Source organism: Tachyglossus aculeatus, chromosome 10 (assembly GCF_015852505.1).
Source record: "Tachyglossus aculeatus isolate mTacAcu1 chromosome 10, mTacAcu1.pri, whole genome shotgun sequence".
In the NCBI taxonomy this organism is placed as follows: Eukaryota; Metazoa; Chordata; class Mammalia; order Monotremata; family Tachyglossidae; genus Tachyglossus; species Tachyglossus aculeatus.
Window position 1 is genome coordinate 26176472 of NC_052075.1, and position 72089 is coordinate 26248560.

Consider the following 72089-nt stretch of genomic DNA (forward strand, 5'->3'; position numbering starts at 1 on the left):
CTCCTCACCTTCAAATTCCTTCTGAAATTTCATCTCTTCCAGGAAGTCTTATCTGATTAATATCCTGTTTTCTCTATTCAAATCATCACTGTCACTTCCCTTCCACGCCACTTAAACATTTAAGTACTTCAAACCACCTTTTGCATTTTTTAAATAGTATTTGTTAAGCACTTACTATGCATTAAGCACTGGTTTATGCGCTGAGGCAGCTACAAGTTGATTATTTCCTCATCACACATGAAGCTTATAGTCTACTTAGGAGCAAGAACAGGTATTGAATCCCCATTTTTCAGTTGAGGAAACTGAGTCACTGAGAAGTTAAAATGACTTGCCCAAAGTCACACAAAGCAGACAAGTGGTGAAACTGAGTTTAGAACTCAGGTCCTCTGGCTCCCAGGCCTGTGCTTTTATCCGCTAGGCCATGATGCTTCCCTTATACATATGGGAACTTCTATGCTTATCTTATAAACGCTTTCACTAGCAAACCAACTCACATACACGTTCCTTTTTCCTCCTTTCACCTATCTGTAAATTATTTTAATGTCTGTCTCTCCCACTAGATTTCAAACTCCTTGAAGCCAGGAACCATGTCTACTAACTCTGCCGGTCTCAACATGACCAAGATCCGCCATTTCCTCTCCATCCAATCTTTCATCCTATCCCCACTGGATTACTGCATCAGCCTCCTCTCTGATCTCCCATCCTCCTGTCTCTCCCCACTTCAATCTATACTTCACGCTGCTGCCTGGATCATCTTTGTGCAGAAACGCTCTGGGCATGTTACTCCCCTCCTCAAAAATCTCCAGTGGCTACCAATCAACCTACACATCAGGCAAAAACTCCTCACTCTCTGCTTCAAGGCTCTCCATAACCTGGCCCCCTCCTACCTCACCTCCCTTCTCTCCTTCTACAGCCCATCCCACACCCTCTGCTCCTCTGCTGCTGACCTCCTCACTGTGCCTCGCTCTCACCTGTCCCGTTGTCGACCCCCGGCCCACGTCCTCCCCCTGGCCTGTAATGCCCTCCCTCTGCACATCCGTCAAGCTAGCTCTCTTCCTCCCTTCAAAGCCCTACTGAGAGCTCACCTCCTTCCCAGACTGAGCCCACTCTTTCCTCTCCCCCTTTCCCCCCTCTCCATCCCCCCACCCTACCTCCTTCCCCTCCCCACAGCACCTGTATATATGTTTGTACAGATTTATTACTCTATTTATTACTTGTACATATTAACTATTCTTTTCATTTTATTTTGTTAATATGTTTTGTTTTGTTGTCTGTCTCCCCCTTCTAGATTGTGAGCCCGCTGTTGTGTAGGGACCGTCTATATATGTTGCCAACTTGTACTCCCCAAGCGCTTAGTACAGTGCTCTGCACACAGTAAGCGCTCAATAAATATGATTGAATGAATGAATGAACTCTTCTGCACTGCTCCAAGCACTTAACACAGTAGATCACACATAGTAGATGCCCACAGTAGTAGATGATGAATAAAATACTAGTGATTGATTGACTGGAGCAAACTCTGAGCCCCTCACACTTGATATTGACTTTTTGCATCCTCTTCTGATTCCTGTGAACTCTCTCACTCCACCCCACACAGGAAACCTGGCTCCAGAAGCCTGGCAAAAGGCAGCTAGAAGTCAAAAGTGAAAATACCTGGGCTAAAAGTGTTCAGAACTACATCCATTCCAGACAGGGGACAGGGGGTCATGCAGGGATGGGTTCAAGGACTGGCCCTGTGAGAGCGAATCAGAGAAGCTGAGTTCTACAAGATTTAGTCTGTGTGGTGAATTGAACTTCTGTTTTGGAAAGAATACACTTATTTAGTTATTCACAAATGGCAAAGCACCTAGCTCCTACCCCATGAATGCTTCCCACTGGGGAAGAATACTCTTATGTGGCCAGCAAAGTCTCCAACTTCCACCAGCTGGTGGAACTGGGAGGGACACACCAGTTGTCTTCAAGGGCTACCTTTCAAAATTACCTTGAAATAGGCTATCTTTCAAATCATCCCAGCAGGGGTTACCTTTCAAATCACCCAGCAATTGAGCTCCCTCCCCAAGGGGATACTCATTTCTCCTTGCTCCAGCAAGGAGGTCCAATTGGTCAGTTGGCACCATGCAGATTCTTACAGAGTGGGCATCCCCAACTCTGGGTAGAGGTGACTCTCCACATTGATGCAACAAAGTTCCAACTTACGTCCAGGAAGTCATGGAGATCCCTCCCCTGATATACCCTGCTTGCTACTTTTCAATCCTTTTCCCTTCTGTGACCACATTTGAGGGCGGGGGGAATGATGTGACAAGACCCATCCAAACTTTCTTGCTGCCAGCCTCTGCTTTCAGGGTTATTGACCTTGTGGGCCTTCAGAATTAAGGGACTCACACCTCTCAGGTTGGCACTGGTAAGTAATTGGTGTGTTTTTTCAGAACTAATACTCTGTCATAAAGATAGAGTCCATTCTGGCCAGGGGTCTACCTGATCACACATAATTCCAGATGACCAACCGCCTTAATTTTGCATTTGGGGTTTGGGAAAAGCATGGAATGGAGCTTCAGGTAGTTACCTGAACAGATCTTTACATGTGCCCTTATGCTCTAATAAATATTCGTTCATTCATTCGATCGTATTTATTGAGCACTTCCTTTGTGCACAGCACTGTACTAAGCACTTGGAAAGTACAATTTGGCAACAGATAGAGACAATCCCTACCCGACAATGGGCTCACAGTCTAGAAGAGGGAGACAGATAACAAAACAAAACAATAACATCAATATCAGCAAAATAGATAAATGGAATTATAGATGTATACACATTATTTTATTAAATAAACAGAATAATTAATATGTACAAATAGGCATAAGTGCTGTGGGGTGGAGAAGGGAGTAGAGCAGACAGAGGGAGTAGGGGTGATGGGGGGGAGCAGAGTAAAAGGGGGCTCAGTCCGGGAGGAAAAGGGGGGCTCAGTCTGGGAATGGCAGGCTGAGCTCTTGGGGTATCTTGTACAGCATGAATCCTCCACAAGATAACTATCTACAAGTAACAGAGAAGGTCATAAAACTATTCAGGAGATGTCATTGACTATTCTGTTCTTAAAGAACTCCAGGGACCAAGATTGGGTAACCTCTCTTGACAGCTTATTCTCGAAAATAATCACCCTCATAGTTAAAAAAACTCCCTCCTCCAGGAGGCCTTCCCAAAATTATTCTTCTTCTCCCTAGATCATAACCCACTTGAACGACCTCTAGTATCCGTAGAACTTCTGTACATACCAACTTACTACATTATTATTTGAATACTTGGCCTTTGTATCTGGAGGCCCTGTTATCAGTGTTTGTTTAGTTCCATGGTGAGTCATTTCTTCTTAGCAAGGCATGACAGACCCTATGTCTCTAAATCCCATTTATGTATTGGGATTACTTGTCCTTAAATGGCTCTTTTAATCTACTCTGCAGTTTTACTCCTTCCATAAATGTAGAACTCACGGTCATCTAAATATTTCCATTGTACAGAAGGTGCTTTGTCTGAAAGGCTTTTTTTTCCTCTGTAGAGATGAACCAGACTTCCAGAATTCATTTTATTTTATCTTTTGAGTCAGTGGTAGGAAATAGGAGCGGTTCAAATAAAATGTTTTTGTCAACAACATAATTAGAAGGCATCACTGGCCATATGCCTGAGGTTGAAAGAGTTGAGAAATGAAATGATAGAAACTGAAAATGCCTTCAAAAATCAATGTAATATTAGGCTTCATGAGAGGCCAAAGGATCAGAAAAAGCTCTTAGAGAAGCTGCTGGATTATAAGGGTCCAGACTGCAGTAATTAGAAAAGTTTCAGGGGCTGAAGACTGAGGTAGACAGAGCTTCCTCAGGACGTGAGTTTGGAAAAAAAAGTTGAATGCAGACATCAAAGATGTTTGAGCAGGTATACAATTCTGCAGTGGTAAGAAGGATGGCTGCTCCTCAGTCATTCTGAGCTATTGCTGTGACTTCACCTGAGAGACAGTTCCAAGAAGAAAGAGGAAAGTTGGATGCAAGGGGAATTGACAAGTTGAAAAAGACTAATAACAAGCAGACGCGAGCACTGGACAGGGAGACTCTGCCTGGATAAGAGTAAGTTATGGTATTTATTAATTGCTTACTGGATTCATGTTCAAAACAGAGCTCCTTTTCTTCCCACCCAAACGGTATCCTCTCCCTGACTTTCCCATCACTGTAGATGTCACCACCATCCTTCCCGTCTCGTGAGTGCATAACCTTGGCGTTATATTTGACTCCTCTCTCTCATTCAAACCACATATTCAATCCGTCACCAAATCCTGTAGGTCCCACCTCCACAGCATTACTAAAATCCACCCTTTCCATCCAAACTGTTACCATATTAATACCATTACTCATCCTATACCACCTTGATTACTTCATCAGCCTCCTTGCTGACCTCCCAACCGCCTGTCTCTCCTCACTCCAATCCACACCTTCACTCTGCTGCCCTGATAATCTTTCCACAGAACTGTTCAGGACATATCACCCCCCCTCCCCTCCTCAAAAATCTCCAGTGGTTGCCCATCCACCACAGTATCAAACAAAAACTCCTCACCATTTGCTTTAAAGCTCTCCATCACCTTGCTCCCTCCTACCTCACTTAGCTTCTCTCCTTCTACAACCCAACCCACATATTTCACTCCTGTAATGCTAACCTTCTCACTGTGCTTCCATCTCACCTGTCTTACTGTCGACCCTTGGCCTACATCCTTCCTCTGACCTGGAATGCCTTCCCTCCTCAAATCCAAAAGACAATTACTCTTCCCTTATTCAACCCCATATGGAGAGCACATCTCCTCCCAGAGGCCTTCCCAGACTAAGCCCCACCTTTCATCATCACCACTCCCTTCTGAGCTGCCCTTAATTGCTCCCTTTGCTCTTCCCCGCCCCCAACCCCAAAGCACTTATGAATATGTCTGTAATTTTATTTATTTATATTGATGTCTGTCTCCCCACCTCTAGGCTGTGAGCTTATTTGGGGCAGGAAACACCACTGTTTATTGTTGTATTGTCCTTTCCCACAGTAAGCATACAGTAATTGCTTAATAAATACTGCATACAGCATTTTTTTCTTTTTATGGCATTTATTAAGCGCTTACTATGTGCAAAGCACTGTTCTAAGCCCTGGAGAAGTTAGGTTGTCCCATGGGGGGCTCACAGTCTTAATCCTCATTTTACAGATGAGATAGCTGTCTTGCTCCCTTCAAAGCCCTACTAAGAGCGCACCTCCTCCATGAAGCCTTCCCAGACTGAGCCCCCTTTTTTCTCTCCTCCTCCCCATCCCCTCCACCCTACCTCCTTCCCCTCACCACTGCACCTGTATATATGTTTGTACAGATTTATTACTCTATTTATTTTACTTGTACATATTTACTATTCTATTTATTTTGTTAATGATGTGCATCCAGCTTTATTTCTGTTTATTCTAATGACTTCATTCATTCATTCAATCATATTTATTGAGTACTTACTGTGTGCAGAGCACTGTACTAAGCACTTGGGAAGTACAAGTTGGCAACATATAGAGACGCCCTACCCAACAGCAGGCTCACAGTCTAGATGGGGGAGACAGGCAACAAAACAAAACATATTAACAAAATAAAATAAGTAGAATAAATATGTACAAGTAAAATAAATAAATAGTGCTAAATATGTATATATGTATATATATATATATATATATACATATATATAGGTGCTGTGGGGAGGGGAAGGAGGTAAGATGGGGGGATGGAGAGGGGGATGAGGGGGAGAGAAAGGAAGGGGCTCAGTCTGGGAAGGCCTCCTGGAGGAGGTGAGCTCTCAGTAGGGCCTTGAAGGGAGGAAGAGAGCTAGTTTGGCGGATGGGCAGAGGGAGGGCATTCCAGGCCCGGGGGATGACGTGGGCCAGGGGTCGATGGCGGAACAGGTGAGAACGAGGTACGGTGAGGAGATTAGTGGCAGAGGAGCGGAGGGTGCGGGCTGGGCTGTAGAATGAAAGAAGGGAGGTGAGGTAGGAGGGGGCGAGGTGATGGACAGCCTTGAAGTTGAGAGTGAGGAGTTTTTGCCTGATGCGCAGATTGATTGGTAGCCACTGGAGATTTTTGAGAAGGGGAGTAACATGCCCAGAGTGTTTCTGCACAAAGACGATCCGGGCAGCAACGTGAAGTCTAGATTGAAGTGGGGAGAGACAGGAGGATGGGAGATCGGAGGAGGCGGCTGATGCAGTAATCCAGTCGGGATAGGATGAGAGATTGAATGAGCAGGGTAGCAGATTGGATGAAGAGGAAAGGGTGGATCTTGGCAATGCTGCGCAGGTGAGACCGGCAGGTTTTGGTGACGAATTGGATGTGAGGGGTGAACGAGAGAGCAGAGTCAAGGATGACACCAAGTTGCGGGCTTGTGAGACGGGAAGGATGGTAGTGCCGCGAACAGTGATGGGAAAGTCAGGGGGAGGGCAGGGTTTGGGAGGGAACATAAGGAGTTCAGTCTTGGACATATTGAGTTTTAGATGGTGGGCAGACATCCAGATGGAGATGTCTTGAAGGCAGGAGGAGACACGAGCCTGAAAGGAGGGAGAGAGAGCAGGGGCAGAGATGTAGATTTGGGTGTCATCAGTGTAGAGATGATACCTGAAGCCGTGGGAGCAAATGAGTTCACCAAGGGAGTGAGTGTTGATAGAGAACAGAAGAGGACCAAGAACTGACCCTTGAGGAACCCCTACAGTTAGGGGATGCGAGGGGGAGGAGGAGCCCGCAAAAGAGACTGAGAATGAATGGCCAGAGAGATAAGAGGAGAACCACGAGAGGACAGAGTCTGTGAAGCCAAGGTTGGATAGCGTGTTGAGAAGAAGGGGGTGGTCCACAGTGTTGAAGGCAGCTGAGAGGTTGAGGAGGATTAAGATAGAATAGGAGCCGTTGGATTTGGCAAGCAGGAGGTCATTGGTGACCTTTGAGAGGGCAGTGGAATGTAGGGGACAGAAGCCAGATTGGAGGGGGTCGAGGAGAGAGTTGGCATTGAAGAATTCGAGGCAGCACGTGTAGACAACTCATTCAAGAAGTTTGGAAAGGAATGGTAGGAGGGAGATAAGGCAATAACTAGAAGATGAGGTGGGGTCAAGACAGGGTTTTTTTAGGATGGGAGAGACGTGGGCATGTTTCAAGGTAGAGGGGAAGGAACCAGTGGAGAGTGAGCAGTTGAAGATGGAAGGTAAGGAGGGGAGGAGGGACAGAGAGAGAGATTTCTTAAGATGAGAGGGAATGGGGTCATAGGCATAGGTGGCCGGAGTAGCACTTGAAAGGCGGGAGGAAATCTCATCTGAGGATACTGCTGGGAAGGATGGGAGAGTAGCAGAGAGGGTTGAGAGCTGGGGGGTTGGAGAAGTGGGGGGGGAGTGACTTTGGGGAGGTCAGACCTGATGGATTTAATTTTATTAATGAAGTAGGAGGCCAGATCGTTGGTGGTGAGGGGAGGAGGAGGGGGAGGAACAGAGGGCCTGAGAAGGGAGTTAAATGTATGGAAGAGCTGATGGGGATGATGGGCATGGGTGTCAATAAGGGAGGAGAAATAGTTTTGTCTGGTAGAGGAGAGGGCAGAGTTAAAGCAGGAAAGGGTAAACTTGAAGTGAACGAGGTTGGCATGGTGTTTAGACTTTTGCCAGCAGCATTCAGCAGCTCGAGCATAAGAGCAAAGGAGGCAGACAGTGGCAGTGATCCAGGGCTGTGAGTTAGTTGTATGAGAGCAGTGAAGGGAAAGGGGAGCGAGGGAGTCGAGCTGAGTAGAGAGGGTAGAGTTGAGAGCAATAATCTGATCATCAAGATTGGGTAGAGAGGAAAGAAAGGTGAGGTGGGGTGTGAGGCGCTCAGAAAGATGGATGGGGTAGAGAGAGCGGAGGTCTCTGTGAGGTACTAATATAGATTTACAGAGGAGAGGAGTGTGAGTGAGGAGGCAGGTGAGAAGGTTATGATCAGAGAGAGGGATTTCAGAGTTGGTGAGAGTGGAGATAGTGCAGCGGTAGGAGATGATGAGGTCAAGGGTGTGACCAAGTTGGTGAGTGGGCGAGGTGGGGTGGAGCAAGAGGTTGGCAGAGTCAAGGAGAGATAGAAGGCGGGCGGCAGAGGAGTCACCAGGGATATCCATATGGATGTTGAAGTCTCCGAGGATCAGAGTGGGCATGGATAAGGAGAGAAGGAAGGTGAGGAAGTGGTCAAAATTGTTAAAGAAGTTGGAGGTGGAGCTGGAGGGGATCGTAGAGGCGAATAATGTGGGCTTCAAAGAAAGGGAAGGAAAGGGAAGGGGGAGGAGGGATAGTGCAAAAGCGACATTGGGGGGCGAGAAGGAACACCTGTACACATATTTTGTTTTGTTGTCTGTCTCCCCCTTCTAGACTGTGAGCCCATTGTTGGGTAGGGACCGTCTCTATATGTTGCTAACTTGTACTTCCCAAGCGCTTAGTACAGTGCTCTGCACACAGTAAGCGCTCAATGAATACGATTGAATGAATGAATGAATAACTGAGGCACAGAGAAGTGAAGTGACTTTTTTTGATGGTATTTGTTAACCCCTTACTATGTGCAAAGTACCGTTCTAAGCACTGGGGAGGTTACAAGGTGATCAGGTTATCCCACAGGAGGCTCACAGTTTTAATCCCCATTTTACAGATGAGGTAACTGAAGCACAGAGAAGTTAAGTGACTTGCCCAAAGTCACACAGCTGACAGTTGGTGGAGTGGGATTTGAACCCATGACCTAACTCCAAAGCCCGTACTCTTTCCACTGAGCCACACTGCTTTGTTTTGTACTGCACACAGTAAGTGCTCAATAAATATGATTATTTATAAATATAAATATGATTAATATGAATGAATTCATTCAATCATTCATATTTATTGAGCACTTACTGTGTGCAGAGCAATGTAATAAGCACTTGGGAGAATACAATATAACAACAAATGGACATATTCCTGCCACAATGAGCTCACAGTCTAGAGGTGAGATCGCAGTCTAGAGGATTCATTCTTCCATTCAATCATATTTACTGAGCGCTTACTTTGTGCAGAGCACTGTACTATGCACTTGGAAAGTACAATGTGGCAACAAATAGAGACAATCCCTACCCAACAATGGGCTCACAGTCTAGAAGGGGGGAGAGAGACAACAAAACAAAACAAAGCAAGTGGGCAGGCATCAAATGCATCAGTGTAAATAAATAGTATTATAGATATATGCACGTCATTCATAAAATAAATGAATAATAAATATGTACATATAAACACAAGTGCTGTGGGGTGGGGAGGGGGGTAGCAAAGAGGGAGGGAATAGGGGCGATGGGGAGGGGAGGAAGAGCAGAGGAAAAGGGGGGCTTAGTCTGGGAAGGCCTCCTGGAGGAGATGAGCTTTCAGAGGGCTTTGAAGCAGGGAGGTGTTCTAGTTTGGCGGATGTGAGGAGGGAGGGAATTCCAGGCCAGAGATAGGACGTGGGCCAGGGGTCAACGGTGGGACAGGTGAGAATGAGCCACAGTGAGGAGGTTAGTGGCAAAGGAGTGGAGTGTGCGGGCTGGGCTGTAGAAGGAGAGAAGGGAGGTGAGGTAAGAGGGGGCTAGGTGATGGAGAGTTTTGAAGCCAATAGTGAGGAGATTTTGCTTGATTCTAAGGTTGATAGGCAACCACTGGAGATTTTTTAGGAGGGGGGTGACATGACCAGAGCATTTCTGTAGAAAGATAATCCAGGCAGCAGAGTGAAGTATAGACTGAAGTGGGGAGAGACAAGAGGTTGGGAGATCAGAAAGGATGCTGATGCTGCAATCCAGTTGGGATATGATGAGTGATTGTACTAACAAGGCAGCAGTTTGGATGGTGATGTTATGAAGGTGAAACCGGCAAGTTTTGGTGACGGATTTGATATGTGTGTTTATGAGAGAGCGGAGTCAAGGATGACACCAAGATTGCGGGCTTGTGAGACAGGAAGGATGGTGGTACCATCCACAGTGACGGGAAAGTCAGGGAGAGGACAGGGTTTGGGAGGGAAGATAAGGAGCTTGATCTTGGACATACTGAGTTTTAGGTGGGAGGCGGACATCCAGGTGGAAATGTCCTGAAGACAGGAGGAGATGCGAGCCCGGAGGGAGGGAGAGAGAACAAGGGAGGAGATGTAGATATCATCTGCATAGAGATGATAGTTGAAGCCGTGGGAGTGAATGAGTTCGCCAAGGGAGTGAGTATAGAACAAGGACAGAAGCGGGCCAAGAACTAACCCCTGAAGAACCCCTGCGGTTAGGGGATGGGAGGGAGAGGAGAAGACCATGAAGGAGACTGAGATCGAATGGCCAGAGAGATAAGAGGAGAACCAGGAGAGGATGGAGTCTGTGAAGCCAGGGTTGGAAAACGTGTTGAGGAGATGGGGATGGGCAACAGGATGCCAAGCACTCTGTTATGTACTGGGGTAAATATAAAATAATCAGATACGACGCAGTCCTTGTCTCACATGGGGCTCAGTCTAAGAGTTAAGAAGGATAGGCATCATCCCCATTCTTCAAATGAAGAAACCGAGGCACCAAGAGGTTAAGTGACTTTCCCGACTACTCATGCTCTTTCCACTGGGCCATGCTCCTTTCTTTAGCAGTAGTGTTCAAATTCAGTAGATAACATTTTGGAAATTTTTGAGGAAGAAAATAACAGCCTTTGTTGCTATGCTGTCTCAGGAAGTAACCTTAAGCACTGGAGACTAAGATCTGTGTTTTCTTTGATCTATTAAAGTTCTTTCATACCTTAAAAATAGCCTGAAATAACTCATTGCTTTGTGTACGCTGTTCAAACTATGGCCCCTCCAATGGGTGTACGATGTTGAATTGAAACTCAGGGATACTTTCTAATTTTCTCTGGGTTTTCTTCTTGGTGATCTTGTTAAAATAAAGGAAGGTCTCTATTCTCCCTTGTCCAAAAAAAAATGTTTGCTCAAACTGATGACTCTTTGTTGGAGGCCCAGTTTTGTCTCCCCTGAATTGAATTTGTGATCATCTTAGGACTCAGAAATCAGAGCAAATTCTGAAGGAGAAAAAAGAGTCGCTTTATGTACAAGTCTGCATGGACACTGCCCTCCATCAACCCTCATCAGGGAGATATGACTTTCTTCTGATTAGGAGCCCTCATTCAATGCCCATTCTCCTTACTAAAGCCCATATTGTTCCCGAATTATTAATCATTTCTCTACAAAAATCACCTTATTGAAACATACCCAAATATTGATTAAAAGGGATGAGTCATCCTGGGTAAACCCATGTTATTCATTCCATTGTATTTATTGAGTGCTTACTGTGTGCAGAGCACTGTACTAAGCGCTTGGGAAGTACCAATCAATACATAAATAAGGTGTATTTAGTGAACACTTAAATGTACAGAGAACACTGTATTAAGTAGTTAGGAGAGTACAGAAGAATTGGTAGACAGGATACCTGCCCTAATCCTAATGGGGGAGACAGATACTAAAATAAATTACAGCTATGAGGACGCAACAGATCATACAGCTATCTATGTATATAAATGCTACAGGGGGATGTGGGTACCAAAGTGGTTAGGTGACAGAATAATAATAATAATGTTTTTTGTTAAGTGCTTACTATATGCCAAGCACTACTTTGAGTGCTGGGGTAGATATAAAACACTGAAGTGCTGGAGCTGCAGTTGCAGTGGATATAGGGAGGGAAAGTGAGAGATTAATCAGGAAGTTTACTTGTGCCTTCAGAAGGACCTTGAAGGATGGGGCAATAAGAAGCTTCCATGAGAAGCAGTGTGGCTCAGTGGAAAGAGCCTGGGCTTTGGAGTCAGAGGTTAGGGGTTCAAATCCCGCCTCCGCCAACTGTTAGCTGTGTGACTTTGGGCAAGTCACTTAACTTCTCTGTGCCTCAGTGACCTCATCTGTAAAATGGGGATTAAGACTGTGAGCCTCCCCGTGGGACAACCTGATCACCTTGCAACCTCCCCAGCACTTAGAACAGTGCTTTGCACATAGTAAGCACATAATAAATGCCATTGTCATCATCATCATATAAGGAGAGAGGGAGTTCTAGTCAGCAGGAAGGTCAGAACTAGAGGTTGGAGGATTAGTGATAAGGGAACAGGCCAAGGACGTAGGGGACCTAAGTTCTTACACTAGTTCTGCCGTTTGCGTGCCCTGTCACCTTGATCAACTATCTTAACTTCATGGAAGTCTCAGTTTCTTCATGTGTAAAATGGAGATTAAATGACAGGGTACATGATGGTGCAATTTGCCTAAGAAGTGTTTGGGTAACAAAGTCCTATCAGATCTAACAAGCCCTGGTAGAAGGGGTTGAATTACAACCCCTTAGGCTGAATTATGTTTGGGACATGTCACCCCCCCACCTCAAAAATCTCCAGTGGTTGCCTATCAACCTTAGAATCAAGCAAAAACTCCACACTATTGGCTTCAAAGCTCTCCATCACCTCGCTCCCTCCTACCTCACCTTCCTTCTCTCCTTCTACAGCCCAGTCCTCACACTCTGCTCCTCTGCCACTAACCTCCTCACTGGGCCTCGTTCTCGCCTGTCCTGCCATCGACCCCTGGCCCAAGTCCTACCTCTGGCCTGGAATGCCCTCCCTCCTCACATCCCCCAAACTAGCTCACTTCCCCCCTTCAAAGCCCTACTGAAAGCTCACCTCCTCCCGGAGGCCTTCCCAGACTGAGTCCCCCTATTCCTCTGCTTCTCCTCCCCTCCCCATTGCCCCTTCACCCTCCCTTTGCTCTACCCCCTTCCCCTCCCCACAGCACTTGTGTATATTTGTACATATTTATTACTCTATTTTCTTAATGATGATATATATCTATAATTCTATTTATTTTGATGCTGTTGTTGCCCGTCTACTTGTTTTGTTTTGTTGTCTGTCTCCCCCCTTCTAGACTGTGAGCCCATTGTTGGATAGAGATTGCCTCTTGTCTGTTGCCTGATTGTACTTTCGGAGCACTTAGTACAGTGCTCTGCACACAGTAAGTGCTCAATAAATATGATCGAATGTATGAATAATAATAATAATAATGGCATTTGTTAACCAACAAGGAGCCATGCCCCTAGGATTAATAATGATGGCATTTATTAAGCAGTTGCTATGTGCAAAGCCCTGTTATAAGCACTGGGGAGGTTACAAGGTGATCAGGTTGTCCCACGGGGGCTCACAGTCTTGATCCCCATTTTACAGATGAGGTCACTGAGGCACAGAGAAGTTAAGTGACTTGTCCAAAGTCACACAGCTGAAAATTGGCAGAGCCGGGATTTGAACCCATGACCTCTGACTCCAAAGTCCGGGCTCTTTCCACTGAGCCACGCTGCTGCAGAGGATTGACATCTGCCAGTCTTATGATGCAATCTGACACCAGCCTGGTGCCTGCTCACCTGTCTACTCCGTGACCCTACAATCCTCACACATCCCCGGCAGAGGAAATCGCGTTCCATCTCCTAAATTCCACCACGGGACTTCTTCCCTCTGCCTGTGCTATGGGGGTCAGCTCCAGGGGAAGGAACCTGGGGAAGATGTTTTATAGTCGAGTGTTTGTGAGTCGGACTCCCACACTTCCTGAAGGAGAACCTGGGTCCTTCATCATCATCAATCGTATTTATTGAGCGCTTACTATGTGCAGAGCACTGTACTAAGCGCTTGGGAAGTACAAATTGGCAACATATAGAGACAGTCCCTACCCAATAGTGGGCTCACAGTCCTCTAGAGCTGTGAAAAGCCCCCCAGGCCCTCCCTCAGGAGCTGATCTCCTGAGGGAGGGCCTGGGGGGCTTTTGGGAAAGGGGAGAGGCCATCCAGGATCCTCCTCCAGAAGGGTGGAAGTCGCGCTCACAAATGCCCCTGTGGGAAGAGGAGAAGCAGGGAAAGAACCAGAGTCTCAGAAAGTGCCTACTCCCTCTTCTCTGGTACCACCCATGGTCGCAAGATCTTGTAACTTTCTAATTTAAAATATACGGACAATCCATTAGGAATCAATATAAACCATTCATTCATCAATCAATCAATCAATCGTATTTATTGAGCGCTTACTATGTGCAGAGCACTGTACTAAGCACTTGGGAAGTACAAATTGGCAACATATACAGTCCCTACCCAACAGTGGGCTCACAGTCTAGGATTTCACCCGATCGTGTTATATGGGCCTGGGAATCAAAAGGTCAGAGGTTCTAATTCCAACTGTGCCACTTGTCTGCTGTGTGACGCTGGGCAAGTCACTTCACTTCTCTGTGCCTCAGCTACCGTATCTGTAAAATGGGGTTTAAGGTTGCGAGCTCCATGTGGGACAGGGACTGTGTCCAACCTGATTTCCTTGTATCTACCCTGGACCTTAGAACAGAGATTGGCACATAGTAAGCAATTAACAAATGCCATAATTATCATTATTAATATTATTGTTGCACCTCTAAATGCACCACTCAGATGTACAGATGTACAGCTTAGTACAGCGCTCTGCACACAGTAAGCGCTCAATAAATACGATTGAATGAATGAATGAATGGAATCCCAGACTGCCTTCCTTTGCACCTCCCATTTTTGGAGGCATGGAGAAAACTACTTATTATCACTTATTACCTGGAGCACAGAGAAGTATTCTTGAAGAAGGTGAGAAGCAGCATGGCCTAATGGAAAGAGCATGGGTCTGGATGTCCGAGGACCTGGGTTCTAATCCTGACTCTGTCACTTCTCTGCTGTGTGACCTCGGGCAAGTCACTTAACTTCTCTATGCCTTAGTGACCTCATCGGTAAAATGGGGATTTCAGGCTGTGAGTCCTATGTAGGACAGGGATTGTGTTCAACCCAAGTATCTGGTAGTGTATGCCAGTGCTTAGCACAGTGCCTGGCACATAGTAAACACTTAACAAATACCACATTTATTAACAGGTGTATTCTTTTTAGGGGAGCAGAATAGCCTAATGGATAGCGCAAGGGCTTGGGAGTCACAAGGACCTGATTTCCAATCACTGCTCTGCCACTTGTCTGCTGAGGAACTTTGGGCAAGTCACTTATCTTCTCTATGTCTCAGATACCACATCAGTAAAAATAGCAATTAAGACTGTGAGCCCCATGTGGGACATGGACTTTGTCCAACCTGATTAGCTTATATTTATCCCAGCACTTAGTACAGTGCTTAACCACTACCATAAAAAAGGCAACAGACAAACAAACAGACTTTTCGTATGATATTTATTAAGGGCTAAATTCTAAGCATTGGGGCAGATGCCAGTTAACCACAAAGTCCCTGTCATACATGGGGCTCACAGTCTTAATTTTTTATTATTTTTACTGATGTGATATCTGAGACATTTATTCCCTCTTCCTTGCTGACCTCCCTACCTCCTCTCTTTCCCCACTCCAGTCCATACTTCACTCTGCTGCCCAGATTATTTTTCTACAGAAACGTTCAGGCCATATTTTCCCACTCCTCAAGAACCTCCAGTAGTTGCCCATCCACCTTCACATCAAACACCACTGGCTCCTCATCACTGGCTTTAAAGCACTCAATCACTTCGCCTCTCTTCTCTCACCTCACTACTCTCCTACTACATTTCAGCCTGGAAACTTCACTCCTCTAATCCTAACCTTTCACTGTACATCTGTCTCATCTATTTAACCATCATCGTCTTGCATCTGACAATTACTCTCCCCCATTTCAAAGCCTTACTGAAGGCACAGCTCCTTCAAGTGGCTTTCCCTGACTAAGCCTTCCTTTCCTCTTCTCCCACTCTCTTCTGTGTCACCCTGATCTGCTAGCTTTATTCATCTCCCCTCCCAGCCCCACAGCACTTATGTACATATCTGCAAATGATTTATTTATATTAATATCTGTCTCCCCATCTCTAGACTGTAAGCTCATTGAGTCTGTTTTTTGTGGTATTGTACTCACCCACACACAATAAGTGCTCAATAAATACAACTGAATGAGTGAATGAATGAATGAATGAGCTGGGATTTAGTTTGATGGCATCATAGCAACTGCAGTAGCTAAATTTTCCTTTCCCGAGGTGAGCAAAAATTCTCAAAAATGAATCTTAATAATCTGGATTGAATTAATTTGCCTAATAGCCATGAGTACTGCTATCTTCAGATAATGTGGTTTCTTCTGGAGCTCTATTGTGCTAAAGTTTTCTGGCTATGTTATAGGATTAGAGGATCAGAGCAATTGTTAGTGGCGATGTGTAGTAGTAGCTGTAGCAATGGCACTCATTAAGCACCTAATCATAAATGCACTTTTCTAAGTATTTTGGGCAGTACAATGGAAGAGCAAGACACATGCTCTCTGCACAAAGAAATTGGGACAGATAGTATATTAGCAATCAGCTGCCATGAGGTACTTATTTCGGTAGAGATGGTCGAGCTACAGATTAGAAACTAATTCCAATTAGTGATAATAAATTATACCATTTTATAAAACATTTTAAGTGTCGGGGACTTAAAGGAAGCTAGAAATAGAGGTAGGATACTCTGAAGATTCCCTCAAATAGTCAAGGCTTTGGCAATTGGTTTTAGATGGATTCAGCCTCCTGAGAGTATAATATGAAATTTGTGAATTCAGCATTGGTAATGATCTTTTTTTAGATTAGTTGAAAAGATTAATCTGCAATAAAATATTTTTAAATGATTCATAAACTAGCCTTATTGTCATGAAATGAAATCTGAATCAAGCATTTTCTTGTGGTGCAGAAGAATTATGTTCCTGAATAGGTATTTTTCAAATTTTTATTATTTTGAAGACATTTCTTAATTATGAAATTTAGGTTGGACAGCCACCATATTTCATAAATAAAAATCTAATCGTTTCTGAAACAAATATAGAGATGGAGAAAGTTTGTCAATACAGAATGGTGTTCAATAATGTTTGATGATGATGGTGATGCCCATGATGATTGAAGGGGAGAAAGTTAAAAAGGAGTAGGAGAAGAAAGAGGAAGAAGAAGATCAAGAGGAGGAAAAGGAGAAGGAAATAAAGGAGAAAGTGAAATAAAAAGAGGAGCAGGAGAATGAAAAGGAGAAAAATAACTCATGTGGACTAAAATACCAGACTGAATCAACTTCCACTCTGCATAGACTAAATTGATGAAAAAAAAACTGAGGGTATGGGTATGTCGGGGGGGGGGGGGGGAGGGCAGGGAGGTGAGGGGAAGAAGGAGGACATAAAAGAAAATCAATTAATCAATCAATGGCATTTAATTTAATGCTTCTTTGTGCAGAGTGCTATACTAAGACTTAGGAGAGTACAATGCAACAGATTTGGTACATATTCCCTGCCCAAAAGATGCTTACAGTTTAAAGGGGGTGACAGGCATTAACACAAATGAATAAATTGTGGATATGTATATAAGTGATATGGAGCTGAGGGTGGGGTGAATACTAAGTGCATAAGCTATTCAGAAAGGAGAATAAGGAGGAAGACGCTGATAGTGAAATACAGGAAAGAGAAGCAAAAATGGTTCTATTCCTTCCAATGATGAAATTGTCCAGTCCCAGCTGATTTGTAAGCTTTGAAAATGCTGCATCTAGAAAACTGAACTCCTATAGAACACCCGCCTCACCCCCCACCCAACCTGCCTAGACTGTATGAGCACTGTGGGCAGGGAATGTGTCTGTTTATTGTGGTGATGTACTCTCCCAGGCACTTAATACAGTGCTCTGCACACAGTAAGTGCTCAATAAATACAATTGAATGAATGAATGAATGAGTATTGGTTGGTTCCCCAAGCTTAGATAGCTATGTCATCAATGTAGAACTCCTAGCAATTATTTACATCCCTCAGAACCTGGGTTTCCTATCACCAGCCTTAACTGGATAGCAAGGTGAGCTATGCTTCATATAGTGGAACAGTCATGAACTGATTCAGTAGCCTCAGAGGGAAAGTTTTGAATATCTGTCTGAATTGGAAAATTTTGTAGAACAATATCTGCATCACAAAGAGTGGCCCGCTACATCCTTCATTTTGAAAATTATGCAAATTAGCTGAGATCCTACATTATTAGACACGAGCTGAGAATGAGAAGAGTGTCTGGGAAATGAACTGAATAAATTACCTGTCATAATTGTTATTGATCTAAGATCTCTAATGAAAAAGAACACAGAATACAAGATCTTTCGAAGGTTGCTACCAGCTTGCTATCTGTTGAAGCTAATAGATTTTTGTTACAAGCTATGTAGGAAATGTTATCTTTATACCTTTTCAAGAGTGAAAAAGTGAGTGAAACATCAATCAATCAATCATTTTTATTGAATGCTTCTTGTGTGCAGAGCATTGTACTAAATGGCTGGGACAGTACAGTATAACAGAGTTGGTAGACATGTTCCCAGCCCACAATGAGCTTATGGTCTGGATGGGAAGACAGGCATTGATGTAAATAAGTTATGGTTATGTACTTAAGTACTGCGGGACTGAAGGAAGGGGGAATAAAGAGTGCAAATCCAAGTGTAAGGGCAATGCAGAAGAGATTGGGAGGAGAGGAAATGAGGGTGTAGTTAAGGAAGGTCTCTTGGAAGATATGTGCTTTTAATAAGGCTTTGAAGGTGGGGAGAGTGATCACCTATCAGATATAAGGAGGGAGGGAGTTTCAAGCCAGAGGCAGCACATGGGCGATGGGTTGACAGTGAGATAGATGAGATTGAGGTACAATGAGAAGGTGCGTATTTGAGAAGCTAAGTTTGTGGGTTGGACAGTAGTAGGAAATGAGAGGTAAGGCTGGAGGGAGAAGATGGTAGAATGCTTAAAGTCTATGGAAAGGAGTTTCTGCTGATGCAGGGGTGGATGGACAACCACTGGAGGTTCTTGAGGAGTGGGAAATATGGCCTGAACATTTTTGTAGAAAAATGATCCGGGCAGCAAAGTGAAGTTTGGACTGGGATGGGGAGAAACAGGAGGCAGAGAAGTCAGCAGAGGCTGATGCAGTAATCAAGGCAAGATAGGATATGTGCTTGGATTGATGTAGTAACAATTTGGAAAGAGAGAAAAAGGCAGATTTTAGCAAACTTATGAAGGTGGAAACAGCCAGATATGGTGACAGATTGAATATGTGGGTTGAATGAGAGATTCAAGGATAATGCCAAAGTTTCAGGATTGTGAGGCAAGAAGGATGGTGCTATTGTCTGCAGTGATGGGAAACCCAGTGTGTGGACAAGGATTGGGTGAGAATATAGGGAGTTCTCTTTTGGACATATTAAGCTTCGTGTGTCAGCAGGACATCGAGTAGAGATGCTCTGAAGGCAGTAGGAAATATGAGGCTGTAGATAAGGAGAGAGATCAGGACTAGAGATGTTGATCGGGGAACCATCCACATAGAAGTGGTACTTGAAGCCATTGTAGCGAATGAGTTACCCAAAGGAGTGGGTGTAGATGGAGAATAGAATGGGACCCAGAACTGAGCCTTGAGGTTCTCCCACAGAGGTTGGGAGGCAGAGGAGGAGCCCATGAAACAGCCTGAGAAGCATTGTCCAGAGACAGGAGGAGAACCAGAAGAGGACCGTACCAGTGAAACCAAGGTTGGATAATATTTCCAGGAGAAGTGGGGGGGGTGACTATGTCAAAGGCAGCTGAGAGGTCAAGGAGGATTAGGATGGAGTAGTGGTAGCTGGATTTGGGAAGAAGGAGATAACTGATGGCCGTTGAGAAGACAGTTCTGGTGGAAGGAAGAAGGCAATAGCCAAATTGAAAGGGTTCACGGGAGAGAACTGTAGGAGAGGAAGAGTTGGCAGTGGCTGTAGACAAGGAGTTCTCAGTGGAATGGTCAGAGGGAAATGAGGCAAATGGGAGTTGTAGATTCAAGGGAGGTTATTTTTAGGATGGGGGGACATGAACATGTTTGAAAGCAGAGGAGAAGATGCCATTGCAAAATGAACAGTTGAAAATGACAGTCAGGGAGGGAAGAATTAAGAGGACAAGTTTTTTGCTAAGATGTGAAAGGGGGCTCATGGTGAGGAGATTAGCAGCAGAGGAGCGGAGGGTGCAGGCTGGGCTGTAGAAGGAGAGAAGGGAGGTGAGGTAGGAGGGGGCGAGGTGATGGAAAGCCTTGAAGCCCAGGGTGAGGAGTTTCTGCCTGATGCGCAGATTGATTGGTAGCCACTGGTGATTTTTGAGGAGGGGAGTAACATGCCCAGAGCATTTCTGGACGAAGACAATCTGGGCAGCAGCATGAAGTATGGATTGAAGTGGGGAGAGACACGAGGATGGGAGATCAGAGAGGAGGCTGATGCAGTAGTCCAGACGGGATAGGATGAGAGCTTGAACGAGCAGGGTAACGGTTTGGATGGAGAGGAAAGGGCAGATCTTGGCGATGTTGCGGATACAATGTTGCGGATACAATCATCTGAGCTATAGTTTTTCTGATTAGAAATGGATGCCAGTGGATTTTATGTACCTAGGCTGAGTGGAAGGTGAAAATACATTCATTGCAAGCTACAATATCCTCAGGTGGAAGGCCCAATAGAATTTTGATATTTCATTTTGACAAGGTGAAATACTGTAGGCCTGTAAAGTTAAAGATGAACTTTGCACCCATGTCTCCTTTGCCAAAACACAGAAAGAGGTTGAAGGATGATGGTGTTTCCTATTAGAAATAATGGATGAGCTTTGATCAAGTCCAAGAATAGATTACTTGAGGCTAATGGTTAGCACAATGTCACTGGCCCCCTCTCTTTCAATCCATCAATCAGTGGTGTTTATTCAGTGCTTTGCTGTGTGTAGAGAACTATACTAAGAACCTAGGAGAGTACAATACAGTTCGTAGACAGGTCCCTGCCCACAAGGAGCTTGCAATCTTCTACTTGGGTAAACAGATATTGAAATAATCCCCGGCTCTGCCACTTGTCAGCTGGGTGACTTTGGGCAAGTCACTTAACTTCTCTGTGCCTCAGTTTCCTCATCTGTAAAATGGAGATTAAGACTGTGAGCCCCACGAGGGACAACCTGATCACCTTGTAAACTCCCCAGCGCTTAGAACAGTGCTTTGCACGTAGTAAGTGCTTAATAAATGCCATTGTTATTATTATAAATAAATTACTGATGATGGGGAAAGCAAGAGAACATAGTGATTTGTACATAGTGCTCTAACGGCTGGAGTGGGGTGAGTATCAAAGTGCTCGTGGGTATGAATGCTAGTGCATATGTGATGCAGAAAGGAGGAAGAATAGGTTGGTGAGTGAGAGGTTAGTTAGGGAAGGCTTCCTGGAGTAGATGTGGTTTTTGTAGGGCTTTGAAGATGGGGAAAGCAGTAGTCTGTTCCATATGAAGGGGAAGAGCATTCCAGGCAGGAGGGAGGGCATGGTGAAGTGGTCATTGTTGAAAGAAATGAGATCAAGGTAGGTGTTAAGAGGAGCAAAGTGTGCAAGCTAGTTGTTGCGGGAGAGGAGACAGGATAAGGGAAAGAGAGAGCTGTTTGAGTGCGAGGAGTTTCTGATAGATGCAGAGATGAATGAACAATGACTGGAGGTTTTTGAGAATTTGGGAGACATACACAGAATGATTTTTTTTAGAAAAATGATCCAGTCAGCAGAGTGATATATGGACTGAAGAGGAGAGAGACTGGATGTAGGGAAGTCAGCGAGGCAACAGATGCAGTAATTGAGATGGGCTATGACAAGGGCTTGAACCAGTGTGGTGTCGGTTTGGGTGGAGAGGATGGAGTGGAGGATTCTAAAATGTTGTCAAGGTGAAACAAGCAGAATTTGGTGACTGACTTGAATATGGGGCTTGAATGAGTGCAATGAGTGGGGAAAAATTCCAAGCTTTTAGTTTGGTTTGGCCATATTTGGACAAGTACAAAGAGAAGTAGCATGGCTTAGTGGAAAGAGCACGGTCCTGGGAGTCAGATGAACCTAGGTTCTACTCCCTGCTCCATGACTTGTTCATTCATTTATTCAATCATATTTATTAAGCACTTACTGTGTGCAGAGCACTGTACTAAGCACTTGGGAGAGTACAATATAAACAGACACATTCCCTGCCCACAGTGATTTTACATTCTAGAGGTGGGGACAGACATCACTATGAACAAATAAATTACAGATATGTACATAAATGCTGTGGGGCTGGGCTTGTCTTTTGGGTGACTCAGGCAAATCACTTCATTTCTCTGTGCCTCAATTATTTCATATGTGAAATGGGCATTTCCCCTCTCAGGGCCGCACCTGGAGACTTTCCAGTACTCCACCAGTCTCGACTACGGGAGGGAGAGTCAAGCAGAGGCATATCCATTCCATTCCTAGCTTGGGCAGTGGGTAGAGAATGGAGGGCAGAGACTCAAGTTTACTGCATGAGAGATGGCAATGCTAAACCACTTCCATATTTTTACCAAGAAAATCTATGGATACACTACCAGAATGATTGCAGGTGGAGGCGGGACATTATGGGAGAGATGTGTCCATGGCATCACAATGGGTTGGAGACGACTTGACAGCGTAAGACAAAACAAAATGGGCATTAAGACTGTGAGCCCCGTGTGGGACATGGACTATGTACAACCTGATTAGCATGTATCTGCCCTGGGGTATAGTATAGAGCCTGGCACATAGCAAGCTCTTAACATATGCCACAAAAAAGCACCATTTTAGGAATGTGTTTCTTGAGAATTTGAGTAATTACCCAGGGAAATTGAGATTATTTAGGCCCCAGATACCAGCATTTCCCCTATGCCAAATGGTTTTGGCTTAACTGCGGTCTTACTTTTCTTCACATTTCAACCAATCAATGATATTTGTTAGATGCTTACTGTTTGCAGAACACTGTACTAATCATTTGGGGGAGTACAGTTCAATGGAGTAGGTAGGCATTATTCCAGCCTACAAAGATTTTTACTGACAAAAGATGGAACTAGACATTAAAATTGATTACAGATGGATGTGTGCCCAACTGCTGCGGGGGTGAGGTAAAAATCAAAGTGCTTAAGGGGTAGAGACCCAAGTGCATAGGTGACACAAAAGGGCGGTTAAATAGGGGAAGTGAGGGATAGTTTGGGAAAGCCTCTTGGAAGAAATATTATTTCACTAGGACTTTGAAGGTGGGGAGAGTGATGGTCTTCCAGATATGATGTGGGGGGGCAAAGGGATTGCTAAGACAGATGGAGAAACTAGGCAACATAGATTTGCTGGCCATCTGCCAAGCTACTTTGCAAGCTAACCCTGGACGAGAGACTGGGATGGACTCAGGTTTTGTATTTCCTTTTGATAGTTGTTGGGATTCCTGCCAGCCTGAGGAGCAGGGGAGTCTGTCTTGGGCATCTGAAAAAATGTTCATTCATTCACTCATCTACTCCATAGTATTTACTGAGATTCACGGCATCCATTGTGTGTGTAACACTGTTCTAAGTCCTTAACACTATAACCTTCTCTGTCTGGGAAACATGTGACTTGGCTGAAGCAATTAAATCATCCGATTGTGAGAAGGGTATCCATTTGAACTCACTTGGGGATGAATGGAAGACCAAACGCACTTGTCATCTGTGCACTTGATGTTGCTGGGATAAACATTATGGATGGTTCTTCAAAGGGTTTGAAACACAATTGCTAAGTTCTCATGTGCTCTGCATAAAGTAAGCACTCCACAAATACTACTGAAGGACTGATTCTCATAATTCTTAATGAATCGCCAGTGAAAGGAAGATCGGCAACTGATGCTTATTTGTGCACTTTAGCATGGAAACATAGAAATCCATTTGGATGTCATGCTAATAATAATAATAATGGTATTTTTTAAGCACTTACTACGTGCCAGGCACTGAACATAGCACTGGAGTGGATAAAAGCGAATCAGGTTAGACACAGTCCCTGTCCCACGTCGGGCTCACAATCTCCATTATATAAATGCGGTAACTGAGACTTGCCCAAGATCACACACAGACTCATGGTGGAGCTGGGATTAGAACTCATGACCTGCTGACACCCAGGCCCAACCTCTGTCCACTATGTTATGCTGCTTCTCTTCTCTTGCCACTACAGAGAAGACATTTTCATCTAAGAGACTGTAACTTTTGTCTTGATTCATGATTTATTCTGGAGTTTGTCTGACTGACAACTGTAACCAACGAGTGTTGGTCGTATCCAAATATCACTTGGTGTAGGGCTATTAAAGCTAGGGTGTTGACTGTCAACCCAACTGGGCTCTCCAGAATCAGGTAAGTGGGTGAATTTTACTCACTTGTATCTGCTAAAGATGTGTATTTGTAATTTTGATATCGGTCTCCTACAAGAACAAGAGAAGCTTTATTGACTAGACAATTCATCTTCCTTTTCTCCTTCTGGAATAAAGGGACATTGTTTGGAGGGGTGGAGAGGGACGCTGGAATGCTATCAGTCAACAGTGACTTTGTGCTGATGTCTGGGTTCTGAGTTGGACACTGAGGAGGAATTGGTGGCACATGACAGCAAAAACGTTGATCTTGTCTGCACCAAGAAATCCCTGCTTACATTGGTTTATGTCTAAGACTGCATTTCCCTGTGTAGTTTTGGGTCAAGAAAATATTTTTCCACAATAGAAATCCTCTCAAATTATATGTCTGTCCCCTGTAGACTTTATGACTCAATATTCCATTTAAAATTATGAAATAAATAAGAGCAAATATGAAACTTTAGAGTAGCCCTAGAATTAAGAAAAATGATTAAATATGACTTCTAGGTAAAGAGGAATGTGATAAATTATAGAGAAAGGTGGTTAAAAATATGATGGAAAGTACCATGTAGAAATCAAATGGGGTTTCAGTGTCTTTTTCCTAAGGGTTGGTAGCATGATTTTTATATGTTAGGTTTGGTCAGGAATGGAATGAAATATACAGAGGACAGATAAAATCAGTTAGGATATTCCAAATAGGATTAAAGACTAATTTTCCATAGAGAATGGCATTTTTTAGCCAGTAATTCAATGATCACATTTCAATTATCTCCTGAACAGTACATTTCATACCTACAGAGCTGGGGTTGTGATAGACCAGAAAATAGGCTGCTCTAATAAATGTATTTGCTGGCCCATTTATCATGATGAAGTTGATTTTATCACCTTAGAGAATTATTAAATAATAGAGGTGCAGGGAGAATGTTGGCCATGACTCTCCACTTGGAGCAAAGCATTTTCTTCAGCCCTGAGAGGAGGTCCTTCCCTTGGGTCCCTCTTAATCTTTCTATAGTAATGATAATAATAATAATAATAACTGTTAAACATTGTATTAATCACTGGAGTGGATATAAGAAAAGGAGTACCAACTCCAAACTCTGGGATTCACCCCTCTCTCAGCCCCACAGCACTTATGTGCATATTCATAATTTATTCATTTATATTGTCTACCCCCCCCAAGACTGTAAGCTCCTTGTAGGCAGGAAATTTGTCTACCAACTCTGTTATAGTGTACTCTCCCTAGCATTTTGTATAGAACAGTGCTCTGCTCAATAAATGTGATTGATTGATTCATTTATTGATAGCCAGAAGGGGCAATGGGAGCAAGAGATTGGCACAGACAGAGACAAGAATGAGGTACAGTGAGTGGGTTGGCTTGAGAGGAGCAAAGCATGTAAGCTTGTAGTGTACTGAGTGAGGAGAGACTAGAGTAAGCAACATGGTTTAGTGGAAAGAGCCCGGGCTTGGGAGTCAGAGGTCAAGGGTTCTAATCCTGGCTCTGCCATTTGTCTGCTGTGTGACCTCAGGCAAGTCACTTAAGTTCTCTGTGTCTCAGTTACCTCATATGCAAAAATGTGGATTAAGACTGTGAGCTCCACATGGGACAACCTGATTACCTTGTATCTACTCCAGTGCTTAAAACAGTGCTTGGCACATAGTAAGCACTTAAATACCATTATCATTATTACTATTATTAGTAGTAGTAGTAGTAAGCTGGGAGATGGCTGACTGACAAATATACATAGGCACATATATACATATATAATTATTACAAGAATGAATTGAGGGAGAGAAATGAATCATAAATTATGCTGTTTTATAGGACAATGAGTGGAATTCATCAGGGAAAGCTTGCTGGATGATATAACCTCATATGGAGTTTGGGACATAAGTGTTTGGGGAAATGGAACAGAGACTGTTCATTCACGTGGGAAAGCTGGAGAAAGGCTCTCTGCCTTTCTGAAATTACTGAAAAGTGATGACCTACCTCCTGAATTTTCATTAATTCCTTTGGAGGTGCACTAATTGAGGCCATTAAGGTACCATTTGGTAGTAGGGAGTAACAATTAAATGAATAGATCAAAGTGGACAGAAAGAGTCAAAACCCATTCAACAGTATTCAGTTACTCCCTGTAAATATCTGATTCCAAAGGCAGAACACATTCTATTGCAAAACCAAGACAATTGTCCCATGAAAATAGAATAAATGATAAAATCACTGAATGTAAATCCTAGACACATATAATCCCCATACATGCCCAGGTAAATTGAGGCATGGGAATAGAAAATGCTTTTTCAGGGTTCAGTCAAACAGTAAAAAAAAAAAAAAAAATCTGAGATGAAGACACTAGGATCTGAACTTCCAAATTTAAATCATCGTAGTTCTTATTTCTATTTCCCGTCCAACTTGCTCTTGAATTCAAAATTTAACATTGATCTCAAAAACCAAATTATATATAACACCGTTGGTGTAAATCTTACACAGACAGAAACACCCCATGTGCAGGAAGGAAAGGTCAATTGCTTTCCTGAATCTCTTTCATTGTTGGACTGCTTTAAGCACTCCTCCCTCAAGACTTCCAGTAACAGGTTTTTGCCAATGCCATTTATTTTCTACACTAGTTATGCTTGACTCAAAATCCTTTATATTTAACCCCGAAGGACCTCATCTGCTGTAACAGAGGAAAAGAATCCATTGCATTGAAGTAGCTGGTGAATGTCAAGACAGTTCACTAGGCATCCTACAAAGAAATATTCATCGTTTACTCATTAATCTCAGTACCCCTGCCTTTTCCTGGCTCCCCATGATAGGGTGTCTCTCTGAACTTTGTGAGACTCCTTTGCAATGTCAACTTTCTTCCTAACCCATCTGCTGTGCCTCAATGGAGATCACAAGATATTCGTTCATTGGCCATATAATTCCATATTCATAGACCAGTCTTAACTCAGCAACTCACGTCCTTACTGTGTCATTATTGTAGACTTATCACTGCTGCATTTATTGTGAAAGTGATTGAACTCTACAACATCACGAGGAGGTTGGACAGAATAACACAATGTTGTTCGGTTAAACTCATTCAATCGCATTTATGGAACGCTTGCTGCGTGCAGAGCACTGTATTAGGCGCTTGAAATGTACAATTCGGCAACAGATAGAGACAATCCCTACCCAACAACGAGCTCACAGTCTAGAAGCAGGGTGGCTCAGTGGAAAGAGCCCGGGCTTGGGAGTCCGAGGTCATGGGTTCAAATTCCGGCTCCGCCAATTGTCAGCTGTGTGACTTTGGGCAGTTCACTTAACTTCTCTGTGCCTCAGTTACCTCATCTGTAAAATGGGGATTAAGACTGTGAGCCCCGCGTGGGACAACCTGATCACCTTGTAACCTCCCCAGCGCTTAGAACAGTGCTTTGCCCATGGTAAGCACTTAATAAATTCAAGTGCTTAGTACAGTGCTCTGCACACAGTAAGTGCTCAATAAATACGATTGAATGAATGAATGCCATTATTATTATTATTATTTTCTTGGCCTCAGTTCCCTCATCTGCAAAATGGGGATAGAGGCTAGGAGCCCCACGGGGGACAGGAACTGGGTCCAACCCTGTCTACTTGGGTTTTTTGGTTCTCTGTCTCCCCCTTCTTGACTGTGAGCCCGCTGTTGGATAGGGACTGTATCTGTTGCCTAAATGTACTTTCCAAGCGCTTAGTACAGTGTTCTGCAAACACTAAGCGCTCAATAAATACGACTGAATGAATGAACCCGATGTGCTCACACTCATCCCAGCGCTCAGTACAGTGCCAGGCACATAGTAAGCGCTTAACAAATGCCATCATCACTATTATTATGACCACCGTCTACAGCAGAACACTTGATCCCATGCTTAACCTAATTAAAAGCGGGGGGGGGGGGGGAGGGGGTAGATGCGTACACACACACAAACACACACAGAGACACACACAATTAAGACCCAAAATAGCTACCAATCCTGCTGGCTTCCCCAAGTTTCCCGAAGATGGTCCCACGGCAGAGGAGTTTGAAGGAGTGTGGGCCCCCGCAGCAGGCCGTCCTGATTCCAGTCTTAGGGGCTTTGGCCTCAGCCCCAGTAAGGTGTCTCAGCGCGGGCCTTGGATAGTTTTTTCTTTGTTCCGCGGCCCCAGTCCCCCTTTTATCGGTTGTGAGTTTTTTGGGGGGTGGGGAGGGGGGGAGTTGCGAGGAAGTTCTCCTTCGCTGCTCCGACTGCTCATTCCCAGGAGAAGCCTGGGGGCTCGGAGACCCCGCCTGGCCTTTCCCCTCTCCTCCTCTCCCCTCCCTGAGCTCACTTAGCCCTCGGGCTCAAACCCACCTGGCAGCCTTGATTCTGCCCAGGAGAGCAATTTAGCAGCTCTGCAAAACAATCCCGTTCCTCCCCCGCTATTCAAATCCTTCTCAAATTTGATAATTCAGTTTCCCCTCCAATCCCTCCCTTGACCTTGTTGCTCACTGGCTCATAGAATGATCTCTTAGGACATGGATTCTGCCTTCAAAGATGGACTCGGTCTTGCTCACCACAAACTCACATTGCTCAAAAAGGAATAGGATGGACACACTGCTGGACACATGGGTCCTCCTCCTGAAATAGATCTCCAGAAGCCATGCAGTTTCGAGTACAATACCTGCCTTCTACCCTCCCAGCCCACAACCCTGTTAACTCCAATCCAGGCAGGAGTCTGCACATTCTGCTTCACGGAGAAAAATAGGGTAATAATAATAATAGCATTTGTTAAGCGCTTACTACGTGCAAAGCACCGTTCTAAGCACTGGTGTGGGGGGAAGATACAAGGTGATCAGGTTGTCCCATGTGGGGCTCACAGTCTTCATCCCCATTTTACAGATGAGGTAACTGAGGCTCAGAGAAGTTAAGTGACTTGCCCAAGGTCACACAACAGACATGTGGCGGGGTTGGGATTAGAACCCATGACCTCTGGCTCCCACTCCCGTGCTCTTTCCAGTGAACCATGCTTCTTCTCTGGGTCACATGGGTCCCCTTCCTGAAATAGATCCCCAGAAGCCATGCAGTTTCGAGTGCAATATCTGCCTTCTTCTCTCCCAGCCCACACCCCTGTTAACTCCAATCCAGGCAGGAGTCTACACACTCTGCTTCTTGGAGAAAAAGAGGATAGAGACACTGATCGACACTCTGTCCTCTTGCTGACATTAGATCCCACAAGCTTCTGCGTTGAGCCCAGAAAGGCCCATTCTCTGGGGATCGAGGCTGAACAGTGACCCTGCAGGCGGGACCATAGTCACATCTCTAGATGGGTATATTATACATGGCTAAATCACCTCACTTCTCTGTGCTCGTTTTTCTCGACTGCAAAATGGGGATCCACTATCTCTTCTCCCTCCTCCTTTGAAAGGGAAGCCCCATGGTGGGCAGGGACTGTCCCTCACCCGATTAATTTGGATCTGCCCCGGTGAAAATCTACATAAACCCTGCGGACTTCCTTTCAGGGCCCCTCTGCAGGTGAGTCACTCATGATGGAAACCTTCAGTCAGTAGGATCCTGTCACCGAGATCAATACTCTTGGACCCTCTGGTCAGAGTAATTAATAATAATGATGGCATTTGTTAAGTACTTACTATGTGCGAAGCACTGTTCCAAGTGCTGGGGAGGATACAAGGTGATCACGTTGTCCCACGTGGGGCTCGCAGTCTTAATCCCCATTTTACAGCTGATTTAACTGAGGCTCAGAGAAGTTAAGTGGTCACACAGCCCAAGGTCACACAGCAGACATGTGGGGGAGTAGGGATTAAAACCCATGACCTCTGACTCCCAAGCCCGGGCTCTTTCCAATCAGCCAAGCTGCTTCTCTAATTAGTGCCCTTGCAGGCCAGTTGCTGTTTGAATGCCAATGTCTTCAACAACCCTGCCCATTTCCATATGCATGGCGTCCTCTACCCAGCCCCTACCCTCCCACCCCCACCCAGTTCACATGAGGAGGCATTCCAAATTTTTACATCACAGTAGTATCTGTTAAAGCATTTACTATTTGCTTTGCATACATTGGACACAGTCCCTGTTTCTCATGGGACTCACAGTTTGAGGGAGGTTTTCCCCATTTTACAGATGAGAAAACTGAGGTCCAACCAACTGACTTTCCCAAAATCACAACACAGGCAAGGGGCAGAGTGGGATTAGAATTGTTGCTGAATTGTACTTTCCAAGCTCTTAGCACAGTGTTCTGCACACATAAAACGCTCAATAAATACGAATGAACGAATGAATAGAATCCAGGTCTCCTGACAGCGAGTTAGTTGACTTTTTCTGTTTTAATTCTTTAGAGGAAGCATCGTGGCCTAGAGGATAGAGCACAGGCCTGGGATTCAGAAGGACCAAGCTTCTAATCCCAGCCCTGCCATTTGTCGGCTGTGTGAACTTGGGCAAGTCACTTCACTTCTCTGGGCCTGAGTTACCTTAAAATGAAGATTATGGCTGTCTACCCTATCTGAGACAGGGACTGTGTGGATCCCAACAGTGCTTGGCACATAGGAAGCGCTTGACAAATACCATCATCATTATTATTATCATTATAATAATGATAATAAGCAGCGTGGCTCAGTGGAAAGAACATGGGGTTTGGAGTCAGAGGTCATGGGTTCAAATCCTGGCTCTGCCAACTGTCAGCTGTGTGACTTTGGGCAAGTCATTTCACTTCTCTGTGCCTCAGTTACCTCATCTGTAAAATGGGGATTAAGACTATCAGCCCCCCGTAGGACAACCTGATCACCTTGTAACCTCCCCAGCGCTTAGAACAGTGTTTTGCACATAGTAAGCGCTTAATAAATGCCATCATTATTATTATCTTGTATCTACCTCAGTGCTTAGTACAGTAGTATAAAGAAAGTGCTTAACAAATACCACAATTATTATTATTAAATAGAGCATAGGCCTGGGAATCAGCAGGACCTGGGTTCTAATCCCAGCTCCAATACTTGCCTGCTGTGTGACCTTGGACAAGTCACCCGGCTTCTCCGTGCCACATTCACCTCATGTAAAATGGGTATTATGACTGCGAGCCTCGTGTCAGACAGGGACTGTGTCCATCCCAATTTGCTTGTAGCTATCCCAGTGCTTAGTACAGTGTCTGGCACACTGTATTGAGAAGCAGCGTGGCTTGGTGGAAAGAGCATGGGCTTGGGAGTCAGAAGTTGTGGGTTCTAATCCTGGCTCTGCCATTTGTCAGCTGTCTGACTTTGCTTAAATTCTCTTTGCCTCAATTACCTCAATAAATACGAATGAATGAATGAATGAATGAATGAAAGGTCACAGAACTGACAGGCAGGATTAGAACCCAGGTCTTTCTGACTCCCGGGCCTGGGCTCTGTCCAATAGGGCCATGCTGCTTCTACCCTTCCCTTCACTCCTCAGATGGCCAAATGCCACCCTAAGTGACTTGCCAACCTCTGGTGGTCTGGCCACCCCTCTAGGGATCAATCATCGATCAGTGGTATTTACAGAGGGCAGAGCCCTCTAGTAAGTGCTTGGGAGAGGACAATAGAGCATTAGAGCCCGGGCCTGGGAGCCAAAAGGACCTGGGTTCTAATTCTGGCTTTGCGACTTACCTGCTGTGTGATTTCCCTTCTCTGGGCCTCAGTTCCCTCATCTGCCAAATGGGGATTCAACACATGGACTTGTGTGCAACCTGATAACCTTATATCTACCCCAGCATTTAGAACAGTGCCTGATACAGTGCTTATAAATACCATTTAAAAACTAATATCTTCTGGAGTGCAAACCTGCACTGACTGTGCTGGAACTTGAATTCCCTCATCTCTTTTACAGATGGTGAGGGAAGAGGGGTAAAGGCACCTCTCTAAAGAATGGAGAGGCAGTTGTAATTCAGAAGAATATGCATTACCAGATGGCATAGCTGTGTAGAGTGACTCTCTATGGAGACTACTATTGAAGGTGATGCTCCTTGTTAATAAGATTAACCTTTCCTTTGCAATCATATGATCATTACTGCAGAATCCCTGAGCATCTCCATATGTACGGCTTGAGTATTACCTAGCAAAGGAACCAAATTTGCTGACTTTGGGGTCTCAGACATTATGTACTTGATTCATATCCTGTCAAGTTATGTAAAGTTAGCCCAGTATACTACTCTCTTCCTTAATATTCTGATGTCACCACTACAGATGGCACAGGGAAGTAAGAAAGTGTCTCTTTCTTCTCCACCATTAGTCTTCAATGAATCAATCAATTATATTCATTGAGAACTTGCTGTAGACAGAGTACTGTACAAAGTTCTCAGGAGAGTGCAGTTGTTATACTCTGTTATATTCTGTTATACTTGTTATACTCTGTTATGAGTCAGTAGACACATTCCCTCCCACAAGGAGTTTAAAGTCTAGAGGGAGAGACAGACATAAATATAAATAAATAAATCCTGGATTTGAGTGCCATAGGGGTTGATAGTGGGTTTAATTAAGAGAGAAGCAGCATGGCCTAGTGGCAAGAACATATGCTTGGGACTTAGAGGACGTGGGTTTTAATTCCGGCTCTGCCACTTGTCTGCTGTGTGATCTTGGGCAAGTCACTTAACTTCTCTGTGCCTCATTTACCTCAACTATAAAATGGGGATTAAGACTGTGAGCCACACATTGGGCGGGGACTGTGCCCAACCTGATTACCTTATATCTACTTTAATGCTTAGAGCATTGTTGGCACATAGAGAGTGCTTAACAAATACCGTTATTATCATTATTATTATTATCATTAAGGGTGCACATCCAAGGGCAGTTTTGTATCATCCCATTCCCACCCTTTTCCCCAAATGCCTACAAAAACTGCTGCCACCTCAACTTCCCCATGATGCTTCCATCCCCTTCACAGATTGAGCATGGAGAAGGTATATGGGACTGGAGAGGCAGGAGGTGGGGCAAATTTGGGATGGAGGAGAGAAGTTGGGAAACCTGCAGGCTAGATTAAGAAGGATGGGATGGAACTACTTTACAAATATGTCACGGAGGGTAGCAGAACTCCAATCACTTCAAAAAGAAATGATTTCCACCTAACTGAAATGGATCCCATCTGGAGATTTAATTGCTCAGAGAGGTTTGACTTAAAAATAACTGAACAGGCCACCCTTTCAGGGATTTTTATTTTATTTCACTTTTTTACATAACTGCCTAAATAGTGGATGATGGTGATGATGGCATTTATTAAACACAGTCAGCGGACATGGGTTCTAATCCTGACTCCACCATTAGTTTGCTATGTGGCTTTGGGGAAGTCACTAAACTTCTCTGAGCCTCAGTTACCTCATTTGTAAAAAGGGGATTAACCCTGTGAGCCCCATGTGGGACATGGACTGTGTCCAACCTGATTAACTTATATTTACCCCAATCCCCTAGTACAGTGCCTGACACATAATAAGCACTTAACAAACACCATAAAAAGCACTTCCTGCTCCAAGCACTATGCTAAGCATAAGCAGAGGGGTAGTTATAAGATGGTCAGATAGTAATAATAATAATAATGATGGTTTTTATTAAGCCCTTACTATATGCCAAACACTGTTCTAAGCACTGGGGTAGAAAAAAAGAAGTCAGGTTATCCCACATGGGGCTCACAGTCTTAATCCCCATTTTACAGGTGAGGTAACTGAGGCACAGAGAAGTTAAGTGACTTGCCCAAAGTCACACAGCTGACAAGTGGTGGAGCTGGGATTAGAACCCATGACCCTTGACTCCCAAGCCCGTTCTCTTTCCACTAAGCCTCGCTGCTTCTCAGGCAGTCAGATCAGATAGTTTATTCACTCATTCATTCAATCATATTTATTGAGCGCTCACTGTGTGCAGAGCACTGTACTAAGCACTTGGAAAGTACAATTCAGCAACAGAGACAGTCCCTACCCAACAATGGGTTCACAGTCCAGAAAGGGGAGACAGACAACAAAACAAGTAGGTGACAATACCATCAAAATAGGTAAATTAGAGTTATAGATACATACACATCATTAATAAAATAAATAGAGAACTAAATATGTACAAAGATACAGACATGCTGTGGGGAGGGGAAGGACATCTATTTTCTGATGGAGATGGGTTTATAGAAGGTGGGAAGGATTTGAAATAGGAGAGAGTTCCAGGAAAGGAGAAGGGCATAGGACAAACACCATAAAAAGCAATTCCTGTGCCAAGCACTATGCTAGGCAAAGGAGAAGGGAAATAGGACAGACCAGAGTGATGTACAATTAGAGGGTTAGTTTCAGGACAGTTTATAAAAATGTACTGAAGAGTAGGGATGGGGAAGGTTGAAACTCTGAAAATGTGGCCTTCTTTACCCAAGGAGACAATTTCCTTACTATTGGAAACCAAGGCCTTTTTTTCCTTTATCAGGTTGTATTTCTGGCCATGTTACTCTGCAACCGTAAACCAGAACCAATAAGAGCCATCCAGGGTGAGAAACCACCAAACGGAGATATGGCATTGGAAACTCCATCCACAGTCCAATTAAAATTTCTGGGTTGGCCTAAATGGCCATGACTTAACCAAACTCCCAAACCAGACAAGATCAAAACCAAGATTTAAGCAATACCACAAATGGACAGGTTTCAGGATAGGTTAAAGAGATTTATATTTACACCTCCTGAAGGTTTAAGACTGTCGATCTAAAGGTCTGATAACAAGGACATTCAGTTATACCATGGCTGTCTGAGAGCTCTGTGTGGGGAAGTCTGAGAAGCCAGGATTTAACTAAAATCACCCACAAATTATGTTCATAACCAAATTAACCCAAACTAAAGCAAGAGTAGTGCTGAGCAACAGTGCTTTGCACATAGTAAGCACTTAACAAATACCATCAATATTATATACATTCTTGCTCCTGCTCCACTGTGGCAGTGTGACTCACCGAGTAGCTACATCTCCCTGAGCATTCTCACCCCTCTCCACTGTGGCCAAATAAAGGAACTAGGAACACTTCTGCTTTGTTTCCCCATCACTGAGGGCCCCTACTTGCAACATGCCCTGAGCATATTGAGCAGTAGGGATTCAAGCTGCAGCTGAGCTTGCTAGATGTCCCTCACACTGAACAACACGACTACACCACGGCCCGGCAACGGCTCTCCTCCATGCCACTGCGAGGCCTCCTTCCCATCTTGACTTCCACCTGCCTGATTGGATAGAGAAGAGCACCTGTGTCATGAGTCCTGCCCAAAACCTTGGGAAAACTGGCTGCTATTGTAACAGTTGCTATGGCTACTATGGCTGTGCCTACAGCTGTGGTCTCTGAGCCACAAGGAGCCTGAAGTTATTCTCCTCTAGCTACAGCATACTACTGATGTATGCTTTATTTTGTGTATTTATCCTTGTCTTTTACACTTTTTAGCCTTTTATTGCTTTATCAGTCCTTATTTGTCTGTCACCTGTCCCCACTCTCTCATTATATTCTCAGCTTGTTAGCTACTTGAGGCCTGGGGTCAGCTGGTTAATTACTGTTGCGTTGATCAATTACTGTCAAATCGATTCTGATTCATAGAAACTCCCTGGACCCACTTTTTCCAAAACATCCTCCACTCACTTTGTTCTGGCATGTGTATCCTTAAAACTTTCTTGGTAAAAATACAGAAGTGGTTTACAATTGCCTTCTTCTACTCAGTAAAATCCCTTTGATCAACTTTAGATCATATGGTCATTCATCTTTGACCCTTTCCCACGCCTTTGCTGCCCAGCACAGGTGAATCAACTTTGTTGCAACCATACTCCCCCCAGAACACAAAGACCTTGGTTTCCCAGAAGGCTGTCCAGTGGGTCATGGGAATAATGCCACCGGATCGTGAGTCGGCATCATTTATGGTCACAACTTCGATGGTATATGATTGTCTTCGAACCTCCGACTTTTGTTCTTGATTATTGGAAACATTCTTGGCAAATACTTTCACTCTGGTCTGTCTTGTGCTGATTCAAGAATTTCACCTCTAGTAGCACAATATGAATGCCCCCGGCCATCCCTCTTAAATGCCCCAGTTCCCAAAACCAACAAAATAAGGGCAGGGATAGGCTGGACTTGCCTCGCCACAGATGGCCAGCTCGATCCCAAGATCCAGCTATGATCTTTTTAACTGCAGCAACTTTAAGATATATTATTGGAGCTGGAGTTACCACAGCTACTGGCACCAGATTTAACCTCCAATGGATCCTTGCGAAAAGGATTTGAAGTGTGCTCTTTCCAATTACAGGGCTGCGAAAGAGTCCTGTATTGTTATTTTTCATCTCTACCTCTCTGGGTCAGGAGTGGATAATTAATTTGTGCACCCGCTGCCTTCCTTGGATGTGGTTGCCATTTCTCAGGCTCTCGGGACCACATCTAATTCCTATATCTGTATACTTTTCTAGTGTTTGCTTCAGTCTTCAGTCATTCAATGGTCTTTATCAAGTGCTGACTTTGTGCAGAGCACTGTACTAAGTGTATGGGAAAGTATAACACAAAAGAATTAGCAGACACGTCCCCTGCCCAGAATACGCTTACAACCTAGAGGGGTAGACATATATTAATATGAATAAATAAATAATTTATAATATATAATTTAAAGATGTGTATAGAAGTGCTGTGGGGTTGAGGGTGGGACAAATATCAAATTTCCAAAGGTCCCAGATCCAAGAGCCCAGGTGATGCAGAAGGGAGAGTGAACTTGGGAAATTGGGCTTAATTGGGAAGGTCTCTTGGAGGATATGTGACCTTAATAATGTTTTGAAGGTAGAGAGAGGGGTGGTCTGGCATGTATGGAGGTGGGAGGGAGTTCCAGGTTAGGGGGAGGAAGTGGGAAAGGGGTTGGCAGTGAGATAGATGAGATCAGGGCAAAGCAAGTAAGCTGGAGCTAGAGGAGCAGAATGCGCAGGCTGCATTTTAAGAGAGAAGCGAGATAAAGTAGGAGGGTGTGAGCTGATTGAGTGCATTAAAACCAACGTGGCCCAGTGGACAGAACATGAGACCTAGGAGTCGGAAGGACCTATGTTCTAATCCTGGCTCCGCTACTTGCCTGCTGTGTTACCTTGGAAAAGTCACTTAACTTCTCTGTGCCTCAGTTGCATCATCTGTAAAATGGGGATTAAGACTGTGATCCCCAAGAGGTACAAGGACTGTGTCCAACCTGAGTAGCCTGTATCTACTCCAGCACTTTAGAACAGTGCTTGACACTTAGCAAGTGCTTAACAAATACCATTATTATTATTCTTTTTATTATTATTAAGGAGTTTCTGTTTGATGCAAAGTCACTGGGCAGCCATTGGAGGTTCTCAAGGAGTGGGAAGGCATGGACTGAACGTTTTTATTATAAATGACCCATGGAACAGAGTGAAGTTTGGACTGTAGTGGGGAGAGACAGGAGGCCGGGAGGTCAGCCTTGAAGGCCAGGTCTTTGGGACAAAGTGGAGTCACAGAGAGAAGCAGCATGGCTTAGTGAATAGAACATGGACCTGGGATTCAGAAGGACCTGGGTTCTAATCCCAGCTCCACCACTTGTCTGCTGTGTACCCTTGGCCATGTCACTTCACTTTTCCATGCCTTGATTTCCTCAACAGTAAATTTGGGTTTAAATACTTGTTCTCCCTCCTACTTAGACTGTGAGCCTCATGTGGGCAGGGACTGTGTCCAACCTGATAACTTGTGTCTGCCCCAGTGCTTAGATTAGTGCTTGACACACAGTATGTGCTCAATAAATGCCATAAACAAAAAGGATAATCCCAGGGTTATGAGCTGGTGAGACAGGGAGAATGGTGGTGCTGTCTACAGTGATGGGAAAGTCATAGGGAGGACAAGGTTTGGGTGGAAGATAAGGTGTTTGGTTTAGGACATGTTAAGTTTAAGGTGTCATCGGGACATCTAAATGGAGTTGTCTTGAAGGCAGGAGGAAATACGAGACTGCAGAGATGGAGAGAGTTCAGTGCAGGAGATGTAGATTTGGGAATTATCCACAAACAACTGGTAGTTGAAGCCATGGGAGCAAATGAGTCCTCCAATGGAGAGGGAGTAGATGGAGAATAGAGCCCTGATTTGCTCTCTTTGTTCACTCCTCCCTCAGCCTCACAGCACTTATGTACATACACGTAATTTATTTATTTAAAGCAATGCCTGTCTCCCTCTCTAGACTGTAAACTCGCTGTGGGCAGGGAATGTGTCTGCTATATTGTTCATTGTACTCTCCCAAGCACTTTTTACAGAGCTCTGCACACAGTAAGCACTCAATAAATATGATTGATTGATTGATTGAAGGGAACCCAGAAGTGAGCCTTGAAGGATTCCCACAGGGGTAGGAGTCAGAGGAGGAGCCCACCAAAAAGACTGAGAAGGAAAGGCCAGAGAGAGAAGATGAGAACCAGGAGAAGACAGTCTCAGTGAAGCCAAGGTTGGATAGTGTTTCCAGAAAGGGGTGGTCTGCAGTATCAAAGGCAGCTGAAGGTCAAGGAGGATTAGGATGGAAAACAGGTCATTGGATTTGGCAAGAAGAAGATCATTGGTGACCTGTGAGAGGATAGTTTCAATGGATTGAAGGGGGTGGAAACCAGATTGGAGGGGGTCAAGGAGAGAATTGGAGGAGAGGACGTGGAATCAGTGGGTGTAGACAACTCACTTATGGAGTTTGGAGAGGAATAGTAGGAGGAAGATGGGCACAGATCTCCTTCTTGCCAAATCCAATGGCCTCTACTCCACCCTAGTCCTCCTTGATCTCTCTATTTGGCCTTGACACTGTGGACCACCCCCTTCCAATCAGTCAATGGCATTTATTGAGCATTTATTATGCACAGAGCTCCGTACTAAGTGCTTAGAAGAGTTGAATATAACAGAATTAGCAGACATATTCCCTGACCATAATGAGTTTACAGTCTAGTCTACAGTCTAATGTTTCTCCTGAAAACATTATCCAATGTTGGCTTTCCTGACATTGTACTCTCCTGGTTCTCCTCCTGTCTCTCTGGAAACACCTTCTCAGGCTCTTTCATTGGCTCCTCCTCGGGTTCTTTTTTTTTCTTTTAATGGTATTTGTTAAGTGCTTACTATGTGCAAAGCACTGTTCTAAGCGCTGGGGTGATCAGGTGATCAGGTTGTCCCACATGGGGCTCACAGTCGTAATCCCCATTTTACAGATGAGGGAACTGAGGCACAGAGAAGTGAAGTGGCTTGCCCAAAGTCACACAGCTGACAATTGGTGAAGCTGGGATTTGAACCCATGACCTCTGACTCCAAAGCCCAGGCTCTTTCCACTGAGCCACTGGCTGGTTCCCAACCCTAACTCTGGGAGCCCCTCAAGGCTCATTTCTGGATCCCCTTCTATACTCCATCCACACTCACTCCCTTGGAGAACTCATTCATTCCCATAGCTTCAACAGCCATCTCTATGTGGATGATTCCCAAATCTGCATCTCAAGTTCTGATATCTCTCCATCTCTGCAGCCTCATTTTTTCTCCTACCTTCAGGACTTCTCTACTAGAACGATCTCAAGCTTATCATGTCCAAAAAAGAACTCATATTCCCACCCAAACTCTTTTCTCCCCCTGACTCTCCCATCACTGTAGACAGCACCACCATCCTCCTCGTCTCACAAACATTATCCGTTACTCATCTGTTTCGCTGACTCCACATATTCAATCTGTCACCAAACCCTGTCCCCTCAACCTTCAGGACACTGCTAAACTTCCCTTTCCTTCCCATTCAAACTTCTACCACATTAATTGAAGGGTGTAATTCTAGCCCACCTTGATTACTGCATCAGCCTCCCTGCTGACCTTCCCACCTCCTGTCTCTCTCGACTTCAGTCCATATTTCACTCCGCTTCCCGAATCATTTTTCTACAAAACTATTCAATACATGTTTCCCAACTCCTCAAGAACCAGCAGGGGCTGTCCATCCACCTCCACACCAAACTGAAACTCCTCACCATTTTCTTTAAACCGCTCCGTCATCTTAGCCTCTCCTACCTAACGTCCATAATTCCCTACTACAACCCAGCCCACAAACATCACTTCCCTAATTCCAGCCTACTCAATTTTCTCTGGTCTCATCTATCTTGCTGCTGAGCCCTTGGCCATATCCTTCCTCTGGCCTGGATTTCCCTCCCTCTTTATATCTGACAGACAGTCAGTCTCCTCACTGTCAAAGCCTTATTAAAAGTACAACGCTTCCAAGAGTCCTTCCATAACTAAGGCCTCATTTCTTCTCCTCCCACTCTAATCTGTGTCTCCCTGGCACTTGGATTTCCACCCTTTATTCACCCCTCATCAGAGGCATGGCACTTACAAGAGTCAGAGGTCATGGGTTCAAATCCCGGCTCCACCAACATTCAGCTGTGTGACTCTTGGCAAGTCACTTCACTTCTCTGGGCCTCAGTTCCCTCATCTGTAAAATGGGGATTAAGACTGTGAGCCCCATGTGGGGACAACCTGACTACCTGGTAACCTCCCCAGTGCTTAGAACAGTGCTTTGCACATAGTAAGCGCTTAATAAATGCCATCATCATTATTATTATTATATCCCTAATTCATTTATATTAATGTCTGCCTCTCCCTCTAAACTGTAAGCTCACTGTGGACAGGGAATCTATTAACTCTCTCACAAGCTCTTAGTACAGTTCTCTATATACAATAATCACTCAATAAATATGAATGATTACTTTATTGTCTTATCTGTGCTGGCTGTAGGAGTGCTATGAAAGCAGAGTGAAGAGGCTTTCCTCTCCCAGGTTCCTGGGACAGTCTGGATTGTTGGTTTTTAGCTTAAAGTTCCACTTCCTTCTTCCCTGGAGCCACATCGCTGCTTGGAAAATCTGACAACTTCATAATATAAAGTTTTCATAGACTCGGTTGAGTGATATTATAAAACGCCACTTAATGGGATCATCTTGAAGGATTAAGCTTCAGTCATATTTTGTAAGACAAAGTACCCCAAGCTGTCATGAAAATGGAGAAACTAGAAAAATACTGTAGAATGTTCTCATTGAGAGATCACTGAGATGAAAAGCGGACCCCTTTGAAAAGTGCTAGCATTTCTGGAGCCCATCCCTCAACCTGGCCTGTTAGGTTTTGTTTAGCCAGCATTAGTGATTTTGCCTTTTCCCTTTCTCTTTTAGTGGACAGAAGAAAAATAAAGGAACCAGGAAGCAAATAGCAGAACTCACTAGATGTCCAGGGCCCCTGATAGGGCTGCAAGTCTCATTTTCATATTTTTAGACTGTCAGTGGAATGACATAAGAGGATGAAGTATCTCTTTTGCTGGCACCCTGGCTCTAAACCTCTATAAACCTTCACAATCTTCCAAACTTGTATATTATCTCTGGTGGCATATGCCAGGGCCTATTTGCAGATTGACAGAGTTATGACTTTTTAACAGATAAAATCACTTCCTAAATTATCAGTTCAGCCCCCAACTTAGCCCTCAGCCCTGCCGGTGAGTGTCCCTTTCTGTTTCGGATAATTGGCTGGCTAGGTTCTCCTGGAGTCTGTAACCTCTCTAAGCAAGTGCTGTTGAGCCCCATTTCCTCACGATAAATTCATTCATTCATTCATTCAATCGTATTTATTGAGCGCTTACTGTGTGCAGAGCACTGTACTAAGCACTTGGGAAGTACAAGCTGGCAACATATAGAGATGGTCCCTACCCAACAGCGGGCTCACAGTCTAGAAGGGGGAGACAGACAACAAAACAAAACATATTAACAAAATAAAATAAATAGAATATGTACAAGTAAAATAAATTAATAAATAGAGTAATAAATGCATACAAACATATATACATATGTACAGGTGCTGTGGGGAGGGGAAGGAGGTAAGGCGGGGGGGATGGGGAGGGGGAGGAGGGGGAGAGGAAGGAGAGGGCTCAGTCTGGGAAGGCCTCCTGGAGGAGGTGAGCTCTCAGTAGGGCTTTGAAGGGATAAAGGCCTAGCTATGCCATTCCTATGCTGGTAACAGATAGGTAATTTCAAGGAAATAAAAGCAATTCTTAAAATGTACCTGCTATTACATTGTGGTAACATCCCCAGTTTCCTTTTAGATCTTTCGAGGCAGGAATTGATAACTAGTGTTTGCTGTTATCTTGAACCCTGCTTATCTTCAGAGTGTCTGGATGGTCAGAGAGTGTCTTTCTTGGTGATTCCACAGTATCATGATTCCCTTGCCCTCCTTTTGACATCTCCTTTGCATGCCTTTTTAAAAATGGTATTTGTTAAGTGCTTACTTTGTGGCAGGCACTGTTCTAAGTGCTGGGATAAATACAAGGAAATCAGGTTGTATGCAGTTCACATCTTACATAATAATAATAATGGTATTTGTTAAGCACTTACTATGTGCCAAGCACTGTTCTAAGCACTGGTGGGATACAAGGTAATCAGGTTGTCCCACGTGCGGCTCACAGTCTTAATTCCCATTTTACAGATGAGGTAACTGAGGCACAGAGAAGTCAAGTGGCTTGGCCAAGGTCACACAACAGGCAAGTGGCAGAGCTGAGATTAGAACCCATGTCCTCTGCCTCCCAATCCCGTGCACTTACCACTGAGCATCGCTGCTTCTCATGCTGACTTCTAGGCCCGAGCTCTTTCTGCTCTTTCGTGCTGCTGTGCTGAAAATTTCCCCTACTCGCCTTTGCAGAAAATCATTCTGGGTGCACAGAGTGAGATTAAGGAAAGGAAAAACTGATTTAAATTCAGACCACTCCCAAAGACTTTTCAACCTAAATCAATCCCCAGTCAAACCAGAAACTTTGCATTTTAGCTGCATCGACAAGTGCGTACAGAGAATACGCTGGAAACCACAGACACATAGACCTTTAATAATGTAAGAGAATGAATGAGCAGCCAATGTATTGACAGTCAGTGTTGCATCAAAATCTAACCTGACATAAAAAATTAAAAATGCATAACAAATAGATTTCTCATCTCCCAGAAGCAGGGGTCTGAGTTGTTATAACTGACTGCAACAAAGCAGATTCGGGTGATTTCGTGCTTTGATACCCCACTCAGTGAGAGATGCTAGTTATGAAAAAGATAAGGTTGAGCATTCTACAGTTTCTCAGGAAGACAGGCAATTGTATCCCTGTGCACCACATTTTATTGAAAATGTAGAAAAAGAAATGTTGGTTATTGCAACCAGGCGGCGAGCACTGCTATGATGTATACTTGATAAGCGCGTCTGTTACCTTCATCACGCAACTTCAGTCAGTCTCCTCACTGTATGGACAACCAGACTGCCACCAAACTCTCCTTGTTCCAAACTACCATGTCCCTGCATCGGCAGGCAATCCAGGAAAAGCAGACCGACAGCATTTGACATTCCAATTCAAACTTATTCTAAAGCTGGTGATGATGGTTCCAGTCACGGTGGGGGAAAAGGGGAGGTGTGTGTGTGTGTGTACACATGGTGTATGTGTGTTGGAGGGAGGGAGTGGGAGGAGCAGGGCAAGTGATGGAGGGAAAATAACTGCCTTTCTTATTTTTAAGATGACACTTTTCTTACAGGAATATTATCCATGCCACTGAGGATGGCTGGTAAATAGATGTGATTGACACCCCTCTGCATTGTTTACACATAAAAGGTCAGGGGTATGTCCCATGTAGAACCTGTCTGTTTTTCTGCCTGCCGCTCAGTATCCCTGAGCCCCACAAAGCCTTTGCACAAAGATTGCTGACCCTCTTCAAAGTTGTTGCCTGCCAGACTGGTCTGTCTGCTTCAAAGTTCAAACTTTCTTGCCTATCACGCCTGGTTGCTGCACGGTTTACAGTAATATGGGCTGTGATAAATGACTCTTTCACTCTTTAGCAGTGGTCTGAGTTGGGTGAGGAAAAAAAAATGAAGCTTCCCACCATCAGATCAGCAAATAGAAGCAGGATTCATTAAAAGTTAATGATGTAGGATGCAGATAATGAGAAATAGAAATGGAATTCATACAAACGTATTATCTTTTTGACGCGTGGCAGAATTTAATGCATAATCAACATTAAACTACAGTTCCAGTGGCTATTTTTAGTTGGCGGCCTTTTAGAAATCAAACCCCATTAAAGTTTCATGATTCTCGTGCTGGGTGTTTTATACCGTTGGAAACAATTATGTAATGTTCATAAAAGGATAAACAGCCACCATAATCCATTGTAATAACAATAACACCTTGTATTTATTTAGCACCTTCCTTCTGAAGACCTTGAAGTGCTTTGATTGATGGAATTGATTTTCTCTGTCCCCCTACCTTCCCTCCTTTGAGAAGGCCAAGCAGGCTGTGGGATGGGAAAATTATTCAACCTCAGCTTGCAGTGGGTCTAGAGTTCTGGTTTCCCCAGAAGATGACCCCAGCTTTACACACTTGGAGTCCAGGTTAAGCCTACCAAAATTAAATGGAGAAGTGAGACCGCAAGTCAGATATTTTGGGTATTTTAGGAAAATGAAAAGTTGTTGAATTATTTGGGTAACTGCCCCAGTTCTACCCTTCACATGGCTAGTGCAGATAGGGCATCCTCATGGTAATCCAAGTGATGTGCTCTGGTCACACAGCAGGTAAGTGGCAGAGCTGGGATTAGAGCTAAGGTCCTCCGATTCCCAGGCTCTTGCCCTTTCCACTAAGCCATACTGCTTCTCTGGTCTGGAGAAAGGTCATTTGGGCCTTTGGTGTTGTCGGTACCCTCGCCTTCTTTTGACTGACACTCGGCAGAAAAGTGGTGGGAAGAAAAAGGGGTTCTGGGATTAGGGCCTTCTAAGGTGGGAAAACCCCTCTCAGGACTGCACCTGGTGAGTTTCCAGTACTCTACCAGTCTGGGCTACGGGAGGGAGGGTCAAGCAGAGGTATACTCATTCCATTCCTAGCTTGGGCAGTGGCTAGCGAGTGGAAGGCAATCTGCTACAAGTCAAAACTCACCTGTGATGGGCAGAAGCAGCATGGGAGAGAGTCGAGGGTGGAGACTCAAGTTTACTGCGTGGAAGGAAGCAATGGCAAAACACTTCCTTAATTTTACCCAGAAAATGCTATGGATGCCAGAACGATGGCAGATGGAGGTGGGGCGCTCTGGGAGAGATGTGTCCATGGAGTCGCTACAGGTCGAAGATGACTCGACAGCATAAGACAAGACAAGGTGGCAAAAATGTGCTGACCCCTCCTGTTCTGTAGGACGTAATTCGGTTAAACTGCAGACATAAAGCATCACGTAGTGATGTCATAAGCAACATTTTTCTTGAGTGCATCGGAGCAGCAATTCCCTGCCCCTGCATTGCTGCCGCTTGTTTTTTAAATGGTATATGCTATGTCCTCCCTATGTGCCAGGCACTGTACTAAGCGCTGGGGTAGATACAAGATAATCAAGTTAGATACCATCCCTGTCTCACATGGGCTCACAGTCTTAATCCTTAATTTAATAGATAAGGTAACTGAGGCATGGAGAAGTAAAGTGACTTGCCCAAGGTCACACGGCGAACAAGTGGCAGAGCTGGGATTAGAACCTGAGTCCCTCTGAATCTCAAGTCTGTGCTCTATCCACTAGGCTATGCCGCCTCTCAGCATAGCCACCTGCACAGCCACCCTGCCCCTAAAAATAATAATAATGATGATGATGGCATTTATTAAGCGCTTACTCTGTGCAAAGCACTGTTCTAAGTGTTGGGGAGGTTACAAGGTGATCAGGTTGTCCCACGGCGGGCTCACAGTCTTAATCCCCATTTTACAGATGAGGTAACTGAGGCCCAGAGAAGTTGTGACTTGCCCAAAGTCACATAGCTGACAATTGGTGGAGCCAGGATTTGAACCCCTGACCTCTGACTCCAAAGCCCGGGCTCTTTCCACTGAGCCACGCTGCTTCTCAAAACCACCACTACCCCTCTGGCTAGACAGCTATACCATCCCTGCAACAGATGCCCCTGACCTGTGCTCCAGACTGCTTGGCTCTGAGAGCTCAGCTTCCACCCCGTTTACAGATCACTTTTGTCCAGCATGACTCACAAGCCTACTGTCACCGTATCAGGAGAGGCACAAGGGCATGTACCTATTAATAATAATAATAATAATGATAATATTGTTAAGCACTTACTATGTGCAAAGCACTGTGGGGGGATACAAGGTGATCAAGTTGTCTGTCCTACATGGGGCTCACAGTCTTAATCCCCATTTTACAGATGAGGTAACTGAAGCACAGAGAAGTTAAGTGACTTGCCCAAAGTCACACAGCTGGCACACACTTCCATTTTTGCGAGGGGGCAGGGTTGCCCTTGTCTGTGCGGGGGGATGTGTTGCTGCCATCTCTCCAAGGGCCTCTGTTGCTACAACCTTTGTGTGGGACTGTGCCACTGCTCCTGTAGGGTGGACCCCTGAGGCTCTTGCTTACCTTGCTTACTGTTGGAAGGTAACTCTGGTCGGGATCAGGGATAGGAAGAGAGTTCCCCACTGGAGGCATAAATAAGTGTTGCCTCTTCTCACAAGTGGGTGCCATGGCCCTTTAAAAAAGATGGCTTGCCACCAGTAATTGTGTCTTTTGAGCAGAGGGTGACCCTGAAATCAGGGAATTACAGGCTTGAAGGTGGGGTTTCTTTTGTTTATCGAATGTTTTCTTCTTTAACAAGCCTCTTCTTCTGTTGGCATGTGTAGACTGGAATAAAGCGATTTCAAAATAAATGTGCTTCTCATATAATTTGGGATGGTATGACTTTCGTCTAAGCAAGCTATATAGTGCTGACCTCTCTTGGCCAGGTAGGTTTGAAGCTAGCACAGTTTTCCTAAAGTCGAAGATCCCAAATACCGGCCCTGGGATCATCAGCTTCTATGGATCTTTGAAATCTATCTCTGCACAGTCAATTAAGACCTTTTCTCATTTAGGCTGCTCTGGGGAAATCTGATCCACACGGAGGAAGTGACTATTAAAAGGTCAATTAAGCGCCCACACACAATGTAATAAGGCTCCTTGCATTTATATGATGCTTTTCTTTAAGGGGCTCAGAGATCTTTAATAGCACGTGTTGTCTGCTGCGGCATCCCTTTTAAAACTGAGGAGGTAGAGAGAGGGATGGGAACCTGTATTTTGCCTGTAAGGAAGATGATATTCAGGCGTCCTGCCGGAAAGCCAATAGGTTATGTGAATATTAATATCATTGTTCACAGCCGATCCAGAGCTCCAATTTTTCCTTTTACTTTTCTGTCCTACAGGATCTTATATCATCTATTTCTGCTGATTCCATCCACTGGAAAATAATTTAAAGTGTTCCATCCTTGAGTCAAGGAGCAGAAATGCCAAAAAATGCATTAAGCTTTGAGGATTGAAACTGACTCTGGGCTTTCATTTAGATTTGCTTATTTTTGCGACATTTTCTTAGGATGAGAGATGTTGGCTAAACAGTGGCAGGTCTTCTTTAAAGATTGTTTCTTTAAGGATTCTTTAAGGATTCTTCAAGGATTGTTTGATATTAATTCTGTCTCATCCTAACAGACCAACACAGTTTACAAAGTTTAAGTTCACTCTGAAGTACCTTGATTCCTTCAGGAGCAAAATGACAAATTCATCTAAATAAGTTAGTATGTAAGCAATGTATTAAACAACTATCCATAACCGAATGGACGGAGACACATACCTTTCACCCTAAATTCCTAGCAAAATAGAAACCAACATTACAAAATCCAAATTATCCGCAGCAGAAAGATCGAAAGAAAACAAAACATGTCAATTCCTTAGGTTCCCCTTTCATTGCACCTGTATTTCCCTTCTTAATGTTTCAGGTATTTCAGGGGAGACTCTCACTGGAAAATGAAGGAATTGTCATTCATTCTGTAATTCCCTGGGCCTCTCAGAGCTGCAGAATTTTGAAAACAAGAGAATGTGAAATTGCATTTGTAAAGAATGCCCTTTGTTTTTTCCATTATAAAACTCATCATGCATATTTCTTTTTTGCTGCTTACTTTTGTCACATATTCTAAGGGAGTGCTCCAACAGATTGAAACTTCAGGGGCTCTGTATCACTGTGTCTCCTCTGACACTAGAGGAGACCAGTGATATTTTTGGAAAATCAGTTTCCAATGGTAAATCCCTTTTCAATTATTTGAAACCATCAGAGACAAACATAACTCTGAGCTCCAAGTGTTATTACCAGGGATTTCCCAGGAAAGATAAAGCTACAAAGCCCAGTTCTGCCCTGTACATAAAGACTATCTCCACACTTGCACCTTGTTTGAGGGTATGTCCTTGGAGAAGCAGCGTGGCTCAGTGGAAAGAGCACGGGTTTGGAGTCAGAGGTCATGGGTTCAAATCCCTGCTCCGCCAACTGTCAGCTGTGTGACTTTGGGCAAGTCACTTAACTTCTCTGTGCCTCAGTTACCTCATCTATAAAATGGGGATTAAAACTGTGATCCCCCATGGGACAACCTAATCACTTTGTAACCTCCCCAGAACTTAACAAATACCATCATTATTATTATGTCCAGGGATCAGGGCTTCAGGAGAATGTCAGCAGCATGCCAGTCACCACTGTCCTCCTACTTGATGTTTCTTCTGCGCAACTGTCATAGAGGCATTGCAAAGAGCAAGTGTTAGCACAGACTAATGCTGCTCAGGGTATCAGTCTCTGCTTGATGCAAGTATTTGTTTGAGATGGAAGGAGCACATGGAGGCTATTTCCATTCTGCAGTAACAGAGGTTCAGCAAAGTCTTCTCCATGGCATCGTGTGGAACCGGAGGAATCTCAACATTATTGGGGCTGTGTCTTGCTGGGACTTCCTCAGAGATCACCCCAGAAACCCTGACATTGGGACGTTTTTCTGATTGACAGAAAAGCGCCCTCCCCTTGAATAACAGCTCCCATGTCTCATCCTGCCACCACCCTAGGGCCCAAAGAACAGTCCTCAGAGTTCAGGCAGCTGACATCAAGAGAGGAGAGCAGGCCAGAAACACTGGCACCCGCTGCAAGTGGCAGTCAATCAGGAGAAATCAAGAAAGGGGCATTATCACACCCATCCCCAGCAAAATCCATCTGCACAAGATCCGTCTGTTTTCCAGTCCTTCCATGGTAAGGTAGGACAAAAGTGATTAGTAGCAAATCTCCCTATCGTTAGTTGCCTAATGATGCAGATTTCATTAAGGCTGATAAGAAACAGGTGGATTCTGCAGAAGGTTTTCAAATTGATGTTGGGCGGTGACCCAAATAGTCTCATCCAGGCATGGGAAAAAGCAGTTTAAATCAAAGTGTCAGAGGATGCAGGGCCGTCAACGTTGGTGCTGGGGGATTTCCATGGATTCCAATATTTTTTCATGGTAAAACCCAGGCTGTCTGTTGGTAAAATTGCCAAGAGTCTTTGCTTGGGCAAAATGGCTAGATGTGTTTCTCAGGAGTTGCTATCGCTCCTGTGTGGTAAGCGCCTTCAGTGGTAGGCAGTGCACTTAGACTGTAGTGAACACACAACATTTTCTGAAAATTTCAGAGACTTGGTGGCCGAACAGAGGAAGGAGCCAGATAATTGTTCTCTGTGAAATAGGTCATTTCCTATGTTGGAAAAGGATAAAACAAATAAATGTAAGGTAATCTATTTCCCTCAGGCAGATAGTTTCTCCCTGGGTGACCCCCTGCCCAATGTTGAGGGTAGTTGCGATCACTTTCCTGAGCTGTGTTGTTTGCACTTCCAAGCAGATCCCAGGATGTCACCTGGAAGTGTAGCCGTGATGACCAAGGAAAGTGGGAAGAGCAGGAAGTTTCAGCTTTTCTATGGTGCAGATGAGCACCATCAGCAATGGCAGTGGGAGGGCAGAGGGCAGAACTCCTTAGAGTTGGCAGAAATCTTCCGACAATCAAAAATGAAAATAAAATGAAAATACCCTTAGTAAGTACAATGACCCTCAACACTATGATGTAGTAAATTCTTTAAGGATCTGGATGCAGGCAAGCAGAGGCCATGGTGAAGGTGGGGGTGGGCACTCCTGGGTCTGGAATGTGGTTGGGAGCAAGGTTAGGCACAGAAATTACATGGAAGTCTCAGGCTGCTGCTTCCATGGGGTTGACATTGCTTACCCTCTCTCATTAGAGAGTGAAGTCCTGGTTCCTGCTTCCCTTCACCCCCTTCTTCCCCACCCCACCAGTTTGAGCAAGTGGGAAGAGCTCAGTCCAACCCTCCCTGGGTGCTTCCTCCCTCTTCCACTCCCCAGATCTCACCGCCCTGACTGTGAGCACCTCGGCTCTGCTTCCCTGCCCTCTGGAGTCTGGAGTCCAGCTATTTGCCTCTTCCCAGTACTCAAGCCCTGGACCCTGGCTGCATGGTGGCAAAAGAAACAAGATGTCAGGTCCCAGCGTGCCCCACCAGGAGGATCAGACTCTGATGATGGCCACCAATGATTGACTGTGGGAACTGAGTGACAGCCCAACAACCAACAGAATAATAATAGTCATGGTATTAGCTAATCGCTTACAATGTGCCAAACACTGTACTAAATGCAAGGTTGATACAAGATAATCAGGCAGGACACGGTCCCTATCCCACATCCATTCTAAGTAGGAGAGAAAACTTTATGGATGAGGAAATTAAAGCTTAGAGAAGTGAAGTGACTTGCTTTGAGGTCACCCAGCAGGCAATTGGTGGAGGCAGAATTAGAACTCAAGTCCTCTGACTTCTAAGCCTGTGATCACTAGATCATGCTAGCCAGGGGGGATTTGAACGAGCCTAACCATCTAGGGGAGACAATGTGTAAATGGACAAAGGAACAAAAGGTCAGATTTGTAGGAAAACACAAGCTCGAAGCCTGGAGCTGCACACATGTGTTGGGACCACCCAGGAGAGAATGGGAATGAAGGCGTTTGGATTGGAATGAGCTGCTGTTTGGGGGTTTCTCTGCTACCCTCCTCCAGGGAATAGTGGAAATTTCAACTGGATTTGGAAACGGTTTGGAAAAATTCAAAAGCTGAGGATTTATTGAAGATAATCACATAGATTCCTATTCTGGAGTCCTAGACGGAGAATTATTTGTATAATCAGTATTATTTCATCATCTTCATCATCAAAAGTATTCACTGAGTAAGCACTGTGTGCAGAGCACTGTTCTAAACATATGGGAGAAGGACAAGACAAGTTCCCTACTTTCCTAGTATCTATTCAGAGATACTGAGGCCAAATTTCAGGGAAGCATGCAGTGAATGAGCCGTGTAGCTTGTGTACGGCCTGCAAGTTGTTGAGTATACCAACAAAATATAAACATCATTTACATGCCTGGCATTTTGGGGTCAGCCACAGTACAGATTCAGACTCTCCGGCTACAAGCCAGCATGAGGAATACTGGGAATTGAATTAGGGCCAGAAGGCAGGTTAACAAATGGAGAAGCCAGTGGGGCCTTCAACTTACATAAATTTCATAGCAGAAGATAGGCAGAGGAGTAAGTTCCCACCCCTTCTTTACCTCAGTGATTAGTCTATCCTCTGGAAGAAGCTGTACAGCATAACCTGGAACTCTGAGTGATGGAGCTGGCTCAGGAAGAAAGTGATTCAGCCTTTCACACACATCCTCTGGGCCAGAGAAAGCAACCAAGACCTTCCCTCCTGCCCAACACCATTCACCACCATTTTTCTGCCCTTTCTCTCCAAGCCCTTCCTCAGAAAGTCCAGTTTATGAGAGCCAAGGGTAATACTCCAGTTTGCAATCCACTTAGGTTTGTGGTCTCTGGGGTAGCAATAGACAGAAACATCTGAACGAGGAAGCTGATTTTGAACTCAGAAAGCAGGTTTGGTTTATCACGTGCCAGTCATTTCAACAACCCTGGGCTCTCAAGGCCTCATTTTCTCATGCTGCTAATTCCCTATCTCCTAGAGTGCCCATTTATTTCCTAGATTCTTCCTGTGACCACCAGATTTCTCCCTTTCAAGCACAGTCACAGAAATAGACTGAAATCACCTGGGACTCCAGTGACCTCTTTGCTGGTTCAAACTGACAGATGTTAATCTGGAGGCAGAAGGAATTTGTCAGTATTGAACAAACTTCATATCAAAATGGCCCTCCTGGCTTCATCCTGCTCCCAAACACCACCATTACCTCTAGTCGTGTGTGGTCTCTCCTGAGCAAAGTCGCTACTTTTATTAAATGATGTGACACTGTGACCAAATGAGAAAAGGACTCCAAACACCTTCTTATTAGGGATTCTGCATGGGATTAAAATGAGAACTGGTACACTCAGAAAGAAAAGAGAACGTAAATCATTCAGTCATGATTTCAGGGATGAATGCCAAATACATTCAAGACTTAAGAGAAATTAGCAAAGTGCTATTGTATGTCCTCTTGGAGTTCAGAGCCGTCATTGTCAAAATGATTCTACATCTAAGGGGATCTATTCTGTTCCCCTAGGAATGAGTTTTCCCAGACTCTCTGGGTAACAAGAGGTTTTTTAAACCAACACCCAGGTTCTGGTCTCAGGGGTCCTAGTGCATATGTTGATTTGCCCCTGGGGTAGGGACTCCCTTTTGTCTTTATGCTAGAGGATCCCAAGATTGTCCCAGAACATTGCTGTCATCATCTTGGGACTGCAAGTGTAGAATCCCTGAAAGACAGAGGGAGCATTTGAGGTTCAGTTAGCCAGTCCTGCCACCTTAGGACTGTCTGCTCAGGTCTGGAGTAATGCAAATGCCACACCAACCCCTCTCCCTTCACTGTCAGTAGGGAATCTCTGAATTTTCCAGTTCCACATGCACATCTTCATTTGTAAGCAGATAAGGACCATTTCCTTTGATAAAGGTCTCAACCAAAACACCATAGCATGGGCCTGGAAATCAGAAGGACATGGGTTCTAATGCAAGCTCCACCACTTGTCTGCTGTGTGACCATGGCAAGTCACGTAACCTCTCTGTGCCTCATTTACCTTCATTCATTCATTCAATCATATTTATTGAGCACTTACTGTGTGCAGAGCACTGTACTAAGCACTTGGAAAGTACAATTCCGCTGCAGATAGAGACAATCCCTACCCAACAACAGGCTCACGGTTTAGAAGGGGCAGGCAGAAAACAAAACAAAACAAGTAGATAGACATCAGTTTTACCTCACCTGTAAAATGGGGATTAAGATTGTGAGCTCCATTCATTCAATCGTATTTATTGAGCGCTTATTGTGCAGAGCACTGTACTAAGCTCCATGTGGGAAAGGGACTATGCCTGACCTGATTAGCTTGTATCTACCCCAGAGCTTAGAACAGTGCTTGATGCATAGTAAATGCTAAATGAATACCAACACCATCATGCTCTAAATAACTGTACAACGTCAATATAGACAAAACAAAATATATAAACAAAATATTGTTTCCCATGTGGCACATATACCATAGACTCTCTCTCTCTCTCTCTCTCTCTCTCTCTCTCTCTCTCTCTGTCTCTCTCTCTCTCTCCCTATATATATATATGCACACACACATATATATATATAAATATATTATATATATGGAGAGAGAGAGAGAGAGAGAGAGAGAGAGAGTGACACAGCAGCTCACTGAGGGCAAGGGAATGTGTCTGTTTATTGTTATAATGTACTCTCCCAAGTGCTTACTACAGTGCTCTGCACACAGTAAGGCCTCAGTAAACACAATCAAATTGAATGAAGGATACAGACTTGGGAGTCAGAGGACCTGGGTTCTAATCCCAGCTCTGCCACTTGTCTGCTGTGTGACCTTGGGTAAGTGACTTCACTTCTCTGGGCCTCAATTACCTCATCTGTAAAATGGGGATTAAGACTGTGAGCCCCACGAAGGACAGGGACTGTGTTCGACCCTATTATTTTGTATCTACACTGGTGCTATGAGCTGATGCTTTATCGTGATAGGAGAGTTTGCTTACACTGTTGAAGCTTAGAGCTATGCCATATAGGGCTACTCATAACGGAAAGTTCTAAGCTCAAGTGGCAGACAAGATCGATTCACCTGTGCTGTGCAGTAGCAGCATGGGAGTCAAAGGCAAATGATCAAGTGATTGAAATGTTGATCAAAGAAAATGGCAAAGAGTCAAGTTTTTGAAAGAAGGCAATGGTAAACCACTTCTGTATCTTTACCAAGAACACTCTATGGATAAACATACCAAAATGACTTTGTGACAGAAGATGGGACGTTCTGAAAATATGTCCCTGGAGTCGCTATGAGTAGAAATGACTCGACAGCATTTAAAGAAGCCCCCAGCACTTAGTACAGTGCCTGGCACAGAGTAAGCACTTAACAAATACCACAATTATTATTTTTATTATTATTACAAGAACAATACAGTATATTAGTACAAATGAAATTTGAAACTTGATCCAGCAAGAACTGCCTATCCCTGATCTGGTACATGAACCACACATAGCTCAGACTACTGGATTCCAGTGTTCCTGGCCAAAAAAATCCAATTTACTCTGTGTAGGGCATTGTGCTAAATGCTTTGGAGAGTTCAACACAACAGAATCGGTAGACATGTTCTCTAGCCACAAGGAACTTAAGGTCTAGAGGAGGAGACAGCCATTAAATTCAATTATGAATATGTACATACTGTGCTGCGGGGCTGAGGGTGGGGGGAATTTCAAGTGCATAAAGGATACAGATCTAAGTGCATAGGTAATGTGGAAGGGAGAGGGAGTAGAGGAAATGAGAGTTTAGTCAAAGGGTTTCTGAGGAGATGTGAATTCAATAAGGCTTTGAAAGTGGGGAGAGTTGTGATCTGTCAATATAAAGGGAAAAGGTGTTTCAGGCCACAAGGAAGATGTGCATAAAGCTTTTGTACTTCTATTTGTTCTGACTACTTTGACACCTGTCTCCATGTTCTGTTTTGTTGTCTGTCTCCCCCTTCTAGACTGTGAGCCCGTTGTTGGGTAGGGACCATCTATATATGTTGCCAACTTGTCCTTCCCAAGCACTTAGTACAGTGCTCTGCACATAGTAAGCACTCAATAAATACGATTGAATGAATGTGGACCAGGGTTCAGTGGTGAGACAGATGGAATCAAGGTACAGTGAGTAGTTTGGCATTAGAGGGGTGAAGTGTTTGGGCTGGGATGTAGAAGGAAATCAGTGAGGTAAAGTAAGTGAGGGGGAGGTGACTGAGTCCCTTAAAGCCAATGTAAAATGTTTCTGTTTGATATGGAAGTGGACGGGCAACCACTGGAGGTTCTGGAGGAATGGGGAGAGATGGACTGAAAGTTTTTTCACAAAAAAAGGTCTAGACAACAGATTGAATTATTGACTGGAGTGGGGAAAGACGGAGGCAGGGAAGTTAGCCAGGAGACTGATGTAATAGTCAAGTCAGAATATGGAAAGTGCTTGGATCAGAGTAGAAGTAGCTCAGATGGAGAGAAAAGGGAGGATTTTAGTGATGTTGTGAAGGTAGAAATGAGAGGATTTGGTGACAGATCGACTATGTGGGTTGAATGAAAAAGATGAGTCAAGGATAATGCAAAGGTTACAGGCTTGTGGGACAGGGATGAGGGTGGCGCTGTCTAAAGTTTTTTCTGTTTTTAATGGTATTTGTTAACTGCTTACTATGTTCCAGGCATCATACTAATTGCTGGGATAGACATGATGTAATCAGGTTGGACACAGTCCCTGTCCCACATAGGATTCAAACTCTTGATCCTCATTATACAGATGAGGTAACTGAGGCATAGAGAAGTGGAATGACTTGCCCAAAGTCACACAGTAGACAAGGGGTGGGGTTGAGATTAGAATCCAGATCCTCTTACTCTACCTGGTACTTGGCACCTGGTGGGGGGGAGGGGAGGTGTGACGATAGACAGGAAGGTGCGGAGCAGGACTCGATGTTGGCTTCATAGTAATAATAATAATGGCATTTATTAAGCACTTCCTACATGCTTACTATGTGCAAAGCACTGTTCTAAGCACTGGGGAGGTTACAAGGTGATCAGGTTGTCCCACGGGGGGCTCACAGTTTTAATCTCCATTTTACAGATGAGGGAACTGAGGCACAGAGAAGTTAAGTGATTTGCCCAAAGTCACAGCTGACAATTGGCACTTCATGGTAGAATTGGCCCGGGGTTCACCTTTCTGTCCCGGCGCCTAAGCCCAAGGGAGGCAAGGATAAAATGTATGTCTCCCTCGTACCCAGAGCTTCTCCTCCAGCCCTATCACAGGCAGATGCCAGGATCGGGAATCTCAGTAATGTTTAATAGTATACTTAATTCTGCAATATTAAAAGTAATTCCAGTTCAAATCCCCTTTCCTAGATCTAATACATTTTTCCCAGGACCCTCAGTACTTCCCTGTTGGCATCCAGTGCTCATGTTCCTCTTGTCCTTCCCCCTCTTCTCTTGGGTCATCCCAGGTTAGAGTCTCCAAGTGCTTAGGTTGCCAGGGCCTCTTTAGTGTCCTATCTTCTGCTAAGGGGCAGGAGACTCATTCCTCTGGTATTCTAAGTCTGGACCTCAAACCTCCAGGGGATCCTAACCCTTCCTCACCCCAGATCATCTCTGATCCCTCCCTGGGTCCAATGTCCATCCACAGCCCTGAGCCTTCCCTCTGTCCTGCTCTCCCAGGCACACAGCTGGCCTCAGGATGGTCATGGATCTCCTTCTCCAACTACTTGCACCCCCTATTTCCTCCCCAATTCTTCCTTCTGAGTAGCGTACCTCCAATATTGCCATGTAAGGCACTCATTACACTTCCCTCAGTACCGAAGTGATTATTCTCCTGGCTTCCTCTCCCCTTTCTTGTGTGTGGGGGCTAACTGGACTGACCACTGAATCGATGCCCCAATTCTTAGTTGTTCAGACACCACTAGCTCCAAGCTCTCAGATGACACATACCCCCACCCCTCTTCACACTTCCTTCACCCCTAGGAGTTTGGATGGTGTATTTTCTCCTCTAATTTCAACCCGTATCCTAGAAAACAACAAAGATTATGTTGTCATCCTCACTGTCCTAATTCTTCATATCTTTGAGCCCATTTATTAAACCTGCTTGAATACTTATGGGCTTCTAATTAGCAAGAGGAACTGGACAACTAACATGCCCAAATGATTATTATTAATAACATATCCCAGTTCTCTGTAGCTATGGCCCATTCCCTGAGCACCATCTGAATCAGAACAAGGTGTTCTAAAGAGAAAAATCTAGCAAAGAACAAAACTCCTTGCTGCCTTGTTCCTTTCTTAGAGTAAATTATCAACTCACAATAGGCTTTCAGGAGTTGAATAGATGTCCTTTCTTTGCTTGCCCAGGCTTTTTTTTTTTTCACAGAATAGCCTTCCAAATTGCCCAGGTGTTATTTGCATATTTTAAAGGCCTTCAGAGACAATGATGTTGACAATTTCTCTTAATGCACACAATGTGTTGCCAAATAGAAATACAATTGCACCCTAGACTATTCCATTACCTTCTAACAATGGCAAAACCTTGTAATAGTACCAGGCTTGAAATAAAAGCTTCACTTGCCATTGTAAAAACCAGCATACAGCATCCACACATATGCATATTCATCCATTTTAACTTGGCAGTTAGTTATCAAGGCTGAAAATCGTCCTGTGAAATCATGTAGGTTTAGATTTGTCCGGAGTAGCAGAGCTAGGGTGAGTCCTGTAGACTGTTCTGCAATCAAACAATCGACCCTATTTATTCATTTCACTTAATCATATTTATTGAACGCTTACTATGTAAAGAGCACTGTACAAAATAATAATAATAATGGCATTTATTAAGCGCTTACTGTATGCAAAGCACTGTTCTAAGCGCTGGGAAGGTTACAAGGTGATCAGGTTGTCCCATGGGGGGCTCACAGTCTTAATCCCCATTTTACAGATGAGATAACTGAGGCACAGAGAAGTAAAGTGACTTGCCCAAAGTCACACAGCTGACAATTGGCAGAGCTGGGATTTGAACCCGTGAACTCTGATTCCAAAGCCTGTGCTCTTTCCACTGAGCCATGCTACTTCTCCAATGCTTGGAAGAGTACAATATAACAGAGTTGGTAGACATATTCCCTGCCCACGAGAACTGCCCACAGTGCTAGTACAGTGCCTGACACATAGGAAGAACTTAACTAAATTAAAAAATGGAGCTTACAGCCTAGAGTGAAAAATAGACATTAAAAGAAATTATGGATATCTACATTAGTGCTGCGGGGCTGAGGGTCCACATGTTTTGTTTTGTTGTCTGTCTCTCCCTTCTAGACTGTGAGCCCGTTGTTGGGTAGGGACCGTCTCTATATGTTGCTAAGTTGTACTTCCCAAGAGCTTAGTACAGTGCTCTGCACGCAGTAAGCGCTCAATAAATATGATTGAATGAATGAAAGTGTAAATCCAAGAGCAAGGGTGATACGGAAAGGAAAGGGAGTAGGGGAAATGAGGGTTTAGTCAGGAAGGCCTCTTGGAGGAGATGATTTTAATAAGGCTTTGGAGGTGGGGAGACTGACAGTCTGTCGGATGTGAAGGGAAAGTGAGTATCAGGACCCAGTCAGGGAACTATCTAAAGAGCCTCATATTACAGGCTAAATCCTGCACTTCAGTGCCTGGCACGGAATGAACATGGACCACTAGCATTTATCAGTAATACGCTTCAGTAATAACAATAATAATAATGTTGGTATTTGTTAGGTGCTTGCTATGTGCTTGCTATGTAATCAGGTTGTCCCTCACAGGGCTCAGTCTTCATCCCCATTTTACAGGTGAGATAACAGATACAGAGAAGTGAAGTGACTAGCCCAAGGTCACACAGCTGACAAGTTGCAGAGCTGGGATTAGAACCCATGACCTCTGACTCCCAAGCCTGGGCTCTTTCCAGTGAAACATGCTGCTTCTCTACTTATACCTATTATACCTCCCCTTCTAAACTGCACTCTCCCAAGCACTAAGTACAGTGTTCATTCATTCATTCATTCAATCGTAATTATTGAGTGTTTACTATGTGCAGAGCACTGTACTAAGCACTTGGTAAGTACAAGTTGGCAACATATAGAGACGGTTTCTACCCAACAACGGGCTCACAGTCTAGAAGGGGGAGACAGACAACAAAACAAAATATATTAACAAAATAAAATAAATAGAATAGTAAATATGTACAAGTAAAATAGAGTAATAAATACGTACAAACATATATGCAGGTGCTGTGGGGAGGGGAAGGAGGTAGGGCGGGGGGGGATGGGGAGGGAGATGAGGGGGAGAGGAAGGAGGGGGCTCAGTCTGGGAAGGCCTACTGGAGGAAGTGAGCTCTCAGTAGGGCTTTGAAGGGAGGAAGAGAGCTAGCTTGGCGGATGTGCGGAGGGAGGGCATTCCAGGCCAAGGGGAGGACGTGGGCCGGGGGTCGACAGCGGGACAGGCAAGAACAAGGCACAGTGAGGAGGTTAGCGACAGAGGAGCGGAGGGTGCAGGCTGGGCTGTAGAAGGAAAGAAGGGAGGTGAGGTAGGAGGGGGCAAAGTGATGGAGAGCCTTGAAGGCAAGAGTGAGTTTTTGCCTGATGCATTGGTTGACTGGTAGCCACTGGAGATTTTTGAGGAGGGGAGTAACATGCCCAGAGCGTTTCTGCACAAAGATGATCCAGGCAGCAGCGTGAAGTATAGATTGAAGTGAGGAGAGACAGGAGGATGGGAGATCAGAGAGGAGGCTGGCACATAGTAAGCGCTCAATAAATACCATGGATTGATATGATTGATTTGTATTAACCAGCCTTTACTTATCTAGCTATTCATTCATTCAATCATTTATTGAGCACTTACTCCGTGCAGAGCACTGTACTAAGTGCTTGGAAAGTACAAATCAACAACAAATAGAGACAATCCCTGCCCTCAACCATACCAATTCTCTCAATAGCCATGGCATTATGTGAGTGACATGTGCCTGTAAATCTTGCCTGTTGGAATGAAGACCTCCTGAGGATTGGAATGGTGACTTTGATATTGTTATATTCTACTCAACGCTTAGCTCTGTCCACAATAGAAGCTCAGTAAATACTGTCGATTGATTATACATGGCACAGTTTTTCTATGTAAAAGAGGGCTAGTTCAGAGGTAGTCTGGAGATGCAGTCTATATTTCACCGATTTTCAAATGGTAGGCATTTTAAAATACATTTGAGAATGAAAGTAATTCAAATGTATTTCTTCTTCCTCATAAAATTTAGGACCTTTGCATCACTATCGAAGTTGTAGTTCATTCAATCGTACTTACTGAGTGCTTACTGTGTGCAGGGCACTGTACTAAGCACTTGGAAAGTACACTGTGGTTCAGTGGAAATAGCACGACCTTTGGAGTCAGAGGTCATGGGTTCAAATCCTGGCTCTGCCAACTGTCAGTTGTGTGACTTTGGGCAAGTCACTTAACTTCTTTGTGCCTCAGTTACCTCATCTGTAAAACGGGGATTAAGACTGTGAGCCCCACGTGGGACAACCTGATCACCTTGTAACCTTCCCAGCGCTTAGAACAGTGCTTTGCACATAGTAAGCGCTTAATGAATGCCATTATTATTATCATTATTATTATTATTATTATTACCAAGTAGTGCCATTATTGAGAAAGCTGGGCACATTCCCCAGTGCTATGCCCCTGGGAGGAGCTCCCAATGTAAGGCACCTGGTGATTGGTGACACTGTTTTGACATCACTGGTGGGGTGTGGTTAGAGTCACATGTGCAGATCAATCAATCAGTGGTATTTATTGAGCACTTAATGTGTGCAGAGTACTTGTACTGAGCATGTACGCTATGTTCTTTCTAGTTTCTCTCCTCCCTTCTGAAAATAAATGGGCTAAACATATGCCCAGATGATCTTTGGGGTGATCCAATCCTAGCCACCATTAGCAGCAAAAAATGAAACATTTCTTGACGCTAAGGCAGTGTCTTTTCCTTCTTCTGTAACTCCTCCCAGAGCCCAGAAAAATGTCTTAGCTGAAATGGATCCTCAATGAAGTTTGACAGAATGACATTTCAATTATTTATTACAACTCTACCTTGTTTTCGTCACAGTGCTTCTTACGAGAATCTCAAAGCACTTTACTCAAGCGATATTGATTTGCCTCCTAGTCACCCTGAAAGGGAGGGGGCCCAGGGTACACTGGGGAGAAAAATCAAACATCAATTAAACAAGCAAACCCCGGGCGCTGAATGAAATATCTGGCATTTCCAGCCTAGATTCATTGTGCGCTTTCCCGGCCCCCTCGCCCTACCTCGGCCTAGCAAACCAAACTGCCTGCCCTCTGGCATGCTCTGTGAATGCTGCGCTGGTTATACAAGCAACTACTGTGGCTTTTCAGCCCCTTTTCACCTCCAATTTCAAACAAACATCCAACATTTGTAACCTCACCTCCCTGTGTACTCTTGGCCCCTGCACCTCAGCTGAGCAAGCTGCCTTCCTCCAGGCTGCACAACTGAGCAGATCCCTCCCCATCCTATTTTCCACCAACGTAGTAGGAAGGAGAACATTACCTGCAGCATGAGGACTCACATAATCTCAGGAAAGCTAATGGCTAGACTAGCCGTTGCTACTTTAAATCACGAGGTAAAGTTCTGCTCCTCTAGCCAAAGCTCCCTACTGACTTGTGTTTTTTTCTATTGTGTATTTATCCTTGTCCCTTTGCTCTATGACTGTTTAGAGATGTATCTGTCCTCAGGCCTCCTCTCCCTCCCGGGAGATATTCATAGATTGTGAGTCCCTTGAGGGACAGAGAATTCCCACATGTACATTCTTTCCCAGAGCTTAGTACAGTGCTCTGCACACATAGGTATTTAATAAATACTACCACTGCTACTAACCTCTTAGGGTCACACCTGGAGAGTTTCCGTAAATCTACCAGTCTCGACTCTGGGAGAAAGAGCCAAGCGGAGGCATTTAAATAAATAATAATAATAAATAATGTTGGTATTTATTAAGCACTTACTATGTGCCAACCACTGTTCTAAACGCTGGGGTAGATACAAGGTAATCAGGTTGTCCCACATGGGGCTCACAGTCTTCACCCCATTTTACAGATGAGGGAACAGAGGCCCAGAGAAGTGAAGTGACTTGCCCAAGGTCACACAGCTGGCATGTGGCGAGGTGGGATATCCATTCCATTCCTAGCTTGGGTAGTGGCTAGTGAGTGGAAGGGAATCTGCTCCCAGTCAAAACTCACCCATGTCGAGCAGCAACAACATGGGAGAGAGTCAAGGGTAGAGACTCAGGTTTACTGCATGGAAGGACAAAATGGTAAACCACTTCCATATTTTTACCAAGAAAACTCGATGGATAAAAATACCAGAACGATTGCAGATGGAGGTGGGGCGTTCTGGGAGAGATGTGTCCATGACGTCGCTATGGGTCAGACATGACTCGACAGCATAAGAAACAACAACAACCACTGCTACTACTACTATTACAACTACTACTACAACTACTATTACTACTACTACTACTTTCACTACTACTTCAACATACTACTCCTTAGGCCTGATGTCCTTATCTCTCTCTTGTCCCGACACTCTAAAATCTCATGAAACACTTTTCTGTTGTGACCATCTATTTCTTTCTAATTAAGGTCTGGGTTGTATCCTTTAAAAAAACTTGGGCTTCTTGGAAAGTCTCATTACTCCATTTTGTCTATCACGTGAATGAAATTGGAATGTCATTGGCTAGCAGTATCTACTGCCTATATATCATATATTTTTGACCGATCTGCATTCATTTCCCCCTGGTCAAACTATCTTTTGATGGGTGCTCGAACATATATTTAATATATAAATATATTTAAATATAAATATATTTAATATATAAATGCTCTGAGGCTTACTTTGAAACTTTTTCTATCATTCATTCATTCAGTCAGTCATATTTATTGAGTGCTTATTGTGTGCAGGGCTCTTTACTAAGCACTTGAGAGAGTATAATACAACAATAAACAGACACATTCCCTGCCCATAACGAACTTACAGTCTAGAGGGTTGAGACAGGCTTTAATGCAAATAAATGAAATTACAGATATTTACATAAGTGTTGTAGGGTTGGGAATGGGGAAGAGTAAAGAGCAAAGAGCCAATTCTGTTCATTCAATCGTATTTACTGAGCATTTACTATGTGCAGAGCACTGTACTAAGTGCTGTTGTATTGTACACTCCTAAGCACTTAGTACCGTGCTCAGCACATTGTAATCAATATGATTGAATGAATCAATCAATCATATTTATTGATTGCTTTCTATGTGCACAGCACTGTATTAAGTGCTTGGAAGAATATAATACAACAGAATTAGAAGGCCCATTCCCTGCCCATTATGAACTTATTTTGGGCTTTCTTTTGCTATGGTGGGCATTACCTAATGCTGCCAAACAATTCAGTAAAATTTGCAGATCAAAAACTGAAGATTAGGAAGAGTAGATAATCCTTTGTTTCCACAGTTAGTGAATCACCCCATCCTTTTATCATTTACTCTATCAAACTGAAGGCAATTACTCTCAAAACGAAAACTTGACTTGAGAGTGTGAATTCTGTGACTGAATCAATATGCTGTATATAGTTCCTTTCTCTCCAGGACATAGAAGTGTTTTAGTTATTTTTTTAAAAGTTTCACAAAACTGCAGTGTAGTGGGGAACACCAGCTCTATGTTTCATACATCACATTGTGGTGGCTCCAGGCATTATATACCTTGCCTCAAATCAAACACCAAATCAATAGAAATCCTCAGAATGGAAATTCAATGAAAATATTCGAAAGAACTAATGTTTCTTTGGTGATTAATTCCAGTAGACTTTTTCCCAAAGGGCCTAATATAGTCACTAGATAATAGAGTCCTTTATTACACTATCAGAGAATATCAAAGAATTTTAGACAATCATATGCAGGATGAAGGAATTGCAACACTGGCTTGTGACCTATTATGCCTATTCAATTCAGGGAGAGAGAAGTTTGAGACTTTTACCCTCTGTTGAAAGAAATTCCTTTATATTTAAAAAGTTAAAGATTGTTAGACTCACAGTAAGAGCTTCCTAAGTGGGCTTGATATTTGAATTCTCAGTGAGTGCAGAGTTACTGTTCATAAATACTTGATTGTATCTAGGTAGTCCCTAAATAAGAAATCACTGTACTCTTGGAACTCAGGTTTCTAAGGCAAGACTTACTGTTTCAGTTACAGAGAGGAAAAAGAAAGAGTTTTCAGATATCCCACTAGACTCTTCTGAAAAAAAAGAAAAAGGAAAAAGAAAAAAAAACTCTTACTGCTCTCAGATTTCCAAAGGGTAGACCAAAAATAAAAAGGGAAAAATAAAGTGAGTAAATATGATTTTCAGCTTCATATGATATCATATCACAATGTCTCTCTGACCCTCTATCTTGCCAATATGTAACTATATTTTGCGAACAGAATGGTACACTTACTGAACAACAGTGTAACACGTGTATTTTGTGACAGTGCTTCCTAGGCAATCAATTTGCACTAAAAGGAAGGTTGAAATCTGCCCAGCCCCCATTTTCAAGTCAACTCATTCAGAAGCAGCATGGCTCAGTGGGAAGATCACAGGCTTGGGAGTCAGAGGTCATGGGTTCTAATCCAGGCTCTGCTACTTGTCAGCTGTGTGACTTTGGGAAAGTCACTTAACTTCTCTGTGCCTCAATTGCCTCATCTGTAAAATGGGGATTAAGACTGTGAGTCCCACGTGGGACAACCTGATCTCCTTGTATCCTCCCCAGCACTTAGAATGGTGCTTTGCATATAGTAAGCACTTAACAAATGCCATCATTATTATTATTCAAGGACTCTCTTTTGTGTTGATTTGTGTACTTAGTTTTAAGAATCAGGAATGACTGATACTGGAAAGGTTTGGGTGGATTTTTTCCTTTAGGTGCAGGCAGGGTCTGGATGAATTTTGAAGGTGACTGACAATTTTATAAGGCTAAGGCAATGAAGAATATTAGATGAAGATAGATGCAGACAAGCTAAAAAGGACTGGAAACAGCCTGCGATCATCATCTGATTTTCTGGATGAGTTTATAATATCACATACTTTGCTATTGTAAGTAAGAGTTCTGGGACAGAAGTGGTCAAGTCATAGAATAGTTATATTATAACTCACAATCGAATCAATGCCATTTTTAGTTCAAAGGAGCTGTCCATCCAGCCCGGAGTCTGACTCAGGAGAAGGCAACAGAATACTGTTGGAAAGCAGTGTGGCTCAGTGGAAAGACTGTGAGCCAACTGTTGGGTAGGGACTGTCTCTGTATGTTGCCAACTTGTACTTCCCAAGCGCTTGGTACAGTGCTGTGCACACAGTAAGCGCTCAATAAATATGATTGATTGATTGATTGATTGAAAGAGCACTGGCTTTGGAGTCAGAGGTCAGGGGTTCAAATCCTGGCTCCGCCAATTGTCAGCTGTGTGACTTTGGGCAAGTCACTTAACTTCTCTGTGCCTCAGTAGGTTCCCTCATCTGTAAAATGGGGCTTAAAACTGTGAGCCCCACGTGGGACAACCTGATCACCCTGTAACCTCCCCAGCACTTAGAACAGTGCTTTGCACATAGTAAGTGCTTAATAAATGCCATTATTATTATTAATACTTGGGTGAATAGTATAACGATTGCTTATCCAACATCTCCAATTTTGACTCTACCTCCAAACTTTCCTTCTGTCAACCCAATATTAACTTCTTGTCCTTATACATAAGCAAAGCATTGAATCTACCGATACTGTCTATTTATTGCTCATGCTGAGGTGAACTGGGGCACTTGCCATCTCAAGGTCAAAGCGTTCTCTCGTGACTGCCCGGGCTAGCTAAGAGGAACTTGGAAGCAGGGTGGGACACTGCCCCCACAACCGAAACTGCTAGACCCCAAATCCCAGGCCAAGGAATGTAAAAGAAGGTGCCCCTCATCCCCGTGACATCCAAATAAATTATGGAGGAAAAGGGGGGGTGAGGATGGAGATTGGACAAGTGAAATCTGGAAGCCTGCGTGCCGATGAGGTAAAAAATAATCGCCTTCTTCGATGTTCTGGGCAGTGGATCGAGACTTGCGGCAGTTAGCTGCTGGTCACCCCTGCCCAGAGTGTGGGACACCTGCTCTGTCCGCATTGAGTGAGGAGCTGTGGGATAGGTGAGTGTTCTGCTGTCTTCCCCTTTTAGACTGTGAGCCCACTGTTGGGTAGGGACTGTCTCTATATGTTGCCAACTTGTACTTCCCAAGCGCTTAGTACAGTGCTCTGCACACAGTAAGCGCTCAATAAATACAATTGATTGATTGATTGATTGATTGATTGCTGAGCACTCGTGGGTGGGAGCTAGATTCTTCACCATGTGCGACTAGCACATAATGAATTCCTCTCGAGTGGGAAGCATTCATGGGTAGAAGGTAGGTGTTTCACCACGTATGATTAACGCATAAGTATATTCCTCCCGAGAGTGAAGTTCAATTTGCAGTGTGTGAATAACTAAAAATAAACGTATTCCTCCAGAAAGGGGAGTTCAATTTGCAAGGTAGAAGAAATCGTGCATGGCTCAGCCTTTTTGACTCCAGTCTCTCACTCTAGCCACATTTCTGCTCCAACCCATCCCCGCATAACTGTTGACATTGCCTCAGTGAGAAAAAGTGTTTTTAATTTTGTTTTGCAACCTCAGCTTTAAGCTTCAATGGATGCACCATCATTCTGATGCCATGAGCACATACTAGAATAATAACAATAATGATGGTACTTGTTAAGCACTTACTATGTGCCAAGCACTGTTCTAATTGCCGGGGTGCATACAAGGTAATCAGGTTGTCCCATGCGGGGCTCACGGTCTTCATCCCCATTGTGCAGATGAGGTAACTGAGGCACAGAGAAATTAAGCGACTTGCCCAGGGTCAGAGAGCTGACTTCTAGACATTTTAACGATAAATTTACAAATTGATCATTTTAAATCACTTCCAAAGATTTGAGACATTTTACAGTTTTGTTCCCCCTCAACCGATTTATTCAGTCATTTTAGGAAGGGTGAATGTAGTATCACTTAGATTTTTACCTCTTACCCTGGGTTTGAGGATCAGTTCATGAATAAAATGCTAATTAAACTCTAAGCAGATATAATAAATCAGAGCAAGAGATTTTAAAAGTATCACTAACCTCTCCCGCAAAAAAAATCACTTTTGTTGTCAATCTAGCTATAACCCTGAATCCCTACTTTGAACCTCTAATCAGAACATTTTTAAACGAAATGCCCTATTGCCTCAGTTCATGTCAGAGGCTACTTTTGAATCCTTCAATTACATTTGGTTGATATGTAACAGAAGTGGCTTTGGGATCAAGTGTGACGAGAAGCAGCATGGCTCAGTGGAAAGAGCCCGGGCTTTGGAGTCAGAGGTCATGGGTTCCAATCCCGGCTCTGCCAACTGTCAGCTGTGTGACTTTGGGCGAGTCACTTCACTTCCCTGGGCCTCAGTGACCTCATCTAGAAAATGGGGATGAAGACTGGGAACACCCCATGGGACAACCTGATCACCTTGTAACCTCCACAGCGCTTAGAACAGTGAAGCACTTAATAAATTCCATTATTATTAATATAGCTGGGATTGGATCCCACGACCTCTGACACCCAGGCCCCATGCTCTTTCCACAAAGCCACACTGCTTCTCAGTACAGTGTGCCAGGCACTGTACTAAATGCTGGGATAGATACAAGTAAATTGGGATGGACACAGTCCCTGTCCCACATGAGGCTTACAGTCCCAATACCCATTTTATATGAGGTGACTGTGGCATGGAGAAGCTGGGTGACTTGCCCAAGGTCACACAGCAGACAAGTATTGGAGTTGGGATTAGAACACAGGCTGACTTCCAAGCCCATGTTCTATCTAATAATAGTAATTGTGGCATTTGTTAAGCACTTACTTTATACTACTGTACTAAGCACTGAGGTAGATACAAGATAATAATGATAATAATGATGATGGTGTTTGTTGAGTGCTTACTATGTGCCAAGCACTGTTGGGATCCACACAATCCCTGTCCCAGATGTGGAAAACAGCCTCGGTCCCCATTTTGCTGATGGGGTGGCTCAGGCCCAGAGAGGTGGAGTGACTTGCCCGGGGTCACACAGCGGATGGGTGGTGGGGCTGGGATTAGAAGCTGGGTCCTTCTGAATCCCAGGCCTGTGCTCTATCCTCTAGGCCATGATGCTTCCTCTAAAGAATTAAAACAGAAAAAGTCAACTAACTCACAGGCAGGAGACCTGGATTCTATTCATTTGTTCAATAGTATTTATTGAGCGCTAACTCTGTGCAGAACACTGTACTAAGTGCTTGGAAAGTACAATTCAACAACAATTCTAATCTCACACTGCCCCTTGCCTGCACTGTGACCTTGGGAAAGTCAGTTGGTTGGACCTCAGTTTTCTCATCTGTAAAATGGGGAAAACCTCCCCCAAACTGTGAGCCCCGTGAGAAACAGGGACTGTGTCCAATGTACGCAAAGCACATAGTAAATGATTTAACAGATACCACCGTGATGCAAAAATTTGGAATGCCTCCTTATGTGAACTGGGTGGGGGTGGGTGGGTAGGGGCTGGGTAGAAGATGCCATGCATATGAAAATGGGCAGGGTTGTTGAAGACATTGGTATTCAAACGGCAACTGGCCTGCAAGGGCACTAATTAGAGAAGGAGTGTGGCTGATTGGAAAGAGCCCGGGCTTGGGAGTCAGAGGTCATGGGTTCTAATCCCAACTCTCCCACATGTCTGCTGTGTGACCTTGGGCAAGTCATTTAACTTCTCTTAGCCTCAGTTACCTCAGATGTAAAATGGGGATTAAGATTGTGAGCCCCACGTGGCACAACGTGATCACTTTGTATCCTCTTCAGTGCTTAGAACAGTGCTTCACACATAGTAAGCGCTCAACAAATGCCACCATTATTATTAATTACTCTGACCAGAGGGTCCTAGAGTATTGATCTTGGTGACAGGATCCTACTGACTGAAGGTTTCCATCATGACTGGCTCACCAGCAGAGGGGCCCTGAAATGAAGTCCAGAGGGTTTATGCAGATTTTCACCGGGGCAGATCCAAATTAATCGAGTGAGGGACAGTCCCTGCCCCCCATGGGGCTTCCCGTTCAAAGGAGGAGGGAGAAGAGGTATTGGATCCCCATTTTGCAGTCGAGAAAAATGAGCACAGAGAAGTGAGGTGACTTAGCCATGTATACTATACCCATCTATAGATGGGTCAACCCTCTCTGTGACTATAATCCCACCTCGGGCCCCAGAGAAAGGACCTTTCTGGACTCAAAGCAGAAGCTTGTGGGATCTAATGTCAGCTAGAGGACAGAGTGTTGATCAGTGTCTCTACCCTATTTTTCTCCAAGAAGCAGAGTGTGTAGACTCCTGCCTGGATTGGAGTTAACAGGGGTGCGGGCTGGGAGAGCAGAAGGCAGGTATTGTACTCGAAACTGCATGGCTTCTGGCAATCTATTTCAGGAAGAGGACCCATGTGACCCAGAGAAGCAGTGTGGTTCAGTGGAAAGAGCATGGGCTTGGGAGTAAGCGGTCATGGGTTCTAATCCCGATCCTGCCACATGTCTGCTGTGTGACCTCGGGCAAGTCACTTAACTTCTCTGAGCCTCAGTTACCTCATCTGTAAAATGGGGATGAAGACTGTGAGCCCCACGTGGGACAACCTGATCACCTTGTATCCCCCGGGCGCTTAGAACAGTGCTTTGCACGTAGTAAGCGCTTAACAAATGCTATTATTATTATTACCCTAATTTTCTCCAAGAAGCAGAGTGGGTAGACTCCTGCCTGGATTGGAGTTAACAGGGTTGTGCAGGTATTGTACTCGAAACTGCATGGCTTCTGGAGCTCTATTTCAGGAGGAGGACCCATGTGTCCAGCAATGTGTCCATCCCATTCCTCTCCGAGCAATGTGAGTTTGTGGTGAGCAAGACCGAGGCCATCTTTTAAGGCAGAATCCATGTCCTAAGAGATCATTCTATGAGCCAGTGAGCAACAAGGTCAAGGGAGGGATTGGAGGGGAAACTGAATTATCAAGTTTGAGGAGGACTTGAATAGCGGGGGAGGAACGGGATTGTTTTGCAGAGCTGCTAAATTGCTCTCCTGGGCAGAATCAAGGCTGCCGGGTGGGTTTGAGCCTGAGGGCTAAGTGAGCTCGGGGAGAGGAGAGGAGGAGAGGAGAAGGCCAGGCGGGTCTCCGAGCCCCCAGGCTTCTCCTGGGAATGAGCAGTTGGAGCAGCAAAGGAGAACTTCCTCGCAAGCAGCAAAGGAGAACTTCCTCGCAACTCCCCCCTCCCCACCCCCCAAAAAACCCACAACCGATAAAAGGGGGACTGGGGCCGTGAAACAAAGGAAAAACTATCCAAGACCCGCCCTGAGACACCTTATTGGGGCTGAGGCCAAAGCCCCTAAGACTGGAACCAGTATGGCCTGCTGCGGGGGGCCACACTCCTTCAAACTCCTCTGCCTTGGGACGATCTTCGGGAAACTTGGGGAAGCCAGCAGGACGGGTAGCTATTTTGGGTCGTAACTGTGTGTGTGTTTGTGTGTGTACGCATCCCCTTTTAATTAGGCTAAGCATGGGATCAAGTGTTCCGCTGTAGACGGTGGTCATAATAATAATGATGATGGCATTTGTTAACCGCTTCCTATGTGTCAGGCACTGTACTGAGCGCTGAGGTGGGTACGAGGACATCGGATTCATTCATTCAGTCGTATTTATTGAGCGCTTATTGTCTGTACTAAGCGCTTGGAAAGTACATTTTGGCAACAGATAGAGACAGTCCCTACCCAACAGCGGGCTCACAGTCAAGAGGGGGGAGACAGAGAACCAAAAAAACCCAAATAAACAGGGTTGGACCCAGTTCCTGTCCCTCGTGGGGCTCCCAGCCTCAATCCCCATTTTGCAGATGAGGGAACTGAGGCCCAGAGAATAATAATAATGATAATTATGGCATTTATTAAGGGCTTACTATGTGCAAAGCACTGTTCTAAGCGCTGGGGAGGTTACAAGGTGATCAGGTTGTCCCACGGGGGGCTGACAGTCCTAATTCCCATTTTACAGATGAGGTAACTGAAGCACAGAGAAGTGAAGTGACTTGCCCGAAGTCAGACAGCTGACAGTGGAGCCGGGATTTGAACCCTTGACCTCTGACTCCAAAGCCTGGGCTCTTTCCACTGACTTCCCCAAGGTCACGCAGAGGACCAGGGGTGGAGGCGGAATTGGAACCCACGACCTGTGACGCCCAGGCTTTCTCCACCGAGCCCGGCCGCTGCTCTCTAACCTTCCCGCTCCAATGGTGCTAAGCTGCTCCAATGGTGCTAAGCTCCTCCCTGGGCCTCCTTCTCCCCTCTCAATCAGTCAATCCATCAATCATATTTACTGAGCACTTACTTTGTGCAGAGCACTGTACTAAGCGCTTAATAAGGTGACACAAACGGTTACACAACTTCCTTAAGCTGACTCTTACCAAACCCAGGGGAGAGGTATTGGAGCAGATGTTGCCGACCCCTGGCCCACGTCCTATCTCTGGCTTGGAATGCCCTCCCTCCTCACATCCCCAAACTAGCTCTCTCCCCCCACTACAAAGCCCTCTTGAGAGCCCACCTCCTCCAGGAGGCCTTCCCTGACTGAACCCCCCTTTTCCTCTGCCCTTCCTCCCCTCCCCATCGCCCCCACTCCCTCCCTCTGCTCTACCCCTTTCCCCTCCCCATAGCACTTGTGTCTGTTTGTACATAATAATAATAATAATGGTGTTTATTAAGCGCTTGCTATGTGCCCAGCACTGTTCTAAGCGCCTGGGGAATACAAGGTAATCAGGTTGTCCCACGTGGGGCTCCTAGTCTTAATCCCATTTTACAAATGAAGGAACTGAGGCACAGAGAAGTTTAACGACTTGCCCAAAGTCATGCAGCTGACAAGTAATAATAATAATATAACGATGGCATTTATTAAGCACTTACTATGTGCAAAGCACTGTTCTAAGCACTGAGGAGGTTACAGGGTGATCAGGTTGTCCCACGGGGGGCTCACAGTCTTCATCCCCATTTGACAGATGAGGGAACTGAGGCCCAGAGAAGTGA

The 72089-nt window shown here is 44.4% G+C and overlaps 1 non-coding gene across 1 annotated transcript; it reads left to right on the forward strand.

Moving 5' to 3' along the window:
• Window positions 1-44881: 44881 nt before the first annotated feature.
• On the forward strand, window positions 44882-45019 carry LOC119933764. The gene has a single exon (XR_005452637.1). It is a non-coding gene; the product is annotated as a small nucleolar RNA SNORA7 (small nucleolar RNA).
• Window positions 45020-72089: the final 27070 nt, after the last annotated feature.